Below are 72,089 nucleotides of genomic sequence, written 5' to 3' on the forward strand. Positions count from 1 at the left end.
AGATATTTTAAAAAATGACACATGTAAAATTTTAAAGTTATTTGTAGAATAAAAATATTAACTGTCAAGGTAACAAATATTCACTCTAAATACAATAATAATATTATTAATATATTATTTTTAAAGATAAACTATACAAATAGTTATCCAATTATATTCGTGTTCCTATTTTTGTTTCCCAACTTTAAAAAGAAAATTAATTTAGGCATTAACATTTGTATTTGTTCCTATTTGGTCACTTGCCATTAAATTGATAATGAAAGTGATGACGTGACTTTTTTTTAATTGGTATAATAACATATTTAGTTCTCAACACTTACACATTCCAACAAATTGATCTTAATTCTAAAGAATTCAATAAATTTAATTTTATTCATTTGATTATAAAATCATATTCATGGAAAAGTAAAATATAAAAAGAATCATTACTTTCTCACTTTTTCACATAAACCCAAAAAACAAAAATGGCAAAGATTGTTTTGGTCTCAATGATTATGGTTGTTTCAATCCATTCCGTCATGGGCGACGCCACAACGTCAACTGCACCGTCAATGGAATCAGACGCTGCAGAAGCCTACGCACCAAGTCCTGACGAACAAGATAATTGCAAGGAGTCATGGATTGATTGGGCCAAGAACAAGATCAACAGTATTGGGGGCATGTTCTCTTAATATTCACCATCGTCTTCACCAGCATCGGGACCAGCATTAGCACCAGTTAGCTCACCGGCGGCAGCCCCTGAATTCAAAGTTTGAGCCGCACCTGTCGCTGTAGGCTTTGTTTAGGACGGGATATAACATCTATGCAACTTATTGGGAATTATCCATATTTATGGAAAATCAAAGATATGGGTATCAAATAATAGAAAGTCAAAGATATGGGTATCAAATATTGGAAAGTCAAAGATATGGGTATCAAATATTGGAAAGTCAAAGATATGGGTATCGAGATATTGGCATAATAAAATCTGAGATATTTGCAATATATGGTCCCTAATTGTAAAGTGACTTTGCAAGTTGATCCCTGAACCTCAATTATAAATAGGCATAACCATCTCTCATTCTGTATCTCAAACTTGCCATTCTCTACTTAAGGCATTGTTTTCTCTCTCTCTCTCTTTGTAAATTCTCACTTGTATTTTGGAGTGAAATATATTTGGTAGTGCCCGAGGACGTAGGCAAAATTTGCTGAACCTCGTTAAATTCTTATGTTCTTTATTGTATTATTCTGCATGAATTGTGTGTGTGATTGTAGTGATTTATTGTGCTATTAAATTACGATTGAGGGATATTCTGGCTAGGAAAGACCTGGTACTTAAGCGATCCTTGCGATCCACCTCTCTTTCCTGGGAATTGAACTTAGTGTGATTTTTTAGTACAATAATTTTAGTACGATCGTTCATGGCACTGTTCACGTACTGTAGTTGGGATTGAGGAGAAAAAAATGGAAAAGTCATCGTCAAAGACTATTGTGACCAATGCGAAATTTGAAGTAGAGAAATTTGATGGTACCAATAATTTTGGTATGTGGCAATGTGAGATCCTGGATGTCTTATGTCAGCAAGAGCTGGATATAGCCCTTGAAGAAAAACCTGACAAGATGGATGACAAGGAGTGGGCCAAGATCAATAGACAGGCATGTGGAACAATTCGCCTATGTTTGGCCAAAGAGCAGAAGTACTCTGTCATGAGGGAGACATCAGCGAAGAAATTGTGGGATACACTGGAAGAAAAGTTTCTAACAAAAAGTCTTGAAAATAGGCTTTATATAAAAAAGAAACTTTATCGATTCACGTATGCACCCGGTATGTCGATGAATGACCATGTGAACTCATTCAATAAAATTTTAGCAGACTTGCTAAATTTGGATGAGAAATTTGAAGATGAAGACAAGGCATTACTGTTGTTGAATTCTCTTCCTGATGAATATGATCATCTTACCACCACATTGCTTCATGGGAAGGATACAATCACATTTGATGCAGTCTGTAGTGCGTTGTATAGATCTGAGACTCGAAAGAAAGATAAAAAGATCACAGAGATACAACTACAGAAGTCTTAACAGTAAGAAGTCGTTCGCACAGCAACAAATCTGGTAGAAGGAGTAAGTCCAAAGGGAGACCTGCCAAAGATGAATGTGCTTTTTGTCGTGAGAAAGAGCATTGGAAAAAGAATTGTCCTAAGTTACAAAAGGGTAAAGCTATTTCTGATGCATGTGTAGCGGAGCATGATGAGGAGTCAGACTTTAGCTTGGTTGGCATGGCAATGGCATGTCATACAGATGAGTGGATTTTGGATTCGGGATGTACTTACCATATGTGTCCTAATAAGGACTGGTTTTCTAGTCTTAAAGAACTAGAATGTGGAGTTGTTTTTATGGGCAATGATAGCGCTTGTAAGACAATGGGAGTAGGTACAATCCAATTGAAGAATCACGACGGCTCAATTCAAGTCTTGACAGATGTTCACTACATACCTAGCTTGAAGAAAAATCTTATCTCATTAGGGGTCCTAGAATCTAAAGGGCTCACAATCACTTTGAGAGATGGATTACTAAAGGTAGTAGCTGGGGTATTGACGGTGATGAAAGGCACAAGAAGGAATAATCTGTACTATTTAAATGGAAGTACAGTTATTGGATCAACATCAACAGCTTTTACGAAAGATGCAGATTCAGAGGCTACCAGGTTATGGCATATGCGATTGGGACATGCTGGTGAAAAAGCTTTGCAGAGTTTGGCGAAGCAAGGCTTGTTGAAAGGTGCAAATTCTTGCAAATTGGAATTCTGTGAACATTGTGTTCTGGGCAAGCAGACGAGGATAAAATTTGGTTCAGCAATTCACAATACAAAAGAAATTCTGGACTACATTCACAGTGATGTGTGGGGACCTACTAAAGTGGCTTCTTTGGGAGGTATGCACTATTTTGTTACTTTTGTTGATGATTATTCAAGAAAAGTATGGGTGTATCTAATGAAAAGAAAAAATGAAGTTTTGGATGTATTTCTGAAATGGAAGAAGATGGTGGAGACCTAGGCTGGTCGAAAAGTCAAACGATTTCGATCAGACAATAGTACTAAGTACAAGAATGATCCATTTCTACAAGTATGTCACGATGAAGGTATTGTACGTCACTTCACTGTTCGAGATACACCACAACAGAATGGGGTGGCAGAACGTATGAATCGGACTATACTGGAGAAAGTTCGATGTATGTTGTCCAATGCTGGATTGGGCAAAGAATTTTGGGCTGAGGCAGTTACATATGAGTGCCATCTAATTAATCGGTTGCCATCAGCTGCAATAAATGGAAAAACTCCTATGGAGAGGTGGGCTGGTAAACCTGCTATTGATTATGATTCTTTACATATTTTTGGTTCCACTGCATATTATCATGTAAAAGAATCTAAGTTAGACCCAAGAGCAAAGAAAGCATTATTCATGGGTATAACTGGTGGAGTAAACGGATACCGTCTCTGGTGTCCTGATACAAGGAAAATAATTTTCAGTAGAGATGTGACTTTTGATGAATCAACCATGATGAAGAACAATGATTCATAAAAGGATAACACAACCAGTGGCACTTTGCAGCAGGTGGAGCTTGAAAAGGTTAATGATGATCCAGCTAATATTGAAGGAACAAATGATGAAGAAGTTTCGACCCAAGAACTTCTACAACAACATGATTCAATTGCATATAGAAGGCCAAGAAGAGAGATTCGTATGCCTGCTCGCTTTGATGATATGGTGGCCTATGCACTTCCAATTGCAGATGATGATGTTCCTTCTACTTACACAGAAGCAAGAAGTAACTCTGATAGTGTAAAGTGGAAGCAAGCTATGAATGAAGAAATGCAGTCTCTTCATAAAAATAGGACTTGGGAGTTGGTGACACTACCTAAAGGAAAGAAGGCAATTGGATGCAAATGGGTATATGCAAAGAAGGAAGGATTTCCTGATAAAAATGAAGTTCGATACAAGGCTAGATTGGTAGCAAAGGGTTACGCTCAGAAAGAAGGAATAGACTACAATGAAGTATTTTCTCCAGTTGTGAAGCATTCGTCTATTCGGATTTTGCTAGCCTTGGTTGCGCAATATGATCTTGAACTAGTTCAGCTCGATGTGAAGACCGCATTTTTACACGGTGATTTGGAAGAGGAAATCTATATGACTCAGCCAGATGGATTCAAGGTTGCTGATAAAGAAAATTGGGTTTGCAAACTGACAAAGTCGCTTTATGGATTAAAACAATCTCCAAGGCAGTGGTACAAGCGATTTAATCAGTTCATGAAAGGGCAAAGGTATACAAGAAGTAAATTTGATCATTGCGTGTATTTTCAGAAGCTACAAGAAGGATTTTTCGTATACTTGCTCTTATATGTTGATGATATGTTGATAGCATCTAAGAGTAAAGTTGAAATTGAGAGATTGAATACTCAACTCAACCTTGAGTTTGAGATGAAATATCTAGGTGAAGCTAAGAAGATCCTTGGCATTGAAATATGTAGGGATAGAGCTCATGGCAGAGTTAGTTTATCTCATAAGCAATATTTAAAGAAGATACTACAGAAGTTTGGCATGAACGAGCAGACTAAAGCTGTAAGTACCCCGTTGGCTTCTCATTTCAAGCTTTCTGCACAACTATCTCCTTCGACAAATACGGAACAAGAATACATGTTACAAGTTCCGTATTCTAATGCAGTAGGTAGCTTGATGTATGCAATGGTGTATACAAGACCCGACATTTCACAGGCAGTTAGTATAGTGAGCAGGTATATGCATAATCCTGGAAAAGGACATTGGCAAGCTGTGAAATGGATTCTACGGTATATTCATAAGACCATGGATACTGGATTACTGTTCAAGCAGGATACTACACTTGGTAAAGGTGTTGTTGGGTACGTTGATTCTGATTATGCCGGTGATTTGGACAAACGAAGATCAACCACTGGTTAGGTGTTTACTCTTGCTGGAGGACCAATAAGTTGGAAGTCTACACTGCAGTCTATAGTTGCGTTGTCAACCACAGAAGCTGAATACATGGCTATAACAGAGGCTGTAAAGGAAGCTATTTGGTTACAAGGTATGGTTAAAACCTTGGGATTGGTCCAGGAGCATATTAATGTGTATTGTGATAGTCAAAGTGCTATTCATTTAGCAAAGAATCAAGTCTATCATGCACGTACAAAGCATATCGATGTACGTTTCCACTTTGTGCGGGAAATTATTGATGAGGGGAAAATTCACCTTCAGAAGATTAAGACTGCAGATAATCCCGCAGATATGATGACCAAGGTGGTAACAACAATCAAGTTCGAACATTGTTTGAACTTGATCAATATTCTGCATGTTTAACAGTTGAAGAAGGCACTATCAAGTGTTGTTGACAAAGGCAGAGAGAATTGTGTGAAGATAAGATTACTCGAATCAAATCTTCAAGGTGGAGATTATTGGGAATTATCCATATTTATGGAAAATCAAAGATATGGGTATTAAATAATAGAAAGTCAAAGATATGGGTATCAAATATTGGAAAGTCAAAGATATGGGTATCAAATATTGGAAAGTCAAAGATATGGGTATCGAGATATTGGCATAATAAAATCTGAGATATTTGCAATATATGGTCCCTAATTGTAAAGTGACTTTGCAAGTTGATCCCTGAACCTCAACTATAAATAGGCATAACCATCTCTCATTCTGTATCTCAAACTTGCCATTCTCTACTTAAGGCATTGTTTTCTCTCTCTCTCTTTGTAAATTCTCACTTGTATTTTGGAGTGAAATATATTTGGTAGTGCCCGAGGACGTAGGCAAAATTTGCTGAACCTCGTTAAATTCTTGTGTTCTTTATTGTATTATTCTGCATGAATTGTGTGTGTGATTGTAGTGATTTATTGTGCTATTAAATTACGATTAAGGGATATTCTGGCTAGGAAAGACCTGGTACTTAAGCGATCCTTGCGATCCACCTCTCTTTCCTGGGAATTGAACTTAGTGTGATTTTTTAGTACAATAATTTTACTCTTTTACACGCTTCCGCACAACACAACTAAATATCAAAACAAAGTTGAGTATATTTTGACTAATTCACTTGCTTCTTGTCCTATAATACCGAGTTTGGACCGGAGAATCACTATTCTTTTTCAATTAAGAATTTTTGTTTCTTCAGACTTTTTATGCGGTTCAAATTAATTATTAATAAAATGTTATAATATTGGAAAAAATGTTGATATTATAATCTCTCGTAAAAAAAAAACCCTAAGATCACCTTATTATAAAGTAGTAATATATATATATTTAGTAGACTGTCGGTGAAGTTTTTAGACTTCACAAGCAGGTTAAGGGGTTGACAAATATCTTATAGGGAAATAGTAAAATATTTTTAAAAAAATACATGACAATTTTTTTTAAAGTTACTTGTGAAATAAAAAAAAATATCTGCCATTCTACCAAATACTAACCTCAGAAAAAAAAATCTTTGCCATTCTTATTTTTTGAATTTATGTAAAAAGAGTTAGGAGAAAGTAATGAATTATATACTTATTATTTTTTATGAATATGAATTTATGACTAAATTGATAGAACTTGTAAATATGAAGGGTTAAATTTATTGAATTGTATAGAATTAGAACCAATTTGTTAGAATGCGTAAGTGTTAAGGACTAAATATGTTATTATACCAATTAAAAAAAGGTCACAACATCACTGCCATTATCAATTTAACGGTGGGTGACCAAAGCAGGAACGAATACAAATGTTAGTGCTTAAATTGAAATTTTTTAAAATTAAGTGACCAAAGTAGAAACACGGGTATAATTGAGTGACCATTTATATACTTTACCCTTCTTTAATTGCAACAACTAAATTTATATATTTATTTAGATTCAAGTGCAAAACTGATTTGCAAGTCATTGTGCACTTATAAGTTTTAGACATAATGACTTATTTGACCGTTCAACTTTATAAAAATATCATTTTAACAATTTATTTAATTTTTCGTCTTTTTTAGCCATTAAACTTATATTGTTTGTCAAATCATTCTAAAATGGGTAGAAAGATTAATGCTTGTTAATTTTACTGTAACAAATTATTAAAAAAGTTTAAATTATTTTTATATTTTTAAATAATTTTAATAATTTTAATTTCTTAAAATAATTTTTATAATTTTTTAGAAATTTTAATTTTAAAAAAATTTAGTTAATTGTTAACATCAACAAAGTCAATATACGTTAATTTTTCATTCATTTTAGGTGATTTGACAAATAATACAAGTTTAAGGGTTAAACGAGAAGGAAATTAAATAAAAAAATAAAATGATTTTTATTTTTATTTTTATAGCCAACCATGTATTGATAATCATTCCACACCATGCACCAATTGATTAAAGTATGAAAATAAGATAGAATGTAAATACTAAAATTCCAATATGACACAATTTATCTTCATCATAATCTAAACCCGGCCCATCATAAGAAAGAAATTTGATCATTTACGCTGCCTGCCTACCATAGCTTTGATTTGAAGGGAGACATACTTTTCCTTTTGCTCGAAAGACGTAAATTGAAGTTATTGTTATTTTGCATTTTAAGGATATCCCAATTTAATTTTGTTTTGTTGGTTTCTTGGCTTTGTATGTGCTTGAAATTGGATATGTCATGCCTGCTTAAATATGTGGTTCAAATATCAATGTTGTATTGTGAAAGGGGACCGCATACTATTCTGATTTTTTTAATATTTATTATCGCCTTTTTCAAAATTTTGTTTCAAATTTTTTTTTTCAAAAATTAACATTATTTAGTTTGAACTTTTTCTTAAAATTGGGATTTTATAATAAAAAATTTAAAATTTAAAGATATCTATAATTTCATTAGTTTTTATAAATTTTTTAAGATTTGTTTAAAAAATTTGGAAGTTTTTATCGAATTTTTTATTTTTAATATTATAATTTTCAAAATTCTTAAAATTCAACCAATCACAAAGGAAAATGGAAATATTCTCTTTTTTCGAGAGGGATCAAATTGTACACTTTTGAACAAAGTAAAGAATATTTAGGTCCATATGGTTCAAACATCACTCTTTTTGAGCCATAATTGTTGCTGGAATATTGTAACATAGTTATGCCTGCAAATTGATTGTCCCCCTCTCTCTTCTCTGAGCTGTCCTAACAGGAAAAATAACCACGTCCGTACTCCTTACCACACTATAAATGACACTTCCCAAAGCCCGTCTATGAATATGGCTCCTCATACCCCCCAACTGAATTATTATCAAGCTTCTCCTCTAAACTACACCAGTAACACCCAATTTGATCACTATTAAACAAACACTGAGATTACAACTTGACATATGAAAAAGCCCATCCAAACTTTTATAACAGCTCAAGTATCAATATTTCTGATGTACGAAGAGTAAATTTTAACCCTCTTCAAATTATTTACCTAACCACAAAAAATGTTTTTGGTTTCAATAGTTTGGGAAGTCTAATTCTACCTGGTTGGTAAAAAAGGTGAGATTCACCGAACATAATACCAGCTTCAAGGTAATAATAAAGTCCTTACCAACTAGTATTAAGCTGGTCATAAAAATACAGCAAAATCATTTCTACAACAATAATCTATTATTGTTTATATTATGCCCTTTACAGGTAGGACACTAGCACCTTTAGGGGGCCAAAAGAATTTATAAATGAATACCTTTATGAGAAGACTCTTCCAAATAAAATCCCACTGAAAATAAGAGCACCAAACCACTTGTTGGACAAAAACCTGTTACAAGAGAAAAAGGAAATGTGAGCTGAGTACAAATAAAAACAAACATTTAGGCAAAAGCAAATATCCAGTTAGCAGGCATTAAAGGAAGTTTAAGATCCTTATGTATGGATTAGTGATTTTGTTTATTTACATCCAAAACTGCGGGTACATTAGAATAAATTGACAAGCACAGCAACCACAAAACGATTTCATAAACTTATCACGCACTTTCTATTGCAATCTGCTCGGCATGTTAGATTAACAGTCCATATCTGCCAAGCCAATTGTCCAGATGCAGCTGCAAGGAAGACATAATATGGCCATCCTGCTCAAACACAACTTAGAAAAATTAGTGAAAATAAATGTTTTTAATGAATTTTAAATAGAATGCAGGAATATACCTATATCAGCATTGTATCCACTGAGAGCAAGACTACTTATGCATGCAATCCCAAACCCAGTAGTCCACTCCTTAGTTGAATCCCCAAACCTCAAAGCTGTAGATTTAACACCAACTTTCATATCATCCTCTTTATCCTGAATGAATACTGATAACGTCAAAGAAAGCAGCTATAATATCCTATGGTCTCATAGTCCCAACAGATAACGGAAAACATATCTTTAGCCATATTTGATGATAATATAAGTCACAGTTTATATATAATTTTGGGGGGGGGGGTTGAAGGAAAAGGAAACAATTAACAAATAAAATTTTCATTTTCGTTTTTGATCTAACAGATACAGTAAACTATTAGAGCCCCCAAATTTCTCCTTTCAATTTATATCTCATCTTCTTTCTATATAAAAAATTAGGTTAGCAAAAGGGCAATTGTTTGCTGCATAAATCAACCCTCCTCACCATTACCATCTAAAATGCAACTGCCTCAATAGTTATCACAAACCTATTCCCCCCTGCTAAGTCCAACCAGAGTTAAAATGTAATAAACGTATATTTTGTTTATCCAATATAAAAGGCAAGAATCAACTAAACAACACCATACCAGCTCCTCAAAACTTAACAATAACAGACCATTTCAAGCTAGGATCCTACTCCAGTAAAAGCTGTCAAGAAAGGAGGAAATACATATAGCTTTCAAGAGATAAAGTTGTACCTGATGTGCATATATTGTATCATACACAAGAGTCCAGAATACTCCGGAGAAGTACAGTGGGAACACAATGGCAGGATCTAGACTTCCTTTAACAGCCAACCAACCTAATAAGGCTCCCCAGTTGAAAGTCAGACCAAGATAGGCTTGGGGCTGAATTGACCAGATGAATCATCAGTAAACGAATAAACAATATAATGCATAAAAGAAGAAAAGATATACGTAAATATCATTACCCAAAATGTAAACCTCTTCATGAGAGGATACGAGAAGACTAGCAACAAGGATGAAGCCCCTAATACACGACTGTGAGATATGGTTAAGCAATATCAGTTATACCATCAAAATTTGAGTACCAACTAGTTAGATTGGATTCTCCAAATTTCAAAAGGAAATTGAGAAAAGACAATTTTAAAATTAGATGATATGAAACAGAACTCCTGTAATTAAATCAAACCCAATGGTATTCCAATTGAAAATCTAAAGTAAAATCAGGGAAGTTTTTTGCTAAAGTTGCAGATGTCCAAATCAATTAAACGATAACCGGAAGTAATGACAAGAGGAGGACTCTAACCTATAATTATTAAGTTGAAGGAGAATGCCAAGACCCAAAAGCAGTTGAAACCCAAGAAAACAAATGCCTTGAAATGGTGTCAAAAGACCACTTGCAACTGGTCTTAGCTTTGTACGTTCTACCTGCGTGCAAAATGCTCCTATAATCAAATCTCTGGAATATCGAACCGTGCATTTGTCTGATATTAGGATCGTTCAAATTCCTAATTCTCTTAATCATATAAAAACTTTGATATATTAAGATTATAAGCCAGCAAAAATACATGTGAAATTGCAAACAGGAAAGGTGAAGAAAACATTTAATCTACCATAGTATCAATATCCCGATCAAGGAGGTCATTGACGGTACAACCAGCACCCCTCAAAAGCAAAGCCCCGCAACCAAATAAAGCCGCCATCTTAAAATCAGGAAGTTGGCCTGGTGTTGATGCTAATGTAATTGACCTACAAAAATGTAAAAGATTTTCATGCCAAAAGCAACAAAATTTCAAACAAATTTACAAATCGAACAACACAACAATTAAGGAAGAAGAAAGAAAGAAGGAGAACGGACGACTTACCACATACAAGGCCAAGCGAGCAACCAAGTCCCAATTGGCTTATCGAGGCGGGCAAGCTTAGCGTAAGGCTGAATTCCTCTAGGCAAATAAAGGTCAATCCAGGAGGGACCCCCCGCAACATTCTTGTTATTTTGATCACCTTTACCCGAGTTGTCCGCGACGCCAGAGGAGGTCGAAATCCAAGCAATTCCAGGTCTGAAGTTTGAGAGGAGCGACAGATTTTTCTTGGAAACGTTGAAATGATGACGAGAATTTTCGAAATCAGGGAACAAATGATAGAGTCGAGTAACGAAATTGGGGCTGGTAATCGTGGTTGAGGATGAAGAAGAAGAAGAAGAAGAAGGGATGATAGAGAGTGAAGAAGAGAGAGAGGGTCTGAGGAGGGCGCGTGAGGCGGAGCGAGTGAGCCGAAGTGACGCCATATTTTTCAGTCTTCTTCACCAGCGCTAACTTGGGGTTTAGGGTTTTAGCGTTTTGGATGCTTGGAAAGAGTATTTGACCGTCTTTGAACTATTGAAGCACTCGACTTGGCGTTACCGGTAAAAACAAACCGGCCATCAACACTTCAAAAAAATATTGCTAACGAAACGACATGTAATAGCGGGGAATGTCGATCGATGAATGAATCATTTTCATTCTTCTTTGCCCGCAAAATTCAAATTCCACTTGTTTTCAATAAGAAACTTGAGAAACTCGTAGTAACATCATTCAATCAGTTCGTTTGATACGAAAAGGGGCGACGTTATCTTGACATCTAGTTTTGCAAGAAGTAAAAATAAAAAATAAAAATCAATGTTTTAGAGGTAAAATTTATACTTTAATTGAGCCTTATATTTGTTGTTAATCTAAGGGTACGCGTACATAAGTCAGCAATTTTAAAAGAGTAATATCTAAGGTGGCCCACGTTTTAGCAGGAGAAGGTTTGAAGAGATGTGGGTTCTGTGGTGTTTAAGTCCTGAGTGGGTCCATTTTACTGGACCGGAGTTAAGTACTGGTAGGGATTGTTAGGAAAGTTTTCCTTTTCTTTTCTTATAGTTTGGTTTTGGTGTTATTTCTATTTTAGTTTTATTTTATTTTAATAAAAGGCTCCAGCTGGTTTCCATAGAAAAAAAAAAGTAATAACTAACAAACGTATCAACTTTTCCCAATTCTTAATTTACGGTTTTTTTTTCCCTAGATTTCAATATTTCTACATATAAACATAAAAATCATAACAGACAAAAACTTTTACGGACTTCAACTTCAGAGCACGTTTGATGATACTGCCCCCGACATTATTCCTTCTAAAAGTTTTACCGTCGTATTCAGGAACTTAAAGCAGCTCAAGCACCCAAAAGTAACTGAGCTTTCTAACACAATAAAATATTAAAATACACACTAAATTGCATAGTTTTCTTGCATATACCAAATACTGGTATTTGATAACGTCGGCAAGTTAAGAAACAATTTAATTGCAGAAATAATTGTGGTGTAATAATCAGTAGCTCGCTCGGGGATGCATTAGGACAACGTATATTTTGCTGTTATGATAAAATTTAGCAGCAGCAATGCCCTCCTCTACAAGCTTAGAAAATCGGTTATCATCTCAACTTCATTGACGCAAATGAAGTTGCCAAATCAATAGCCTCATTAACACGTGATGCAATAGTTCCCTAAAATGAAACATACATTTCCATAAATTATAGAGGGTTTGAGTCGGGGCGAAGTCAAAAAAATTTTTTAGGGGTAATGAAATTTTGATTTTCAATAGTCTACATATTTATAAATTTTTAAATAATTAAATCAAAATTTTATAATATTAGGGGGCCTGGGCCCTGCCACATCCTTAGATTCGCCTCTGATTGGAGTCTAAAGAACAACATGCAACTGTATTCAAGATATAAGTGCTAAGAACCCAAACAGTTCTTACAGAACCGAATTTTGAAACAAGTTACCTACCTGTCCTATAGCCAAACCACCATTGCCTCTACCACACTTCCCCTTCAGAGGCCCAACTGCCTTTATCAACCATTCTGATACCTTCAATCACTTGATAGATTCAGATTTCTCTGGTACACCAGCATAAACAACAGCCTTGTTTGTAGTTTCATCGATACTGAAAACCATAACTGGCATTTCCTATTTATTAATTGGCAACATTTAGCACAAACATGTGAAGCAAACTTCGATAAAAAGATTCAATTAATTAAAAGGGTCAACATTAGCTAGAAACCTTCTGCTGAATAACTTTTGAAACTGCTTCACGTAGAGCAGCTGCATCTAAACCAACATCAATCCGGGAGATACAGAGCAAGTTTAGCCAATTCAATTGCTATTGTGACTGCTTTCTGCATATTTTGTTTAGCAATATTCTTTTGTGCCTTTTTCAGTTGATTCTGATAAAACAAACCAATTAAAAGGAACATGGTTTCTCAAGCTGAGGTGATGAAAACTAAATTTGATGGTGTTCATAGATAAGCTGTGATACCTGAAGTTGCGCAATCTTGGCCCTAATATCAGCTTTTTTGGCAGCAGGAATTGATGCAGAATCCACACTCGTTTTTAAAGAGGCCACTTTCTGTAAAGCAGCAAAATAAAATTTCAAAATGGAAGGGAAATTGGTATGCTACGCCCTCGTAGAAGGATGAATCCTCCATGCGCAATGAAAATGAGAGAATAAGCTTTTTACCCCTAGCTAATTTTGCATAAAAGATGAACATAAATATAAATAAAGGCATTGATAATAAGAACCTACAAACATTTAAGTATATCACAAACCTTCTCTAGCAAGTTTACTTCCATCTTGGATGCGTCATCTACTTTCTGTAAAAGAAGGTCACCCAATTCCGTTGCCTTCAAAGCACTCTCAGTAGTGACAGCAGTTATCCTTCTCACTCCTTTAGCAATTTCCTCCTCGGACAAAAGAGCGAATGCTTTTGCTTCCTGTGTGTTTGTTATGTGTGTACCTATAAACATCATTGAAGTCAGCCTCAACACAAAATTCCTAACATACTTCTAGTGAAGTCATTCAAATAAAGAAATTAACCTCCACATAGTTCTGAAGAGATTGATGGCCATTCTCTGTTTTCTGGATTTGCAAGGAGGTCCTCCACTTTGCGACCAATTGCCACTACTCTAACTGGGTCAGGATAAACCTACATTCAAAGCGTAACACAACTTCTAGAAGGAATGTTCAAAGCCAAATTAGAAACCACATAATGAAGAAAATGCTTAAGCTTACTTCTCCAAAGACAGCTTGCAAACCATTGATACGCTTGGCTTCAGCAAGTGTTGCTTCCTTTGAATATACATCTAACTCAGCTTTGATTTGCTCATTCACAATATACTTAATTTTTCTCAAATGGTCAGCATTGATAGCCTCATCTCTGTTCGTGCTAGAAGAATCGAAAAAGAAAGATATTTCTAAGGAAGAAAGGAAACAACTAATAGAAGTAATACTCTGTGAAACTTTTACTTGCCCATACAATATACACACAATCCTATATATAGAAGAAAATGAGGTCTAACTACTACGTAACAATCCTTCAACAAATATTAACAAACTAACCACCTGATGGAGCACTTAACATTCACCCAGCTTCCTCGAGTGGTAACACCCTAAGAAAACTTCGAAACCGACTAAACATAGACACTAATAAAGGCTTAGTAAGAACGTCCGCCACTTGGTCACAACCTAGAACTTCTCCAACAATCAAGTCGCCATTAATCACCTTCTCACGAACAAAAAACAAGTCAAGCTCAACATGTTTGAACTTGGAGTTAAGGACCGGATTAGCTGCAATAGCCACAGCACTAGAATTATTACACCATATTACCAGAAGATCAACGGGCTTGACATTTAGTTCTGCTAACAGGGAAACGAGCCAAGTAATATCACTAGTGGTCGCCGTAAGACTGCGATATTCTGCTTCAGCCGTAGAATGAGAAACAACTGATTGCTTCTTAGAACACCAAGAAAAAGGGATATGGCTAAGATAGACACAGTACCCCGTAGTAGACCTCCGATCATCAAAATCAAGACCCCAGTTCGCATCAGCATAATCGGCCAAGGAGAGGCGATCAGACGGGCCAAAAACTAGCCCATGAGAAGAAGTGCCACGTAGATACTGCAAAATCCGTTTTAATGCCATCATATGAGAGGTAGTGGGCACATGCATGAACTGACATACCCGATTAACAACATAGGCGATGTCGGGTCGAGTTAAAACAATATACTAAAGTGCACCCGCAAGACTGCAATATTAAGTTGGATCAACCAGAGGTGTACCCTTATTTTTAGACAACATAGATGAACTCACCATAGGTGTAGAAACACTTTTGGCGTCAGACATAAAACCCCGATCAAGAAGCTCGCAAATGTATTTTTGCTGAAACACATGAAGATTGCCAGAGGAAGACCGACTGACTTCAATGCCCAAAAAATAATGAAGCTTACCCATATCTTTTAAAGTAAACTTATTATATAACTACTGAACAAAATAATTAATTTCGTCAGAGGAACTGCCTGTGATAACAATGTCATCAACATAGACAAACACATAAAGCGTAAACTCAAAAGAAGAGCGGACTAACAAAGAAGCATCCGATTTAGATTGAACAAACCCAGCAGACACAAGAAACTGTTTCAACTTGTGGAACCAGGCACGCGAAGCTTGCTGTAGATCATACAAAGCCTTTGTTAAGCAACACACAAGCCTTTCACCGCTTGGACCAGGCTGAACAAACCCAAGGATTTGCTGCATGAAAACTTCTTCAGTTAGATCTCCATTCAAGAAGGCATTATTTACATCAACTTGTCGTAGAGACCACCATTTAGCCACAGCAATAGACAGAATGATTTGTATTGTAGCCGGTTTCACAACCGGACTGAACGTTTCCTTGAAGTCACAACCGAGAACCTGAGAACAGCCCTTGACTACTAATCGGGCTTTTCGTCGAGCAACAGACCCATCAGGATTAGTCTTCACCTTAAACAACCATTTGCAACCAATAGCTTTACGACTAGGAGGAAGTGGACGAAGTTTCCATGTAGAGTTAGCAATTAGAGCATCATATTCAGTTTGCACCGCTAGACGCCAGTCTGGATGAGTAAGCGCCTCCTCAACAGAAACTGGCTCAGACCCACTTGTGTCCACCGTCAACACCTTAGGTTTAAACAACCCAGCCTTAGACCGAGTAACCATAGCATGAGTATTGGAAGTTGAAGCAGCAGGAACAGCAAGAACAGAAACTAAGACAGGAGAAGACGGAGCATCTTGAGATGAGAAAGAATCAGTTCGAGCACTAGACCCTGATGCAGACACTGGGCTGATTGGAGAAGCTGGTGGAGAACCACAAGGAGCATAGGAAGACACCACACGAGTCGGGCTGGTCATAACAACCTCAGTGTCAAGAACTCTCCTAGGCTTTGTAGAAGAAACAGAACGTATAATAGGAAGATAGGTAGTAGTACACGGAGAGTGTAGATCACTAGAAGTCGTAGTGGCAGGAGATAAAAACCTAGACTCGTAAAAAATAACATATCGAGAGATAATGACCTTACCCTCTGGTGTTAAGCAATAATAGCCTTTATGTTGCGAGCTATACCCAAGAAATGTAGACAGTTGTAACCGAAAATCAAGCTTATGAGTAACAAAAGGTTGTAAATACTGAAAACAACAGCAACCAAATACTCGAAAATGATCATAGGTTGGTGTATGACCAAACAGACGTTGATACGGAGAGTGACCCTTTAGAACATGAGTAGGAAGATGATTAATGAGATGAACTGCACTACAGAAAGCAGAACCCCAATAAGCCATAGGTAAATTAGCTTGGGCAAGAAGAGTGAGACCAGTCTCCACAATATGTCCATGTTTAAGCTCAGCAACACCATTTTGTTCTGAGGTGTGAGGACAGGTAAGGCGATGAATGATCCCATTATCTGCTAGGACAGAAGCAAAGGCACAAAACTCGCTACCCTAATCACTCTGAAATTTCTTTATAGACTTTCCAAACTGAGTAAGTATCATTTTCTGAAATTGTAAAAAACAGTCCACGGCCTGTGATTTCCATTTTAACAAATAAACCTAGGTAAAATGACATGCATATCAATAAACGAGACATAATACAAGTTACCTTCACAAGCAACAAATGCGGGTCCCTACAAATCAGAAACAACTAATTCAAACAATTCAGTATATTCAGTGTGAGACTGTGAAAATGGTAACCTATGAGATTTGCCTTTTTGACAAGCTACACAAACATGGTCAAGACATTTTTTATTGAAAGGAATCTGACACTAATCAAGAACAGTCTTTACAATAACAGAAGAAGGATGACCAAGACTTTTATGCCACAACGTAAAAACCTCATCACCCGTGGAGCAATCCTGAACTACAGCGTTGTAAGCCGACGGACAGAGAGCAACGGATTCCGCTGAAAAATGATAGAGCCCATCACGAACTTGGCCCCGCAGTAAGATTTCCTGTGTCTGGATGTCCTTAACCATACAATAAGACGGATGAAACTCAAAGAAAACATTATTCTCAGTTGCAAATTTAGACACAGACAGTAAATTTTTCCGAATGCGTGGAACACATAAGACATTTGACAAATGAAGCAATTTCTTGTGTGTAGGTATAGTAGTATCCCCAATAAATGAAATCTTAGTAGAATCGCCATTACCCATGAGAAGCGATGAATTACCTAAATATGGAGTGGATGTATGAAGATTGGAGGCATTTTGACACACATGATGAGTAGCTCCAGAATCCGGACACTACGACGTGCTTCCAACCGGCAATGGAACATAGAAATCAGTGGGATTAAAATTTGAACCATATGCAATGGCATCAGAATAGTCAGAAGCACGTAAGTCAGACACCCGGGGGATATTCCAACAAATTGAGAGGAGTCGTATTAAGACGAGTCAACATCAAATACACGAGCACGTGGTTTGGTCTGCCACAGAACCTTAGGCGCAGTGGGCAACACACGCGGACCAAGATGAACACAATTAGCATTGGGCCTAGAGGAGTAGTGGCCACCATCCAATTGAGGGTGGACAAAATCATTTTGCCCAAAATCATGACCCGCACCAATCGGCCCACGCGCATGACCATTCATGGCCCTTGTCACCATCACCAACACACAGCCCCAAAGAAGGAGACCCAAAATGACCACCATTATGCGCATAATGCATACCAACACTTGGCCTAGCACTATTTGGCCCAAATGGCACATGGAAAGCATGCGGCCCACGTGGAGCCATAGTATCCACTCCAAAATTCGGTTTAACAAAAGAAGGCAGAGAACAATTTTGACCACCATTATAATTTTGACTAGGAAAACAATTTTGACTAATGCCATGAAACGAACCAGAAACAACTCCTCTTTGAGGCGCCACCACCGGTGACTGTTCATCCCTGTGATACCGATAATAACAAAGCTGAGCGAGATGCCTATACCGACTACAAAATTGGCATTGAAGACGAGGATGAAAATTACGACCACGACCACGGATCGACGAACGGCCACCACGAGCAGATTCGTCTTCTACGAGCGGCGGGGATCCTTCGACATAGTGTGCAGTAGTCACGACGTATTGAACCACTTGACTCTGACGAGTCTCACACTCAAGTAACGCATCAACAAGCTGTTGAAACGGCAACGGAGCCGAAGAAAGGGAGGCCGACGACACGACACTTTCAAAATCAAAAGAAAGTCCTGCAAGCAACACTGCCGAGCGTTCGGCCTCAGATATTGGGGATCCAGACGCTGCAAGAAGAGCACATAAACCTTTAATCTTATCAACATACGCCCGAACAGATAAGCTACCTTTCTTGAGCTAATGAAGTTCATGCCGGAGTTGAGATTGCTTTGTACTCCTGTCAGCCGCAAGCAGGCTAGTGGCCATGATCCACACGTCGCTCGCAGTCCGGACGTCCGTGAAGGAGGACAAAAAGGAAGGATGAATGGTAGAAAGCAACCATGAAGTAAAAAGGTTGTCTTGTTGAGTAAAGATCGAGGTAGCCGGATTTGAAGATAGAGAGCCATCGGGAGCCTGAACAAATCGTGTCAGAGCAGTCAAAGAACCATCAAGAAATCCAAGTAAATCATAACCAGCAAGGATAAATCGAACTTGCTGTTGCCACTGAACAAACGAACCTTCATCAAGTTTAACAATGTCATGGCGAGGAAACGAAGCAACAAGCCGGTCACCAGTGAAGACAGAGCCACCAGGATCAACAGAGTCAGAATCAGCGGAGTGCGTGATAGCCATGCCTGAGAATCACCGAGCGACTGATACCATGCTAGAAGAATCGAAAAAGAAAGATATTTCTAAGGAAAAAAAGATTAACAATATTAACAAACTAACCACCTGATGGAGCACTTAACAGTTCGAATCTGATAACGTTGGATCAAATTTAGCAATAATTTGAATCATAATGCAAAGTAAATAACTAAGGTGCTAAGTGATGAAATAAAAAATTTAAAACAAGTCAAATTATGTATTGAAGTTTTTGTAGTTAAAAGATTCAAGTACTAAATTTCTGATATATAAAAATTGGTTGGTATGCTACTGAAAATTAAATCTTGAGTTGATTTTGTATGCATTTTGCATTGGTAAAACTTTACAAGGATAATATGTTATATTAATGTAATTAAAAAAACATAGTTTTCCTTAATTGAATTGACTGACAACAATCAGTAGCTAACTAAGATTTTAAACATTTCTTCATTAAAAATCTTCCATTAAGTGGTTTCTAAAAGTGAACTGCTAAAGATTAAAAAATTAAAGTTTTGAAAACTTCAATTTGGAATGGTTTAAATATTTTCAACAATTTATCAAAGACAACCAGCGTTTAAACTTACCATGGGAACAATCAAATCTCAATTTCTCAAGAAGAACAATGGACCCTTTCTGGTCAACATGATCACCAAGCACTTCCTGAATTCAAATTGCGAGGACACGAAACATGGAAAAGTAATAAGAATATCACAATAAGTACAAATAGGAGTAAAGCATTATGAACATGAGTATATAAAGTTGTACCTTGAGTGCAAAGGTCAACATATGTGTGCAAGTATGATTAGGAGCAATCAACCTACGCCAATCATAGTCGACCTGCATAAATTATTGGAGCATTCAAAAAGTTGCAAACTAAAAGAAGCACATCTTTTTATAAATGGGGAAAAAAAACAAAATAGCACCTGAAATATGAGTGATTTAAAGTCTATACTTTAGCACCAACAGAGAATTTGCCAGTCATTCCAGAAAGAGAACCAATATAAAGTACAAAACCTTCAAAAATTTGAACATTACATACTTGGAATGAACCAAAGGACCCATCAAGAGATCCTGTGTCAAAAATCTATGTCCAGAAGCAAACATGTCAGGTGAGTAAAGAAAGCAAAACAAAAGAGATCAAGCAATGGACTGACATCCTATTAATTGTCTCACTACTTTCTAAGATTTGGATGGCTTTTTTATAAAAATGACTCATAACTTTTCATTATTAACAAAAATGATCCACTTTGAAAATTTTCTACGTAAATGACCCATTTTGAACAGTAAACGTCGGTGACGCCATTGCCATTGGCGTCACCACCTCTGGTCTTAAAAAAAAGTTTATTTTTGGGTGCCACCATTGTCATTGGTGGCACTAGACTAAAGTATAATTATATAAAACTTTCAAGGGCCAGATGAAGCAATTACCTTTTTTAGATTGAATAAAAAGAAATGTCATCCCTCCTGCGGCACCAATGCTTTTAAACTTTTGGTCTATTTTCATATTAGGTCTGTCCCATTTTGAAATTAAATTTAAATAGCCCTTAGAAATATAAAAATAACAAAAATAAACCCTTTTCAAATTTTATTATTTTTCTAAAAATAATAAACTTAAAAAACTTTATAAAGTACTTATTTAAATTACCAAATATATCCCTCAAAATATTTCCTTAAGTTTTAAATAAGATCCCTGAATGTTCTATATAAATATATTTTGGTCTGGTGCTACCAATGGCAATGACAACACCCAAAAAATTAATTTTTTAAACAATTGAAGGTGCCATTAGCATCACCGACATTTACTGTTTAAAATATGTTATTTACATACATAATTTTCAAAATAAATTATTTTCGTAAATAATAATTCTTTTTTGAATATTTTTATAAAGAAGTTGATATGGATGTAACACGGTTCAGTTTCACAGAATCACATAAAAGGAAAACCTATGCTCAGAAGCAAGTAAGTCAGGTGAATAAAGAATGCAATAATTGGACTGACATCCAATTAATTATCCCATGGAACATGTAGTTGAATTTCAAACAAGATATGGATATTGCTAGCAATAGAATATCATAAAATAAATGTACAAATATACGTAAGTATTACGAAAGGAAATCTAGATGTGATGCACCAATCAAATTTCCTCCTTTATCATTTCAAGCTACTTTTCTAACTTACAACCAGCACAAAATGAATTCCATGCAAAACCTAAATAGCCTCTTTAAAGCCATGACTAATTCCTGCGCAAACCAACCCCATCTAGCTGGCTGGTTTTAATCTTTTTTATTACCCAACAAGATTCAACATTTTCAATCCTAAATCAATCATAAACTTTATTTGTTCTTTCCCAACTTATAAAACCCCAAAATCATAAATTTCTTGCTCAAGATATAACCATTTTTTCAATTTGAGGCAACTCACATACTGTACCACAGACAGAGTGCTTCATACATAGCCAAAAAGATTAATCATTTTGAGGCTGGTTTTTTACTTAGTATTACCCCACAATATTCAATTTCTTAAATCAACCATAAGCTTTGCTTGTCCTCTCCCAAACAATAGAGCCACAAAACCATAAACTTCATTCTCACTCTATAACCAATTCTTTAAAAAAAAATAATTAATTGAGGCAACCCACCTACTGTACTATAGACAGTGGTTCATACAAGCCCAAAAAGGTAAAATGAAGAGATTGTTAGGATAAAAATTCTCATATACTGAAATAAATACCTGACCACCTTGCTTAGCATAGAAACTCGTAGATTCCAAAACAATACCAACATCATCACCAGCATTGACACTTTCAACAAACTCTGAACCAATGTAGATGGCCTTTATTACACTTTCGTGGTCCTAAAGCAGTGATAGGAATCGTGGGAAACATTAAAACATGGAATACTTCAATATGAAAAGGATAGCAATGAATAACTGACTTCTAAATTTCTTATTAGGAAATAAAAGAGTCTCACCTTATAATGACGCAGACATTTCACTGGCCCTTAAAATAGATAAAGGAAAAAAAAGAAGACAATCTCACAGACTCATTTAGTCTTTCTGATACCATAAGCAATGTATAATCATTTAGATGAAATATTCTCAGTCATCAAACAGGAGAACAAGGAATCGCTTTAAGACCAAAACAAAATTTTATCAACCGAAGTATTGAACATCTTGAAATACCAAATACAAAATTGTCTAAATATCATTTCCCATCTTCACTGGTATGATTCTCGCATTATCATAGATGTTACTCAGAGAGAAACCAAGTCTGTTTCCCAAGTAGGCATGAACAGTTGAAATACAAGTATCTCCTAATAGCCAACACCTAATGAAAGCTTCCCAATATTTTCACAAGCCAAAATAAGAAAGCAAACAAAATGACAATCTAACTAAATCTCCATCAATGAATAAGATGCAAGCAGACCTGGAACCAAATGAATTTGAAGGAATCATCAGTTGTGGACACCCCTTTCCTGTGCACTGCAGAGGTAGCATCAGCATCCATGACAATAGCACCACCAGCTTGCTGTAAAAAACTTCTATAAGCATGAAATATGGGAAAAACTCAATTATGTAAATATTCTTCCTCTACCTAAAGACACCATTTTCTTTTTACTATTTTTAGCTTCTTGATGCATCAACTGTTTTCCTTTTTAGGTCCAATAGAGTCAAGACATGACTAGCATATTTTATTTTTTATTTACTAAAAAGCAGAAAAAAAAACTTAAGCAGATTATTGTGGAATTGAAGAATCAAACTCCTATTACCTTATTTCTAGCACTCCTTAGACTTTTCCCGTACCTCCTCCATAGCTTTATTGAAACCCTCAATATCTACTATCAAACCTCTTTCCTCTGCCATCAACTGCAAAAGGAAAAACATTAGAATGCAGAGCCAAATAGATCAATATATAGAAAAGAGAACCAAGTCCATCCGTCTACCTAAGTTAAATCTAATGGAAACCCATATGTGTCCCACAGGATAAATGTATCCCGAAAAAGCCACAACAAAGCTGTAAGATAGCCAATGGTAGGTAGAAAGGAGGTCATGGCTCTTACCGCATAACCAAATTCATTCCTTTCAAGTCCACTAGGCCAGAATAAATAAAAAATAAGTTCAGAAATTCAGACGGATTATACACACAGATAATGTGTGCATAAATACATATGTATATATCATCAACTACTTCTAAAGCAAGATTTTAAAATTTTAGTTCTGCTTTTCAAGATAACACGCCAAATTCCTCAGAGTTCCAGTATCAACAAACTTGCATAGAAATCTTTAAGGAGATTGTAAAAGCTTATTATAAACCACTTTAAGTGCCAAATATAAATAAAAACAGTATGATTCAAAAAGAAATAGAGAGCACATCACATTGATAGTGAATATTTTCCTCAATGACAGAAAAAGATAAACAGAACTACACTAACCTGCCCACTTAATATCCTCCCCTGAACATCCTGGGCTGCCTTCTTAAATTTCTCAATTCCCTAGACATAAGTTAATAATTGTTCATGATTACCATTGAACATGTTGGTAAGACATATTATAAATATTTATAAATATTATAAATATTAAGTAATGAAGAAGGGCTCTAGATTGAACATCAATATCATAAAATACTTAGTAGCGATGAAAAGCTATGTTACTCTGACTCAGGTGTGAGTGTTGGATACAAGAATGTATCCAACTGGGTGTGGTTAGTCTTTTCTATGTTTTCCAAGTATTTGGAGGACTCTTGGAGGCATATCCATGTGTCGGAAATGAGTGTCAGACGCAGGTACTTCAAGAAATATGAAGGGTCTGAGCAACATAGATGAAAAGTGACAAAGTACACACTCAAAATACAAGCCTATCATCAGAAGCAGCTTAAGCTAAACATGTTTTTCATTGTTGGAAGGGCATTTTCCATTATAAAAATTGGTAAAGAAGGTAAAAAAGAAATATCTATTTGACTACATGCAAATCATACTACAATTATAGGCAACTGATTTCTAAGACATATAGAGTAATGAGTATGACCACGAAATTTCTCAAGTTCACCTTGACCAACGTCTTTCCAAAACTCACTTCTTCTGCAGCAATTATGTCTCCAATGCGAACCTCATGCTGCTTCAACTCCGGAAAAAATCACCCATGACTTCCACCACAATCTTAACAAGCCTGGATTTAAATTAATGATTACAAATAACTTATAAAGATATGCAAGGAAATGACATAAGTGTCGAGCTAACATATGCAAAAATTGATTTAATTGTTTAAAGGACATAAACTGTGTTATAGATACATTTGTTAACAAAACTGAACAGAAAAATATTGGTTGTTCCTACTTGCTGAAAAATCCCTTTGGAGCTTTTAAAACCTCACTGCTATAGTGAACAGCATGACGAAGTATACGTCTTAAGACATATTCGCGTCCTTCATTACCTAACCACCAAACATAAATGTCATGAATAACATTTGGACTACTAATCCAATTACTACTCTCTTGTTAACAGCGTATACACATAACATCAACTAACAGGCACATAAAAGATGGTCAATCCAAAGCCTTTCCAATAATCATAGGACACATTTTTCCTTTTCTTTTAAAATCGACAATCAACTGTAAGAAATAAGACCATTGAATTTGAACAGACATTCAAAAAAAATCTCATGTCAATATCTACCTGGTGAAGCACAATCAGCAATGGCAAACGAAAGAGTTCTAATATGGTCAGCAACAACCTTATATGCCATGTCAACTTTGTCAATATCATCTGGCCCAACTTTTCCAGAATATGGGCGTGCCGCTGTCACCTGTTAAAAGAGAGAACAATGGAAGATTATGCATACAATTCTCCTCATTCTAGCTTCAGTTGCAAAAACTTCAAAAGAAAAAAAAAAGAGACAAGTAGAGCCAAGTTAGTTAAACTAACACAAAAGCATTTTAAATAGCTTCACATTTTGAACGTCCTTTATTTAGCATCTCTATTTAACAGTATAATTCAATAGTACTAAAAATAAATAGGGTAAACTATGCCCATGGTCACTCTAAAATAAGGTCTGTCCTATTTTGGTCATTCAAATTTTTTTCTTAATTTAGTCCCTCTAAATAAGATAATTGTGTGAAATAGTCACTGCTTTTAGAATTTCTGTTTCTTTTAATGGATTGCTGATGTGGCACATTGAATGTCTGACACATGACATTTTTGGTTGACATTTGACTAAAGTTCAAGGACCTACTTATAATTAGTCTAAAACTTTTTCCTCCTAAACTTTATAGAGAGGTCCCTAAACTTTAGTCAAAAGTCAACAAAAAGAATGCCACATGCTAGTCACTCAATGGGCTAATGTGCCATGTCAGCAATTTGTTAAAAGAAAACGGAAATTTTAACGATAGTGATTAAGTCACACAATTATCTTATTTAGAGTGACTAAATTGAGAAAAAAATTTTGGAGTGACCAAAATAAGACAAACTCTATTTTAAAGTGACCATGAGTGTAGTTTACCCAAATAAATAAATAAAAGAAGAAATACAAGTGTTCCAATATGTGGTCCAACTAGTAAGTAGTAACTAAGGAAATTACTCCTTAACGTAAATAGAAATAGAAGTATATAAACTATTAATGTACTGATCAAGATCAAGTGAAGTATCATAATTGTTGAGCATTGGCCTGCAATGCAACATCTAACAATTGACAGAAACTTCAGTAGCTCACCATGCAGACATGTAATGAAGCAGAACCGAATGTAGCAACAAGTTTAGTTTCATTTTGATCATTTTGTTCCTATGTAACTTTGTCTAGTTATCTTATAATCTTGCTCAAAAATTAGTAAGATTAGTTTAGATTTGAACGTTGATGTAATAGTTGTTATGACAGCTTTCTTTTGTGTGTAGTTTAAGTTTGTATTAGTATACATTAGTGGGAGCAGTTATTTTATTAGGTAACTGTCAAATTTACTTTGTAAGTTACATATATTTTGAAATTATCAATGAAAAGTATTGATTTTTGCTCAATCATCTTCTTGTTCAAGTTTTACTCTCTTTCAAATTTTTTGCCTTGGTTTCTTATTGTCATCTTAAGCAAACTTAGTTTGTTTATACATTGTTGCTATCAATGTTCCAACAAATGGTAATCAGAGCCTAAGTCTTTGAGGGACTCTGTTGTTAGTTGCTGCATTGAAAATAAAAGTCTAAGAAGAGAGAAATCGAAGCTCTTGAGGTTGTTTTCAGCAAGATGAACTTCACACCACCTCCACCTCCAGTGTTTACAGGTGAGAACTACCATATTTGGGTAGTCAAGATGAAGACATACCTTCAAGCACAGGATTTGTGGAGTGTAGTTGAGAATGACTTCGAACCGCCTCCATTGAGGGCTAATCCCACGATTGCTCAAATGAGGCAGCATGCTGAGGAGAGTACAAAGAAGGACAAAGCCTTAGCCTGCTTGCAGAATGGAGTGTCTGATGTAATATTCACTCGAATCATGGCCTGCAACACACCTAAGGAGGCATGGAAGAGGCTGAAGGAGGAGTTCATGGGGTCGGATAAGACAAGGCAGCAACAGTTGATCAACTTGATGAGAGATTTTGAGAACTTGAAAATGAAAGAATCAGAAAGCATCAAGCAATACTTAGATAGGATCATGGCCACTGTTAATAGCATAAGGTTACTTGGAGAAGACTTTAGTGAAAGTAGAGTTGTTGAGAAAGTCATCACCACCCTTCCAGAAAAGTTTGAGTCAAAGATTTCATCACTCGAGAGACTTGTCAACCATTTCACTGTCTAAGTTGATAAAATCTTTGTATGCTCTTGAGCAGAGAATGGCCAATAGACAAGAAGAGCACTCTGAAGGAGCCTTCCAAGCAAAGGCCAAAGATGGCTCAGGTTCAAGCCAAAAAGGAAAGAAACCTTGGCTCGATAAAAGAGAAAAACCAAAGAGGGATGCTGGAAAAAGGAGGTATCCACCATGTGTCCACTGCAAGAAGACCACACATTTGGAGAAATACTACTGGTTTAGGCCAGACATTCAGTGTAGAAGCTGCATACAGTTTGGCCATGTTGAGAAAGTGTGCAAGACCAAAGGGAAAGCTCAAGCTCAGCAGCATGTACAAGCTCAAGCTGTTTAACACACTTAATTTGAGGAGGAGCATGTTTTCACAGCCTCCTACTGTGCATCCTCAAGCAAAGTCAGGTGTAATTGGCTAGTGGATAGTGGCTGCACACACCATATAGTAGCTGATGAAAAGCTGTTCAAGGATCTTGATAGGATTTTTGCTTCTAAATCATAATTGGCAATGAGAGTATGATTGAGGCCAAAGGCAGAGGCAATGTGGTGATCAGCACTGGTTCAGGTAACAAAGTTATTTCAGATGTGCTCTTTGTACCTGATATTGACCAGAATTTATTAAGTGTTGGTCAATTGGTTGAAAAAGGGTATTCACTGATTTTTGAGAATAGTGCTTATGTTGTTAAGGACACATATGGTCATGAGTTGATCTCAGTAAAAATGACTGATAAGTGTTTCATGCTTAACATGAGTCAAATTGAAAAGAAGGCTTACACTAGCCTTGTTGATAGTACTGGTCTTTGGCATAGGAGACTAGGCCATGTCAACTATAGATCACTTGATCTGCTGCATAAAATGAATATGGTGGATGATATGTCAAGAGTTAAAGTAAAAGACACTGTGTGTGAAGTTTGCCAGTTTGGTAAGTAAGCCAGATTGCCTTTTCCAGCTAACATGGCATGGAGGGCTCGAAACAAGCTTGAGCTGGTCCATTCTGATGTTTGTGGACCAATGAAGACTTCTTCTCTGAATGACAGCAAGTACTTTGTGCTGTTCATAGATGATCTAATCAAGTTTTGCTGGGTCTACTTCTTGAAATAGAATTCTGAGGTGTTTGATACCTTTAGTAGATTTAAGGCACTAGTAGAGAACCAGTCAGGTTGCAAGATCAAAGTCTTGAAAACTGACAATGGCAGTGAGTATTTGTCTGAAAGATTTCAGAAGTTGTATGAGGAATCTGGTATTCATCATTAACTCACAAATGTCTATACTTCTCAACAAAATAGAGTATGTGAAAGAAAGAATAGAACAGTGTTGAACATGGCCAGATGCTTGCTGTTCCAAAGCAAGCTACCAACAATTTTTGGGCTAAAGCAGTCAATACTTCAGTATATCTCCTCAACAAGCTACCAACTCATACTGTTAAGGATAATACCCCCTTTAAAACATGGCATGGATCTAAGCCATTTGTCTCACACCTCAAAGTATTTGGTTGTGTCTGTTATGCTCATATTCTAGTTGAGAAGAGAACCAAGCTTGATCAAAGGGCTGTTCCAGGCATCATTGTTGGTTACAGCAGTATCAAGAAGGGTTACAGACTGTTTGTACCTTCAACAAAGAAAATTGTGGTGAGCAAGGACATCAGATTGATGAAGAAAAGATTTGGAGTTGGAATGGTGAAGATGCAAGTCTGATTGAAGAAGATTTGCTAGCTGCAATGTTGAACCTGTTGAAGAAGAGCCAAACAATGAAGATGTTGATGATGCTCCTGTAAGAGGTACCAAAACTATTGCTGACATCTACCAAAGATGTGATGTTGCAATAGTTGAACCATCAAATTTTGAAGAAGCTGCCAAGGACAAACATTGGAAGAAGGCCATGGAAGTTGAGATGGAAATGATCCACAAGAATAAGACATGAAAATTAGTGGACAGACTAGATCACAAGAAGGTAATTGGTGTCCAGTGGGTTTTTAGAACCAAATATAATGCTGATGACTCACTGAACAAGCATAAAGCAATGCTTGTAGTGAAAGGTTACAGCCAGCAATATGGGATTAATTTTGTGGAAACCTTTGCACCAGTAGCAAGGCTTGACACTATCAAGCTATTGTTTACCTTAGTTGCTCAAAAACATTGAAAGGTTCATCAGCTGGATGTCAAATCAACTTTTCTCAATGGCTTTCTAAAGGAGGAAATTTTTATTGAATAGCCTGATGGATTCAAGGTTCAAGGAGAAGAGGATAAAGTGTATAGACTAAAGAAGGCCTTGTATGGCCTGAAATAGGCACCAAGAGCCTGGTATGACAGGATTGACACCTACCTGTCTAGGCTCAAATTTGAAAAGAGTGTTAGTGAAGCTACACTCTATGTGAAGAAATCAGAAGGTGAGACTTTATTGATTGTGTCATTCTATGTAGATGATCTACTTGTGACTGGAAGCAAAGAAGAACTGATCAGTGAATTCAAAGAACAAATGCTGGAAGTTTTTGAGATGACAGACTTCGGAGTCATGACATACTTACTTGGCATGGAAGTAAATCAATCTGATCAAGGCATTTTTATCAGCCAACATGCCTTTGCACTGAAGATTCTCAATAAATTTTGCATGGCTAACTATAAATCTGTCAGTACACCAGTGGCACAAAGGGAGAAACTGACTAAAAATAAGAATCAAGACAAGGTTGATGAGAAGGAATATAGAAGCCTAGTAGGGTGTTTGCTTTACTTAACAACAACTAGGCCTGATGTTATGTTTGGTGTTAGTATCTTGTCGAGATTCATGCATTGCTGTAATGTGGTTCATTTTAAGGCGGCAAAAGGATCCTCAGATACATCAAAGGGTTTTTGAACTATGGAGTCATGTTCAGGAAGGAAGAGGAACTTAAACTGATTGGTGTTTCTGATAGTGATTGGGCTAGCTCTGTTGATGACATGAAGAGCACCTCTAGTAACTTCTTCACACTTGGCTCAAGGCTATTTTGCTGGAGTTCAAAGAAGCAACAAACTGTTGCTCAATCTATAGCTGAAGCAGAGTACATTACAGCTGCTGCAGCAGTGAACCAAGCCATTTGGCTTAGGAAGTTATTATTTGATTTGAATGAAGAATAGATGGAAGCAACTGAAATCAAAGTTGATAACCAATCAGCAGTTGCCATAGCTAAAAATCCAGTCTTTCATGGCAAGACTAAACATTTTAAAATCAAATTTCATTTTGTTCGAGAGGCTGAGCAATCAGGAGAAATCAGCCTTGTTCATTGCAGCTCACAAGACCAATTGGCTGACATTTTAACTAAGCCACTTGGTGCAATAAGGTTCGAGGTTTTAAGAAGCAAGATTGGTGTATGTTACATACAGTCCAAGGAGTGTTGAGCATTGGCCTACAATGCAACATCTAACCAGTGACAGAAACTTCAGCAGCTCACCATGTAGATATGCAATGAAGCAGAACAGAACGCAGCAACAAGTTTAGTTTCATTTTGATCATTTTGTTCCTATGTAACTTTGTCTAGTTACCTTGTAATGTTGCTCAAAAGTTAGTAAGATTTGTTTAGATTTGAACTTTGATGTAATAGTTGTTATGAGAACTTTCTTTTGTGTGTAATTTAAGTTTGTATTAGTATACATTAGTGGGAGCAGTTATTTTATTAGGTAACTGTCAAATTTACTTTGTAAGTTATATATATTTTGAAATTATCAATAAAAAGTATTGATTTTTGCTCAATCATCTTCTTGTTGAATTTTTGCTATCTCTTTCAAATTTTTTGCCTCGGTTTATTATTGTCATCTTAAGCAAACTTAGTTTGTTTATACATTGTTGCTGTCAATGTTCCAACAATAATGCATCATAAGCGTCAAGCTTAATTTCCATACATAAATCAACATCAAGTATAAGCACGTGTCAGTGTTAGTGTAGATAAACATCAAGTATAAGCATGTGTCGGTGTTAGTGTAGATAAACATCATTGAATCGAGAAATTGTACAGTACCTTTTTGCTTTTTCCTTCCTATGGAGCATTTAAAAGAAGAATATGATTTCAAGAAAAAGACAGAACTACGAAAAAGGAAACAGTATCAAAGTTAGGAAGTTTCTAACAAGCAGTACATGAACAAACACCAACCTGGAATGGTATATTTGCTTAATTTAGAAACTTACATATATGATAAGTCATGCTATTAATTGCAAAAGAAATAGGGAATAAAGAAAATCAGTAATAATTATTAAAAACAGGCTATTTCGATTATATTTTTCACAAGAAATTACATAAATATTTATACACATAGTGAGCCTAACTTAGGAAACTTTACACTAGGAAACAGATTAATTCTAGGGATACTGTACCTAAAAACAGCCTTAAAGTTAGGGATAAAATATTTACAGAATCCTATTTGATACACTCAAATATTCCTTAATTAGGAAACTAAAATCTGACACTCCCCCTCAAGTTGGGAAGTGGATATCATCCATTCTCAGCTTGCTTACTAATTTCTGAAACAACTTCCCAGACAATCCTTTAGTAAGTATGTCTGCTAGTTGACCATCAGTGGACACAAATGGGGTGCAAATTAAGCCACTGTCTAGTTTTTCCTTTATAAAATGTCTGTCAACCTCAACGTGCTTCGTTCGATCATATTGAACTGGATTATGTGCAATATTGATAGCAGACTTATTATAGCAATAGAACTTCATTGGACCTTCCCACTTGATCTTCAAATCTTCCAAAATAATTTTTAGCCATAACAACTCACAAACTCCAAGAGCTATCGCCCTAAATTCAGCTTCTGCACTAGATCTAGCCACAACATTTTGTTTTTTACTCCTCCAAGTCACAAGGTTGCCTCCTAGGAAAGTACAATAGCCCGAGGTTGATCTTCTATCAACCATAGATCCTGCATAATCTGTATCAGTAGAGACTTTAAGGGTTAAATTCTCCCCCTTTTAAATAGGATTCCTTTGCCTGGCGTGCCCTTTAAGTACTGTAGAATCTGATATATGCTCTAAGATGTGATTCTTTGGGATTGTGCATAAACTGACTTACAACACCTACTGCATAGGCAATATCTGGTCTGGTATGAGACAAGTAAATGAGCTTCCCCACAAGTCTTTGATATGACTTTTTATCAATTGCTGCATCTTCTAGTGCATTTCCAAGTCTGTGGTTCACCTCTACAGGTGTCTCTGCTGGTTTGCAGCCCAACTTGCCCGTTTCTGTCAATAAATCAACTATGTATTTTTACTGAGATATGAACATTCCTTTCTGAGAGTATGCCACTTCAATACCAAGGAAATATTTTAGCTTACTGAGCTCTTTGACTTCAAATTCTTTTACTAGGCATTTCTTTAAATTCTCCATTCCTTCTAGATCATCACCAGTCACTATAATGTTATCAACATAAACTAATAAAGCAGTCACTCCCCCTGAAGATGAGTGTTTTACAAATAGAGTGTGATCTCCTTGACTCTGTTTATACCCCAACTTGAGCATTACTTTGGTAAATCTTCCAAACCAAGCCCTCGGGGACTGTTTTAGTCCATACAAAGCCTTTTTTAATCTGCAAACTACTTGTCCTGTATTTGGACCGAATCATGGAGGAACATCCATATGGACTTCCTCCTCAAGATCATCGTGTAAAAAGGCATTTTTAATGTCAAATTGCTGTAATTTCCAGCCTCGGTTGGCAGCTAGTGACAACAACACTCTTACAGTGTTCATCTTTGCAACAGGGACAAATGTCTCAAGGTAGACTATTCCATACATTTGAGTGTACCATTTAGCAACCAATCTTGCTTTGTACATCTCCAAATAACCATCTGACTTATATTTCACTGTGTACACCCAGCGACATCCCACTGGTTTCTTTCATCTCGGTAATTTCACTAAGTCTCATGTCTTATTTTTTTCAAGAGCTTCCATTTCAATTTTCATGGCATTTTTCTAATTCTCATCTTCTAATGCCTCGGATACAGTTTTGGGAATAGAGATAGAATTTAGGCTAGTAAGAAAGGTTTTGTGGTTATGGGACAAGTTTTTGTAAGACATGGATAGCTACAAGGGATGTTTTGTACAGGTTCTAGTCCCCTTTCTAATAGCAATAGGAAAATCATCTAAATTTGCAGTATTAGAATTCAAAGTAGGTTCAGCAATTACCTCAGGTCATATAGGAGAAGAAGATGATTGAACTTGCACCGGTGCCTTCTTCCTTGAGTAAACCAGTAAATGACGAGTAGTGTCCTGAATTCCTCTTGGTGATTTGGGTGTATTAGGCTCTGTTTCAGGTTGTATTGGGGCCATTGTTTCAAGTCGGGCAAGTTGGTTAGTAGGCAAGGACTGGGTGGGAGTGTTTGGTTGCTGGACAGGAGCTAGAATGTGAGTATTTGGTTGCTGGACAAGAGTTGGAATGCGGGTGTTTGGTTGCTGGACAGGAGCTAAAAAAGCTTTGATACCATGTTAAAAACAGGTTATTTCAATTATATTTTTCATAAGAAATTAGATAAATATTTATATACATAGTGAGCCTAACTTAGGAAACTTTACACTAGGAAACAGACTAATTCTAGGGATGCTGTACCTAAAAATAGCCTTAAAGTTAGGGATAAAATATTTACAGAATCATATTTGATACACTCAAATATTTCTTAATTAGGAAACTGAAATATTATAATAATCCCCATAGGCATCATCATCTAACCTGTTGGATAACATCAAAAATCGGGAAGAACACATCAGTATCATAATTGCTCATCTTGTTTTGAAGTACTGAAGTCAATCTCTCAAAGCCCATTCCAATGTCAACATGCTTTGCTGGAAGAGGTTTTAGAGAGCCATCACTTTCCCTATTAACCTGTTTGAGAGATTGAGAGTAAGACATATATAAGTGAAAAATCTTTAAGAACCCAATCGTGACATTGTCATAAAAAGCTAGCATGACATGTTAGTAAAAGAAGTTAAGGAAGATTTAGTAATCTCCCTATTGTCCCAAAAAACACCAGAGAGCCAGAGAGGCACACAACCGCGCACATGTAAGCATGCTAAATTCTGGGATAACTTCGAATTTTTAAGAGTGATGGGCCAAATGCATATGAGATAGGTTAATTAACAAAATTGTGAAAGGAAAACCATAAAAAATAGAACATGTACCTGAATAAAAACAAGGTTCCATATCTCAATACATGATGGATCATCATTGTTCACCAAGGAAGCAGCATTACGATTGCCTACTCGATCATAATGAATTACAGTGCAAGGCGCACAAGGAACTGTATCACCCATCTCCCAGAAATTGTCCTGCAAAAAAAAGGCAAAATCAATAAGATAGACCATAGCATCGTATCACTCAAATGTGATCCAAACTTAGAAAAATAAAAGTAATATGTTGTGACTGGATAGGATAATGTGCAGATAAATTAAATTACTCTTTCCAATACATTAAGATACACTTTAAGTATAGAGATTTTCATGAAAGAGTCGTATTATGCAATGCAAAGAAAAAAACCCTAAACCACACTCTTTATTCTATCAAACGAATTACTTCCTTATTTGAATAAGAAATAAATGGAGGACAATAGATCTCAACCATATGATTCAAGACAACACAAATGCACACAATACATGCTAGTATAAAAGGGTATAACATTCACATTAAATTTTCAAAAGTTTTAAAATACTTAAGAGATGCGCCAAGAATAACTTAGTTTATCAACAAAGAAGAATAAAATGAAATTATGTCAAGGAAGATTCCTAGTATACTGTCATAATAGCAGTAAATATTAAGAGTTCTTGTGGCCAAAAATATAGGAGGAAAAGAAACAGATGAAGATACACATGCACAGACAAAAAGGTAGAAAGGAATTGTTGATGTTCCAAATTTAACAGGAAAAAAGCAATCAAGGAATGCATACTTTGCAACCAAATGGCAGCACACGTTCAGGAGGTAGAAACTTGAGCCATATATCTTTAGCTTCATTATCAGGTGGCAGACCAGCTTTATCACCACCACCAAAGTAAGTGGCATAAATCCGATCTGTAGGCAAGCTGTAAACCTGTAGTTCAATAAACAAAATTCAAAAGCAGCTCAGTATTAGCACAAGACAACAATTTGCACATAACATTTCAAACTTGGACAAATCACACCGCTATCAAATTAGCTATATGAAGAGACTACTATCCTAAAGATATGTGAGAAGAGACTACTATCCTAAAGATATGTGAGACACACTTATAACACAAAATGTTTTGAAATGTCAATAACAATATACCTAGGTGAGGAGTTCCCATGCCCACTCAATTGCATCCTTCTTGAAATAGTTCCCAAAAGACCAATTTCCAAACATCTCAAAGAAGGTATGGTGGTAAGTGTCTTTTCCTACATCATCAAGATCGTTATGCTTCCCGCCTGCTCGAATACATTTTTGAGTGTTGCACGCCCTTGTAAGCTTGCTCATAGCAGTGTTGGGATCTACGGTCCCCAGAAAGATCGGCTTGAACTGATTCATACCTGAACAATCACAAATAATAACTAAAAACAAATCAACTTTCTAAAACCTGCATTTAGTGATTTTCGACTGCAAAATTAGATGCAAATCATGTGATGAAAAAAAAAAAAGCTCAGTATCACAAAGTTCAGGAAGTATACAAATAAACTAAACAAATAGAACCAAAAAAATCAAAACACACACACACACACACAAAATGAATCGAAAATGGCCGATTATTCAGTTTAAATCCAACGGCAGGTAAATTGAAAATGGGAAGGCAAAGCTTACCGGCATTAGCAAACAATAGAGTGGGATCATTGTGGGGAACGACGGGACTGGAATTCCAATTAACATGATTCTTGCCTTCGAAAATCTTTATAAAGGTGTCCCTCACCTTCTTCGCAGGCCACTCCATCTCCGGCGCGTCAACGCCAGACATCGCTGCAAGAGATGAAAAAGTACAAGACGGAGGATTACTAGTGATGGTAAAGGACAACCAAAAACCCTACATATCCTAATCCTTGGCACCGCTAGTAGTCGAGGATAAGCAAGGACGCCTGAAATGTTGTTACTGAGGATGCTGGCCTTCATTCATATTCTAACGCTAACGTAACCAGATTTTAGTTATACACGCCAGCGTGTACGAATATGAATATCTTTTTTCTTCTATTAATTGGATTTTTTTTTTATAATTTTTACTAACTAGATTTGGAATAAATGGAAATGTGTATTTTTTTTTTCAAAAAAAATATTTTCTTACAAATTACTTATTTTTTAAAACAATTGAGATTTTAAGTAATCTTTTATTATTTTACGAATTATAATAATTCTTACAAACATTTCATGTTTTATGAATTATTTAATTTTTTAAAAATGTTTTTATGTTTTAAATAATTCTTCTATTCATTACAAATTACTTATTTATTAAAACTTTTTCTTGTTTTAAGCAATTTTTTTTCATATATTATGAATTACATAATATCTTATAACCCTTTTCAAATTTTAAACAATTCTTTCATGTTTTAAGTATTTCTTTTATGTATTACAAATTACTTAATTTCTTACATCACAATGTTGACTATTCTCTGTGCCTCTTTGGTTTGCAATTTTCACCATGTCGTGGCTTCCTTGCATGGACGCTGCAACGTTGGTCGCTGGTCTAGAAGTTGAGGGTAAGTCGCGACGTTGTTATTTTCTCATTTAATTGCACCTTCAATGTAATGCTCTAAAATTTTTCCAATGATGAAAATCCTGTTTTTGAATCAATTTTAGAAGTTAAATTATTTCGTGGAGTCAGGGCGAAAGAATTTCGAAAATGAATTTCGGGTTGTGTTTGTGGACCATCAGAGAGCGTGTTATTAATAGTAATTAGCATTGATTAAGTGGGCAATAATTTAGATGGGAGTGTGAGTTGAGGACTAAGTTACAAGAGAGGCAAAATTTTTGGAGTTAATGTCTAAATTATAAACCTTAGGAGGTTTAAAAGGGAATTAGACTAAGGACCAAATAGCAATTAGCCCATTAGCCTAAAAAGCATTAGGGGAAGTGTATTCCCGACGATTTCATCATCCAAGCAAGTTTTCTCGCAAATATTTTTCTCATCTTTTCTTTTGATTTCTAGAAAGATTTTGGTTGGTAAGTTTCTTTCCAAATTTATTTATTATTATTTTTTACTAATTGTTATTGTAAATTCTTCATTGGAGGAGGGGGTGGTTTTCGAGTTTCCTAAAATTCAAACATTGATTTTCAACCAGATAAGTAAGATTTATTTTTAAACATTGATTTAATATTTTCTTCTTGTTTTTGGACTAGGTATTTGATGTATTTAAGTCTAGAATACCTTTGGGTTATGAAATCTCAAATTTGATTGAAGTTTTCGGCGAGTTCTGAAGTTTTGTTATTGGTAAGTGCTTTTGCAAAAGTGGGGTAGTCTTTAGGTTCTAGCTCAGATTTTAATGCCCTAAGTTAAACTTTGAGTTGCTAAACATGATTCCAATTTCATATTTTAGTTTTACTAAGTTCTGGTTATGGTTACTTTGAGTGCCGTTAGAAAGGGAGAAATGTCTCTCTTTATTGAATTGCATGTTTCCCTTTATGGTTACTTTGTTATGTTTGATGGTTGCATTTAATGATGCTATGATGATACGTTTAAGAAATTAGTTTGGAAATGAAGCATGATTTATGCTAGTTGACGCTTGGTTTGGTGCCTACTTAAGTATGTTAATTGGAAACCATGATGCTGCTCGCTTGCTTTCTTTAAAAACAGTAAATGAATGATGACCATGTTTAATATGATAAATTACACATTTAAATGATTTTGAATAGTTCTTGGATATAGTTAGTATGCTATAAGATGTATGTGTTAAATTTATTATTGTCTTCAAGTTAGTCTTGTTGCACTTTGAAAGATTTTGTTTTGTGATGCTTTGCACAACCTTGAGGATTTGGTTGGAAAATCGTGTTATACACACACCAAAGATTTGTTTTGTGTACCTCTTATATACGCTTATGCACTATCTTGTCGAGAAATTGGTTGGATCTGTGTATTCATTTACTAGTCTGAATTTAGTTAAATGAAGGCACTAAAGCATGTTAATAAGAATCGAAAACATTTTTCTATTACATTGTGAAATGGTCTCAGACAAGTTATGTTGGCTATGTCTCAGACAAGTTATGTTGGCTATGTTATAAAACTTTTTGTGCATTGTTGCATTGATGGAACTATTGAGCATGCTATGATATCAAAATAAGCTCTCTAATAATGTGATTCCATGATTTAGTTCTGAGTTCTTTGTTGCTGGATTTCTATTTTTAATAACGTTATTGGTAAGCTTTTCAATTTAGTATAACATATAGTATAATGGAAATGTGTTTTGCACCATTGAGCTCAATGAAAAGCTCAACGTGTGGATCTGTTTTACGTGCAAAGGTTCCATAGATGCATGACTTTGTACTTGGGGTCAAGCTACGTCAATTGAGAGGGATCCACTAGTTTTTTGAATTTGTAATAAAGTTTTGGACACTTTTCACTTAGTTTGGGCATGTACTAGGAGCCTTGCTAGTTGTGAATTCGGTGTTTGATGGCTATATGTCAAGGCATTATGTTTATTTTGGTTACTTGTTGTTTATATGACATGTTGATATACCTTTTGGACTGAATTTTGGTATATGTGCAATTTTACTTAGGTGGCTAATTTTTTATCTAATAAGTTTTTGATTGTATAATATCGTAATTTAGACTTGATATGATGTGTTAAACTTGTATGAATATTTTTGACACTATATTTTACGTGTTTAAAACCAATTAGGAGCGAGTTAAAATGGCTTAAAATAGTGTATTTTTTTTGCACTGCTAGGCTCAAGGCTTGAGATCAATATAAATAAGTATCAAGACCTATTCAAAGTTTTGATATGTTTTTGCAGTTGGATGAACCAGTATCAATACTTAGTCACTAGGTATCAAGACTTGACCCTAAGTACTCGAGATCGGGTGAACAATTTCAAATTTTGAGACTTATTACCCTATTTTGACATTTGACACTTAAATTATGTTCTAAAGATCATTTAAAGTTGATTTTTATTCGTGATATTTTATAAATATTTTTTATCATTAAATAAATGTAATCATGTTGAACTTGAATTTTTCAACTTTGTACATTGCATGTTTCATGTTGATGTTGCTCTGGAAATTATACAAATGGTGCTGTTCACATCCTTTAGCTCTAATAGTAAAAAAACGTGCCACATAGCATCCAGCGCAACTTAATAGTTTAAAAGCATGAGATAAAATTAATAGATTAATTGTTGAAATGGAAGAGTTGTGTCTGCTAAATGATTTTAAATAATTTCAATTATTCAAAAAGATATTTTATATAAAAAGCTGGATTTTATATAAAAGTTGGTTGTATTCAAGTTTAAAAAAATTTATTTTAGTCATTAATATTATCTAAATTTAATTCTAAATAGCTAATGGTAACTTTTTTATTAGTATAATAATAAATTAAATCTTCCAATGTTTATAAATTCTATTAATTTAATCTTAATTTTAAAAAAGTTAGTAAATTTAACCCTAAATTTTACACATTCTGTCAAATTAATTTTATTTCTTAAAAAATTAAAATTAAAAAATTTAACAAATAATTTTTTTTAAAAGTTCATTTTTTTGATAAAATACATAAGGTTTTATAAAAAGAAAAACACACAAAATTATAAATAAATGAATACATGTTTTTCTCGTCTATCTTACATAAAATTTATTTATTAAAATAATACTTTTATAAATAGAATATATATATTTTTTAAAATCCCACAAACAACACTTAAGTTAGATTCAAACTTTTTCTTTTTTGTTTATTTTATAAATAATAATTTTTATCATATGCCTCACCTTGTTCCTTAACTCTCATCAAATTTGTTGAGCGCTGGACACCACCTTCGCCCACAACCACTAGTACTAATAATCCTTACTTCGAACTCTTTGATTTTCATATCTTCCATCATCGCACCATTGAACTAGGATTTTGTTCTAGAGTTGTTGGCATGACCTTTTACCTAATGGGTCAGCAAGACCTCATCCACTCCTATATATCTCCTAATCATGCTCGCCTTCAAGCACAACATTAAACGCAATAAATTCGTTCTAGGCAACAACAAAAAGAAATAGATTGTTATCCTTTTCAACCTCAGACTATAAATTTTGATTCAACTTAAACATGGTGGTTGTTAATGTTGAAAAAAAGGAAAATTTGAATCTATGTAAGTTTTCTTCATGATTTTTTTTTCTCTTTAAATTATTTTATTTATAAGACTATTATTTTAATAAATAAATTTCATGCTAGAAAATGAGAAAAATATTTATTTATAATTTTATATGTACTTTTTTATAAAATCTTATGGATATTTATTGAAAAATGAACTTTTAAATATTTTTTATTTTTAAAAGTCTTTTTTAATTTTTAATTTTTAATATGTAAAGTTGATGTTTAAATTTGTTGACTTTTTTAGATCAAGGACTAAATTGATAGAATTTATAAATATTGAAGGGCTAAATTTATTATTATATCAATAAAAAAGCCATCATTAGTGGTTTAACGAAGGAGTAACCAAAATATTTAATTTTGATAATATTAATGACCAAAATAGAAATTTTTAATTTTAAATATCAAAAATAAAAATAGACTAATAGTTAAGTGATTATTTTTATAATTTACCTAATTTTATATTATAGAATTTGATTTGACTTGGCCGCCTATCATATTATGCTATCCTGCCAAACTACTCTTAAAAGGGAATATTTAATTGTGAATTTGTCACTGTTTAAGGCGTACAGCCATGGAGGGATTATCTCCTAAGCAGATAACACCTAATCGAGAAATGTGGCTGTTAGTGGGGAATTGTTTTGACTCCCTGTGCATATAATTTCAGTCCGCACTCTAATTAGGAAGGTTAGTCAATTAATTAAGACTTGGATTATGGTTGCCTTAAAAGTGAACAATATTTTATTACGAATTTAATTCGAAATTTTTGTAAGGTGAAATATCGGATTTGATGGGTCATTCAGTCCAATAGAAATAACAATAAAGGCTCTGTTTCGTTCGTATGTCAAAAATCAACCCGGAAACATGTAAAAAAAACTCTTGCTTTATTAAAACCTCGAAGCCAAAGGTTAAGAATACTCGTGTTTAGAAACTACAGAAAACAAGGCTTCATATGAATGAAACTCGAGCCCCTCCAGCTCAAGTTTTTGCATGGGTTTAGTTTAATATATTAGATAATTCAGATTTTATGCCTGTAAAAGTGTACAACCCAATATTCTTCTGCCCACCTTTTTTTTCAAGTTCCCAGCACGAGATTACATGCTCAAGGTGTAATGGAAATTGGCCAATCTCAAAGTCTCAAACGGTGTTCTTTAAGTTTCTGTAGGAACAAATACGGAGGAACTAATAAAATTCTAAACTTTTCATAATAATAGTAATTACCAAATCATACCACGTCATATTGTAAAGTCAGTAAGGCATAGTACAGTTAAATTTTCTCAAGCCATTCGGACATGAATGAAAATATCTTCTTGTTTTGTTCTGTGAGTACTACCAGGACAACTGCATTAAAAAGTTACAAATAAAATTTAATGAAGAACCAAAAAAAACGAATTTCCTTTGAGTAATTCCCAAGTATTTTAACAGCTACAATTTCGAGTGTTGACTAACTCTACAGTGTGGTATGTTTGAAGCTTCTTTTAGATCACAGCTATTCAGAAGGCCGGCAAAGAGGATAACCGAATCTAATTGCAGGATTTAAGGGGCTCTCCAGAACCTATTATTCTATTAACATTTGAGAAATCTATCCTGATATGATAAATGAAAAAAAGAAAATTTATTTTGAAGTTCAAAACATCTATGCATGCATGTGAATTAGTTCATCTTCATTGCATTCCCTTACTGCGATGTCCAAAAGTTCGCCGGATTTCGAAGATAACACATCGCAACATTGCCGTCTTGGAGCCTGCATCTTGAGTAATATAACAAAAGATTGCATAAATCTCAATGAAACCGAATTGACAAAGGACAAGAGAAAAAAGTTGAAACCTAGTAGTTACCTGTTTGTAATTGAGGTCTAGCTTCTTGGTAGAGACTCTAATTTCTCCAAGTTTCCTTGGTGAGCCATTGTCAAGTGTGCAATTTTCGTAAGATTTCTTGTAAACAGTCATAATCCCATGCCTTCCTGAAGATACAGTATCTAAAAGGAAAATTGTGGGTCTTCGGCAAGGATCAGGGTGAAATTCCCTAGTGTTGAAAGTGTAAGATCCTGCTAAAACACCGCCTGGTGTCCACTGCTTGAATGTTTCTGGCACAGAGAGAACATCTGGTAAGAACATGTGTTTACTATATACTTGAACAGCATAACCCCATGAAATTGAGATCGTCCACGAAAACCAACGATCATAGCAGACTGTTTGTTGCAAAATTCTCTGAGAATCAACATTTACAGCATGAAATAGATGCTCCAATGCCTTTGTAGCAGTCATGTTGGGGAAGATTGGGTCCACATGATCCATATGATGTAGTGAAACCAAGGGTGTCAAAGGATGGGTAGCTAACAAGCCAAACGCATCACCTCGAACATCAAACTGGTTGAAAATTGCAGATATCATATCACAAGTCAAAAGTAAAGTATGAGTTAAGTTTAACCATTGCAATTGTTATTACCTGATGAAAGCCTGGCTCCCTTGTCAATCCTACACCAAGCTCCGCCAAGCAAGAGTAGACCCTGGAATCGCTTCCGTAAAGATGAGGATATCGTTCTATGCATGAATCGAACACTTTTGCCAAAACTCTAGCCAGCGGATAACTTATGGCAAAACCTGCTCCACCAAATGCCATCTCAAAGCTGAAATACTTGTTTTGTTGATAAATCTCGGAGCCAGATCCGATGTAGTACCAAAGCCGATGATCATATTTAGAAAGCGTCTTCACCAGATTTTGTGGGAAGAAAACCGTGTCATCGTCCCCAAAGACATACCATCGTACGTTGGTATGGTTAAGAGCGACGGTCTCTAAAACCATACGCGCCACTCGAATTGCAGACCGTAGGCCACCTTTGAAAGTGTAGCGAAACCTTGAAGTGTCCTCGGAGATGCATAACGGAGGCAGAGTAGCGTCAGCATCCGTTGAAGTTGTTGCATTAGGGGGCATGGTTTCGAGGAACACACATCCACGCATTTGACGAGGCTCCCACCATATCTTGATGTAGTCCTTTCGCTTCAGCCATGATTTCTGGTTGGAAGCTATGCCGAATACGATATGCTCCAAGCCAGTCGATCCATAAGCGTCTTGGAAGGAGGAATACACATTTGGAGGTGAGTTTGAGTTGTGGAGTAGCAATGCTGATGCAATAATATAGGTGACACAAACAGTAGAAGAGATCAAAACGATGTTTAGCAGATGGAAAGAAGATTGGGTTTTGGAAAGCCACTTAAAACGCTGCATTTCTCAATATGATGGAAAGAAGGAGAAGGGGGGAGGGTCTTTGGTTTAGTAACTTAATCAACGGCATATGTGTGGAACATACAATTAAGGGTTCAAAGTAAGTTTGTTTTAGCCAAACAAGGGCGCGGGAATAAAAATGTGGGTTAGGCCGCCGAAGATAAAAGAAATTCAACTTTGAATGCTTTTGTTGTTTTGTTTTTGCAAATGAGATTGCCCAATTGGTGGGCAACTTGATTTTGCTGCAATTTGACTAATATGTCGGAGAATAGTTTCTATTGATGATCAAAGGTTGGTGGGGACATGGGATTGGGATTGGGATTGGGACTGACTGATATACTGATAATAATATATTAAACAATTTCTTTATTTTTCTTATAAGCCAACTGAAATTATGGGCAAGACTCGAATTTTAATATTTATTAAAATATTGATAAATATTCAATTAATTAAATCAATTCATATTTACTTTTTCTTCTTTAGGGAGAATGAAGTGAGAGCAACTTCAGCTTCAAGTCCAATGCTATCTATTTTCGTAAAAATAGCTGTTTTCAAGAAACCAACCATGTGCTGGGAGAGGTTCAAGCCACTTGGAATGGATCTCAGCCTCAGGTCACGGTTCCCCATGGTTGTTTATTTATTAGCTGTTTAGATCAGTTAATTCATGAGTTTTTTTTTTTGTTCATCAAAGTAGGATCTCTCCGCCTTTAGTTTGCGAAATCTTAAATGAGTAATAAAGCTGATGAGAATATAAAATTACAAACTAATTTTGTGACTTTTTAAAAGAAATGATATAAAAAAATTAATTAATTACAAGAATAGTTAAGAGAAAACTTATTTACGAAAATGACTAGTTTTCAGCCGTACATGTTGATGTTACCTAATATACTAGTGATACCACTCGTTTTTCCTTTAATTGTTATTTGATAATTAATTTTCTTTTTAGAAAAAGAATTTTTTTGACGTACCATTATGTTAAGTGACATCCGTATATATTTTTTGAAATACTCATAAAAATATAAATATTTATAGTAGAAATTTTTTTTATTAATTAGTGTCGTCGATGTGTCAAGCGATATCGATATGAATTTAAAAAATAAACAGGTGAAATAAAAAAATGAAAAGAAACAATTGAAAAAAAAAAGAAGAAAACAGACAAAAAAATAAAGGATTATTATATGTAATCAACGCTTGCCCATAAATGAGAAACTAAAATTAAGATTTGAGAGATTAATGGGAAAGTCAAGGGAAAGAAAAAAAAAGTAACAAATATGGAAAATAAAGATATGGAAGGAAATTTAATATTTTGAAAAACTAAATTAAGATTTGAGGGCTATTTTATCAATCTGACCGAAAATGATTAAATATTTATAAGAATGACTTAGGTTCAAAAATATTTATCAGAATGACTTGAAATGAACAATGTCTAGGGGATATTTTCCCGATCATAATATTGTACTGTACTTGGATGCCACCGGGTTTGGCACAGCAACATTCATTGAGATTTTCGATCTAAGGTTGGATTTGATATTTGTGCTAGTGGAATGATAGTGTCCAGAGACCCACACATTCCACCTTCCGTGTGGGGAGTGCACTATAACGTTGGAGGACATATCGGTCCAGCTTGGGCTCTCTGTTGACGGATTTGTGATCACCGAATTTATTAAAGTGGTCGATCTTGGGCCACTTGCCACTGATTACTTGGAAGTGTCCCCCCCAATGATAACGAGGGAAGATTAACTGGTTTGGAATTTGCCTGGTTAAGAGAAAATTTTCGAACGTTACTGAGTAGTCCCACTGAGTTCAACATTATTTACACTACTCGAGCGTATATTCTACAATTGATAGGTGGGGTACTAATGTCAGACTCCAATCAGAACAAAGTCCACATTATGTACTTGCCCTTACTTGAAGATCTCAACAATGCCCGAGCCTACAGTTCAGGTTCAACAATTTTGGCGATGTTGTATTGCGAGTTTTGTTAAGCAACAAAGCCAAATGCAAATGACATAAGTGGTTGCTGCCTTTTGCTGCAATCTTAGGCTTTATATTGGATGTTATTTCTGGCATTAGTAAGCCACCAACCACCCGTATGGCCATTTATTAATAGGTGGAGAAAACTGGATTTTAATTTTTTTAATAGTATTGTATTTTTTGCATGCAAACTATACTCAAAAAATTGAAAATGTTTTTTAGATGGGCGACGACATCGGGAATTGAGACCCTGATCTTGAGCCTCAACATTCGACACACTCTAGAGTGTACTCATACCACTAGGAGCCCCAACAACAACCACCTACCATGGAGGAAATCTTTGGCTTAGCACCTCTGGTTTCGCAATACCCCATCATCCCTGATGATGTGGCATACGATTTTACCAGTTTCTTCAATACACCTGTAGGAACACCGGAGGTCGATCCGAGCACTTATGAATTGCCACATAAAGATGCACCACCTCACTAACAGAGGCAGCTCGACCGTTACACGTCGGGGCTGGGGACAATGCTTGGGTCCACACAATTTTGATTTTTGTAACTATTTACTTTGTTACTTTTTTTATAACTCGTAAACTGAAGTTGAATGGAAATTATTTTTTTGCATTGACGAGTACAAAATGTTACATAAAATGTTAACCGAATAAAAATATTACTATAAAAAAATTCTGCACATGATAGAAAAATGATATATGAACAAATAAGAAATTCGAACAAAAAAATACGGACCAAAATTTATTTACGGATACATAAAAATTACAAGAATCATGAAAAAAATAATCACAAAAAATATTACACATCATCTTTTAATCCCTTTGACTGAGAAGATTAATCGACAGAGTAGACACGATGTAGGTAAGTGGGTCGATTGTGGCCAAATGTTCGGCACACTCCGCAATGTTTGGGTTCCTCCGTCTCTTTGACATCCATGTCACCACGAATCATTGTCATATGTGGTCGACCTCTAGGATGTCTACGGAGACTGTGACCTGGCAGCATCTCAAATGCAGGCGATGGTACTTCCTAGTTCGAGACATTTAACATTATGGAAACCCGTTTCCCTATATATGCAATGTGCGTTACAGCGTGTAGACTTCTTCAATGAATTGTTCGACATTTAGATTAGTGGTTGTACACATTGCGTAGACATGCGCACAAGGATATTGAAGGCTTTAGAACTTCCTGAACTTGCAGCACTTGTTTCATAGATCAACTGCGTAGGACTTGGGCAGAAGTCATGAGAAACGACTGATGTACTTTTGAACTTAGAAAGACTCCATGTTGCGGGAATACAGTTCTACATTCATCGTCTATGCCCTCCGAGTGTTGATTTCCATGGCCTTGCGGACATCCTCAACGTACATGAGTCTAGCCTCCATCTGTTTTACTTTTTTTAGCCCCATCCTTGGCATCAATATGACAAGCTTGTAGAACATTACCGAGAAAAAAACAGAAATTAGCAAATGATGTGTACACTTCAAGATGGAGTTAAATGCCTTTATGAGGTTGGTTGTCATATGTCCATACCAAAACCTATCATCGTAACATTAAGACCACTGTTAGGGTTCCATGCTACCCAACCATTGCCAGAAAGTAGTTGGTAACCCCACTATTTGAGCCTCAAGCCTTGCGAACTTTTACTTGAATCGACGTGGTTCTAACTCGTACCCTGCGTATACAATTTTAAAAATATATTAAAAAAAGATGTGAATAGATAAATTTTGAAAAAAAATATTTTAAAAAAATACGAATTGATAAATTTTGAAAAAATATTTTAAGAAAATACGATCTGATAAATTTTGAAAAAAAATTAAAAATAAAATACAAAACTGATAAATTTATGGAATGTGGATTGATAAAATATGGAACGTGGCCACATGTTGCTTGTTCTCGAACGAGCAATTTATCACAGTCAATTGTTAACAGTGACCATATTAATTATTAAGAAGGTACAATGGTGACAATAAGATAAAATAGGATTGTATTGAATGAATGGATGTGCAAAGTAGTTGGATGAATTGTTTTCGTAAAGAGTATACAATAAGGAGTTTTCAATCATGGTACTTCTTGTAGACTAAATCCATGATTAAGTAATTGCGAATTATCAGAACTATGTTTCTGGATATAATTGCAATTACTAGAGCCTAATTGTATATGTCTGATTGGTCCCCCCATTAGCTCAAAAAAAGCTCGATCAGACTGCATTTGAATCAGAAGAAAATTCTACAGCTTTGGAAATAATTTAATTGAGTCGATTTATTCGATGTGGAATTAAATTGGGTAGTCGTAAAAATTGTTCAACTAAAGAATTTGATTAAAGAATTTTCTTAAAAAAATAATTTAAAAAATCTAAGTGAATTTTGGAAAAATTAATTTTGATAAAGTAAAATTAAATTACTCAAATTAATTAAAATTAATATGATACTTTTGGAAATTAATTTTTAAGTCAGACAATACCCAATGAGGAAGACAATACCCAGGAAAGAATCCATTTAGACTTCACCTATTATTCTGAATCTGAATTAAATGATTTATTTACTTGTGTCTTGATATGTAAAAATCCCTAAATTATGTTAATATCTCTTTCGAGAGTAATAACAACTGACTTTAGGTTGATTAATTGAAATCTCTTTCTAATTAAAACCCCTATCGTCGCATTAACTCGATTTATGGATTCCCCTATTAGATTTGACTTTAATCTAGTAGATTTATGTCGTCCTATTTCTAGGATTGCATGTAACTCCACTCAATTATGCTAGATCTACTATTAAATAGAGACTTTTGCTCCACTGAAATAAGCACATTAAACATGAATTAATATCCCAAAGAATATTAAAACACGAAATAAATATACATAATTGAGAACAAGAATCAAGTATTTATCGCGTAAAAATAGAAATTAAATAATAAGATTCATCATAGCTTTCATCCTCCCTAGGTATCTAGGGAATTTAGTTCATAATCTAGAATGAAAACATCTCAAAGTTAGGATAACAATAAAACATAAAGAAACTCAATAAAACTTCGAATGAAATTAAATGGAGATATTCAATCTTGAAGGAAATCCGCTTCCCAGTTGATTCCGATGGCGTTCTTCGAGTCTTTTCTTCGATCTTCTCTGAATGCTCCTTTAGATCTTCTTCTAATTGATATTTATAAACTTTAGAATGCTCAGAAAGCCTAAAAATTGGGTTTTCTCGCATATTTGGGAAGCAGGGTGCGATATTGACACGGGCTGGCACATGGGCATGTGGCCAACACGTGTGGAAATGCCTAGGCCATGTGGATCCTGAAAACAGCTCTATTTGTCCGATTTCGGCTCGTTTTTCGCTCCTTTCACTCTCAAATGCTCTCCTAAGTATAGAAACATTAATTTAGAGGATTAGGAGCATCAAATTCACTAATTTACATAATTAATCCAAAAACGCATTAAGAATGAGATTAAAATATGTTACTTTTACATCTTATCGATGCAACGACGACATTCCGGTGGCTGAAAAATGGTCGACTACGATGGGTCTACGGTGGTTAAAAAGTGGAAGAATTACACTCCTGTTGGGACTCTATCAAAGAATTTGATTTTAGATGGACTATTATAAAAATAATATTATTTTAATATATTTAATATTAAATTTAATTTAATACTTATCTTAATAGTATTTTATTAATTTAATATTAAAGTGATTAAGTTTAATCATAGTTAAACTTTCTAAACTCTCCATATATAAAGAGAGTCTTGGGTTATTATTTATGTAACACCCCTCACCCGTATTCAATGTCGGAATAGGGTTATGGAGTATTGCCAGACTTATACCACATTTAAACATACATTTCACATATAATAAATCAAATCATATACATTTCATTCACAACCAAATATTTTTGTCCCTAATACGAGCCTTCGAGGCCCTAAACATGCATCGGAAATGGTTCGGGACTAAACCGATAACTTTGGAAACTTTTTGAATACTTAGAAAAAAAATTTCAAACTAGGGGACACACGCCCGTATGGGCCGGCCGTGTCCCTCACACGGCCAAAGACATGCCCGTGTCACAGGCTATATGGACATTCGAAATGGGAGCACATGGTCGTGTCCTAGCCCGTGTTCGACCCCGTGTAACTCTCTGGCTTGGGTCACACGGAAAATACACACACCCGTGTGCCTTTAAAATGGCCATACACGCCCGTGTGCCAAGTCGTGCCAATCCTATAGGGTATACTGGCTTATACCACACGGCCATGTCACACGCCCGTGTGTGAGGCCGTGTGGAGCATACTGACTTCGTTTCAAAATCAACACCAATGGACACACGGCCGTGTAACATAACCATATGTCATACACGGCTGAGACACACGCCCGTGTCTTTGCCCGTGTGGATAAAAATAGGCTATTTACCAAGCCAATTTGCCACCCAAACTTGTGCACATCTACACCCAAATCAAATGGAGCAAACATAGCATAAGTGGGCATCCAATTCAACCACAAGTAAGGCTAAAACATACCATTTCAATACCAAAAACTAACATGTTATAATCCCATTTTTACTCATTCAAAACATACCAAATTCACATATTCAAATCAACTAATTAAACTTTTCCAAACATGCATCATCATGCACCAATTCACAATCACACAATATAGATCATTCGTATGCATATAAATATAGCCAAATCACATGGCCAAATATACAAACCAAACCATAGACATTTACAAATCAATTCAAATGGCTAATTTCATAAGCACCACATTTATCAAAAGTCCCTATACATGCATATGACCCAAAACATAATTTCAAAGGTACCAAATGATAGTTAGATAGTGTGAAGCGATCTCATATGGTCCCCAAATCTGAGCTAGCTTTGAAATCACTATAAAGCACAGAGAAATACACAAAGTAAGCTTTATAGCTTAGTAAGTTCGTATAGCATTTATATCAACTCATCATATAAACTCAAATTTAGCCAAAAACATAACATAACATATCTCATATATATCACCAACCTACCACATTTGCAGCTATCAATTTAGATGTAATTTCCTTAATTTTTCATCCTTTCAGTGTATTACTCGGCTCATGTACATACCTATACCTTCTTGTATTTAACTCATATTCATTCACATCTTTAAAATATCCGTTAAACCATTTGGAATATTTTTGGATACTCAGGAAACTTGCATACTTAGCGCCAAATAAATAGCCGTAGCTGTACTAATTTAGCACACTCAGTGCCAATGTGTATATATAGCTGAAGCTATCTCAATCTAGCACACTAAGTGCAAATATATAACCGAAACTATCTCGATTTCGCACACTAAGTGCCCTTAATTAACCAAGTCGTCGACAAACACGACTATAGTCTCGTATACATAATTTATACAACAAAAAAGCATTTAAAGCATAATTATAATAATGCTTATTACATACGAACTTACCTCGGATGTAAAAACGGCGAAATAAGTCGATTAGTCGATAACTTTGTTTTTCCCCCGATCTAACTCCGAGTTTCACTTTTCTTGATCTATATGATATTAAATTTAGCTTATTTAATAATCCCTCTATTCAATTTAGTCCAAAACACACTTTAAACCACTTTTACACATTTTCCCCTATTGTTTCACCACTTTTACAATTTAGTCTTTATTCCATTAAAACACAATTTCAAACAATTCAATCACAACTCATGCTAGCCAAGTTTCAATTAGGTCCCTAGAAGCCCATATTTTTCAATTATTTCACATTTTAACCAGGAAGTTTCCACATTTCACAATTTAATCCCTAATTTGCATTTTTACTAAAAATCACTTTATAAAACTTGTATAATTCACAACCAACATTCATAATCTATCATCAAACATCAAAATACAGATTTATTCATCAATGACATCATTCAAAATCTTTAAGAGTTTTGCAAAATAGTCCCTGGACTAGCTAGACCTAGTTGCAACGATCTCAAAAACATATAAATCATTAAAATCAGGACAAAACAGACTTACAATTGAGCAAAGCAATGACCGAACCCTAAATAGCTTCCATGGCTTCTTGTTCCTTTGATTTTCGGTGATGACAAGAGAAAATGAAAGATTTTTCTTTTGTTTAACATATTTTATCTTAATTATTAACTAATTTACTATATTAACCTTTTAATTTATAAACAAAAATCACTTAAACAATACCCATAATTGTCTACTTACTAATATAATGGGATAATTGCAACATAAATCCATCAACTATTTAATTTCATAGCTAATAAACCCTTTTAGCTTATAGAACTCCAGTTTTTCACTTAACGTGATTTAGTCCTTTTTATCAAATTGACTAGTCAAACTATAAAATTTCTAAACGAAACTTTCACACAATCATTCAATCATGCTATAAACATTAAAATAATAATAAAATAAATATTTTGACCTTAAATTTTATGGTTTCTAAACTATTGTTTCGATTTGACTAAAAACAGGCTGTTACAATTTACACACACTTGAATTCAAGAGAAAGTTGTAAAGATAAAATTATTTGAAGAAATTATTTCTAGAGATATTTTTCTTATTTACAACTTAGCCTAAAAGTTTAAAGGAATTGTAAAATTATCCGTCAACTTACAACTTCTTTCAATTTAATCCCCAATTATTCCTAAATTTTGGACTTAAAGAAAACTAGGTGTAACGAGAACATTGGAAATGTGGAGAAAATAAGATGTTGAATTTCGACATCTGAAGCCCTAATGCTGCAACAAAATCGCAGCATCGAGCTTGACGGGAACAAATTGGAAACCTCACTTAAAGAACGCCACATCAACCTTTGGGCTTAATCCATCTCTTAATTAAGTGTTGATGACGACCAAGAATCAGAAAGAATAGGCTCTTTGAAAATGTAAAGGCCCAAACGCTCCCAATAGGACAAAAATAGAATAGGAGTGGGAGTTGAACTAGCCTACCATCTTTTAGAGGCTATAAATACCTCATATTGAGAAAAAAGAGGGGAGTTGCTTGGTACAGAAGAGAGCGTAAATTTTCAGAAGAAAGTAAGCTTGGAAACAAAAAAGATAAGAAGCAGAAGAAAGAGAAGAACAAATTTAAAAGAACCACCTTATTTGGCTTGAAATCTCTTCACCATTCTCTTTGCAATTTGTTTCTTTTCTTTTGTTACCTTGAACCATATGTAAGTTTTGCTTGATCATTTTTAATTTGGTGATTATGGGCTAAATGTTTGTTAGCTAGAATAATTATGTAACCCTAATATGGGATTTTTGGTACTTTGATGCTTGTTGCAATATGAGGTTTATTCATTCAAATGCTATTAATGTTTAATGCTTCCTATTGCCTAATCAACACTAGTAGGTAATTGAGTTAATTGCTAATTTTGAAAATGTTGTGATTAATGGATGTAAAACTTGAATGGTGCATGTTTAATTTCTTGATTTTAAATTTGTAATGATATAGACATATATTGTTATCGTGTATAATCTTGTAGGAATGGTGCTTGCAATTGTATTCTTGACTTTAAATTGGCATAGACATATGTTAAATTAATTAAAGGATTGAACATGGTTGCTTCGAGAAAAGCCTATAAACTGTCGATTCCAGATTAATAAACTGTCATATTGTCGCAGCATTGCTACCAGTAGTTGCATATTAGGGGGAAATAATTATTCTGGCTCTTCAATTCATTACTATTAATTTGTGTTGCCGTATTTAAATTGCTTTGCATTCAATCAAATTTTTATTTACTTTCCAAGCTGCCAATTGTTACTTTTGCAATTTATGCCCTAATATCAGTCCATGTGGAAATAATAACTCTAATATTTACTATTATATTACTTACGAACAATTGTGTATATTTGCATGTCATAAAAAAATTCGTTACAAAAGAAAAGTTTCCTTCCTAAGAAAAACTGCTTTAGCAGTTTAATGTGATGATGCTGCGTCCATTAGAAATAAAGATGACATTATGCAATTAAAAAGAAAATGGCAATTGGTCATTTGAATGAAAATGAATTTTGTCGTTGCTATTTATTTTTAACGGCTTTCCTAGTCGATCATATTTCGTCATTGATGAAATTAATGTCATCCATATAACTTACTCTTAGATACTGCAATACTCAAAAGTTGATAATTTTCGTTTTATGATCTTATCTTAAATCACCAGTTTCGAATTAAACTATCCTATAAATTTATTAATTTAATTTCGCATTTATTTTTGTGTAATAGATTTTTAGACGTTATAGTCTTATATAAACAAGAAATCTTTAAAAAAATTAAATTGAATTCAATAAAATAAATATATTGAAGCTGACGATATTTAAGCATCATTGTTGAATGGAAATACAATAACAAAATAAAAATTAAATTAAACCTTCTCAATATTAAATTTATTTAGAAAAATAATTATTTTTTTCTAATTCTATCAACCTATAAAAGTTTAACACATTATTTTTTTTAAAAAAAAATCACATTATATAGTTCAAACATTTTTATTATCTTTTACACCTTGTAAGTTTATTTCACCTTTTAATTAAAGGTGGAGAAGTTTGAACGGTTTTATTTCCTTTTATTTGTCTTCTACTTTGAAATTACAATTTAACAAAAGTAATATTCCATTTTAGAAATTCCATAACTTTGGTAGAAAACCAAATTTAACATATTTAACGTCAATATAATAAATAATATCTTCTTTTACCTCACCTTTTAGAATTAGTTACAAATACCAATTACTTCTTTCATATCAAATAAATTCATCACATCAAGTTAAGATATTAGTTTCACATCACCCACCTAAGGTATTATCCCCTCTACACATTACTCTATTCAGGTATCATATATATCAATTTTCAAACAGGCGGTGAAGTTAAAAAAACGGACCGAAATTAAATTATATATTTTTATGATAGAAAAAAAATATTTTTTTATTTTAATAGTTTATATTTTTATAATTTTTAGAGGATTAAATTAATTTTTTTATTATTTTTGAGAAATTAAAATACAATTTTACCATTATAGATCTTATAATGTTTTATGTAATACATATTATGGAATATATTACTCAATTTCATAATCCCATACAACCTCCATTTGCGTAATGTAATAAATACTGTAACATGGTAATTTTTTTTATAATAACACAAAATCTTATGAGAATTGTTTTATTACACAAAACATTATGTAAATGGTAAGAGATTGTATAATTGTATAATATATTGTAATTCATGCTACATAAAATATGTAATAAATACTATAATGGGATAAATTTTTTTGTATTAGCACATCTTATGAGAATTTATATGTGTATTACTGTAGGTGATAAGAAAGTGTGTAATCGGGTAATATACTGTAAACCGTTTACACAATATATTACAAGATATGTTATAAATATTGTAATAGGATAATGTATTTTTTTTTTCTTGTAATAACACAAAACCTTATGAGAACTGATTGTTCTATTACCAAAAATATTATCCAGGTAGTGAAAAATTGTGAAATCGACTAATATATATTTTAAACTATATTACACGTGTAATGGGTATATATATATATTTGTAATAACACATTACTCTATGAAAATTGTTCTATACACAATATTATGTAGGTCGTAACAAAAATATGTAATCGACTGGTATGTATTGTAAATTGTGTTATACAATATATTTCAAGATTTGAAATAAATATTGTAATAGAGTTTTTAATAGCATAAAGTATTTTATACAATATTTAGGGTAGGGGATATAAGAGATAAGGTTTGAACCCATATCAAACGTGTGTATGAAAAAAGCTTTAATTACCACTCTAAATAAGGTAAAACAAAAAATATTTTATGTTTATTATCTTATAATTGGAAATTTTATTCTATAATTTCTATTACCCAATACATTATAACACATATAATAAATATTGTAATGAAATAATACAAGTAGTGTTGATACTAATGTTCAACGAAGAGATGATGGTGGTGACGGTGAGACTGATTCACCTATGAGAGGCAGAGAGTCGAATGAAAGAAAAAGGAAAGAGGAGATAAGAAGAGTAAATAGTAGGTTTTTAGATCATATATTTGATCCAAAAATGTTAGAACTAACAATCTCATACTATCATGTGTCTCATTAGGGATATAACAGATGGGCAATACTTTATGATGAGCTTACCCTAAAAATCTTAAGGTAGAAGTCCCCGGAATAAGTCATGATAAAATCCAAAAATTTATAATGTCAAATTGACCTTACTTGTTTAATATTTTTCCCTTTTTGGTTAAATCTGGTTTTACTCCAAAGTTTGTCTCTATGCAGAAGCATGCTTTTTACATTAATAAATAAAAGCTCAGGTTAGAGTTTCAATCATTATCTTTATTTTTTAGTTACAGATTCGGCTTGTTATATAAAGTTTTTAGTTAAAATATTAAACAATTAATTATACAATTTTGATATTAAATAAATATTAATACAACAATTGTTTATCAAAAATGTGCATTTGATTTACTGATACGATTAGAGATCAAATTTCAATATTTACAATTACAGAAAGGTTAATGCACTATTCGGAGTTTAACTTGGTAAGTATTTCCTATATTTCAACTTCAATTTTTTTATTCAAATTAACCCTTGAATTTGACAATTATCACATATCGAGACCTAAACTTTTTTTATTCAAGTTAGTCTCTAAACGTCACAATTATTCTCAAATTAGAGCTTGAACTTTTTTTTTGTCCAAGTTACTCTTTATATTTCCTTAAAAAATTGGACAAAACAAAATTCAGACTTGAATACAATAAGTTCAAAAAGTAACTTGAAAAAAAAATCTAGGCCCAAAAAATTGGACTTAACCCTTTACCAAAAAATTCATTGTTTAACTGGTTGAACCACACAAGTGCTCTCTAGGGACGGTGATAGACCAAATAGATCAGATTTCCAGTTAAACCAATGCAATCGATCAGTCAAGCTTTTTCAACACTGGAATACACGCAATATTCCAATAACAAAGCAATAACAAAGCGAGTAAAGCAGCCAACTCAGTAGAGGCAACAATATAAGAACTTTTTTATGATTGCATATCCTTGAAAGTAAATTAAAAATATTGGATGTAGTTCCTCCAGTGAAAAAAAAAGAAAGAAAGAAAAAGAAAAAAAGTTCAAACGTGAACCCCTCCCTGTTTCACAAATTTTGAAACAAATAAATCTTCTCCCTTATAGTTATCCTAAAAACTGACATCAGCACAAGGGGTGCCAAAAGAAAGAAAAATATCAGGCTTTAACCAAAAAGGATGCATACAAGGGCCAAAAGGGAGCAAACAAAAACTTCAAAACATATTTGCATGTTTTCATATCAGTTCAAAGTGTCAAACTTACCCAAAGAATTGTTCCAAGGATGGAGAACTGAGCACTTTACCGGTAGTCCATTCAGTTTTGACAGGGGATACGTGGAGCTGATATTTGATGAACCTCTGCAAAGAATAAAAATATAAATTCCCAAAATCATAGGCATTGTCAAGAGAATATTACTGATATTTAAACATTTTAAGTGTTGCTGAAAAAGAATTATCTTGAAGATTATGGGAATTAATCGAATAATACAGCTAACTGAGAAACTATTTCAGGATTTGTGTCAATATGCCAATCAGGTTCTAGCTGCCGAACAAAAGATGTCCTCCCATTCTCTGTACTACAAAAGAGAACCTGCAGATTCATTTCAGGCAAAGTAAATACTAAATATATGAACCAAAACATGATAGAACATCAACATTATGAAATTAGGAAAGGAAAGAAAATCAACCAATTTATATCCTAATACTTCATAGCAGGCACCAGAAATCATGGTCCTGACATATCCTCCCTGACTGGAGGATCAATTAGGCTTGAGATATCTAAACACAAGTTATATGCAATCACAATCGGGCCAATGCTTACCTTGTCCTTCACCAAGCCACCGGAGGTGAAAATCCCTGCATTTTCCAAGGCCAGAAGAACATTTTTCTGCAGACAAACACTTCATGAAGTTAGTCACTAGGAAAAACACATGATGTAAAAATATGCTAGTAGCCTAATACAAGCACAACCATGACAAAGAAATACCATACAACTATTGCATGCAATAAAGAGGAATACTGCAAATATCTAGTTATGGTATATTATCTAGGATTAAATTTTATATTTTACATAAGTGATTGTAATGTCAATATATAGTAAGGTTATTTTATATTAGATAGCATTTTTACCTCTTTTCCGAGTATTAGATTTTTAGGCTATGTATGGCACGTTATTTTAGCTTTATTTAGGCTCAAAAAAATTATTATTTGAGGCACTCTGGTCATTGAGAATTTCTCCCTCTATTCTATCTGGTTTTCTCCCCCGTTCTCTTGTCTCCTCCAATTTCCTTTCTGTCTCCTTAAGGCTTTGCTTGGTAGAATGAAAAGAAAATTGAAAGAGTAGAAAAATAGAAAGATGAAAAATATAATTGTTCTTTCCATTGGTGTACTTGGTAGGAAGGATGGAAAAGTTGAAAGAAAAAATAGTTTTCTTCCCATTTGCTACTTGGTAGAGTTGAAAAGTAAGAGGAAGGAAAATAAAACCTTTTAAAATTGCATAATTTTGAACTAACATTCATGGACCTCTCATTTTCTTTCCTCTTATCATTCCAATTTGGAATTATTTGTTTTTATGCATTACCATGGACAATAGGCATCTCCTTGTGTCCTTTCCTACCAAGCACACTTAAAATTCATTTTCTTTCCACTTTTCCACTCCCTCCAATCCTTTCATTTTCCCACGTGCCCAAGCACACCCTAAATGTTCTTGTCCATTTCTGAGTTATTCCCTATCTTCTTATGTTCCGTCTCCTCTAGCTACTTGTTCAATCAATATAATGCATTCAGTGCAAAAGCCTTGACGCACCTAATATGTAAGAAAGATATTTAAGGAAAATTTATAGCATTGGAAAAATAAGCATAAACAATACCATAGAACAAGGTTTGAACTCACTTCGCTTTCATCGTCAATAACCCTCTCCATGAGATAAAGATCACAAAATTTGGTAATCTCCAACAGCACATCCAACACAGAGGGCCTTACAGTTGCTTTTGTCTATCCAGAATGAAAGAGATCAAATTAATTATTTGCAGATACTAGTTACAAAAACAAAGCTCACCAAAAAGATTCCCCACCTGCAGCTCCTCTGGACTGCTTTCCTCAAGGATCACTCCAAGTAAACGACATGTTACCTACACCAATAAGTCATCAAAACATTACAGTTGGAGGAAGAATAAAAATTGGTTCTGCCCAATGGTTTATAAACTGCATAAGAATCAAATACTGGCATGTCCCTGATCTTAACAAGTCAGTCATAATTATGCACAAAAACCTGCTTAGCTGAACTTGGATGTCACTTTGCTTATGGGAAAGTTTAGCTAAAGTTACTAGCAGTTATATGAGAAAATTAGCTATTGGATTCTAAATTATAAACTAATTAATATTACCAGAATCAATTCATCCAATTCAGCTGCTAGTAGTAGTATGACAGCTTTTATAACCAACAACAGTAATGATTCTCATCTCAGAAATAACTAAAGTACTAACCACATAATATAGCAGTTGGGTGCACATTCAAGGTGCAGGCAGATTTCTAAAAGTTAAGATTACAACAGCAAGAAGCTGTGATAGCAATTCAGTTAACACTGCTGATTGGAACTAGATATTACATTTTGACATTTATTTTAGAAATTTATTCTGATAAAGCATCCAGTGAACAAACTAAATAAGGAGATAGGACCGTTTAAAAAATTGACAGTAACAAAGTTCCCATAAATCCCAATACTCAGAAGAGAAAACCCTTTAGATAAGATGGTTATATGAGAAGTCTCATAAAAGCTGTTCAGAAAGCCAGGCCAGTATACTAAGCTACAAGCATATAAACCAAAAAATTTCAAGCAAACATCACCTTTAATGGCGCCTAGAATCCCATTAAGAAAGATGGCCTAGAATCCCATCTCCTAAAGAATCTCATTTCCACAAGTAAAAACTTTTTCTGCTTTTCGTGAATTGCGAGCATTGATTATTAATCCTTACCAAAGGAGTGTGATAATTGTGACTAAGAATCCTACTTCCAGAAACCAACAGACACAAATAAAATAAGTACTAAACAACCCTTACAGCATTAAGGAGTATGTAAGTTACCTTTCTACCTTCATTCAGTTTCTGCCTAACTATTTGCCCCAATGTTGGCTGCAAAATAAGGAAAAGAGAGATGCAAATTACCAAAAAGAAAAAATCAAGACAAATCTAATTGACAATGATAAACATATCAATCTGTTTCAGTAAGAGGCAATACCTTTACTGGCTGGAAAAACTCATCAAAGGTGTTTTGTGCTCTTAAATCCTCTGAAGATGAATAAACTCCAGAAGGCATCAAAGTTATATTTGACTGAGTACGGATAGCAGTGCTACTAGTTGTTGGAGCTTGACGTTTCGGTGGCCTTCTTGTTGGTGGTGCAGGTGATCTTGTCAACCTATAGGTAAAGATAATTGCAACAGCAAGCCCTGCAATAGCCCCAACAGATCGAGGATCCTGATGCAGTAGGGATGTTGTAAGAATCATACGTTATTATCCAAAACATTTCAGTTACACGCTAACGTATCTGGGCTGAAAAGAAAATGAAGGATGAAGTAAGAGTAGTTCTACATGCCTGAGGGCAAGGTAAGTGCCCCCCACCCCCTCCTTTTATAAAAAAAAAAACAAAAAAAAAACCCAACAATTCCACCAGACATGCATATAATTGCTAGTACTACGGGTTTATTTGAGGTTTCTTTGCCACACTCGAGTTCAAAAGTCAATTGGGTAAAAAAGAAGTAACATATGAGACGAAATTAACATCAATTACCAAATCGATATTCCGCTATAATCACCAATAAAGGACTAAATTCTATAACTAAATATTAAGAACATAAAATTCGCAGTCTAACAACAAGAAGGTGAATCAGATCCGCGTAAAAAAAAAACGAGAGGCGAATTTAAGAGAGAAAGAAAAGAACCAGTTTTTGGAGAGAGATCGAGAAGAGATTGGACATTTTGGGGGCGAGATAGGTTCCGAGCCGCTTGATCAGCTGAATGAGCTCGTCCTTGAATGAGGATAAATACGACGGCGGCTCAGCCATAACCGCTCAATTGATAAGACGATGTGGCGGTTAATGGAGTAAAGCGTCCTTGTTGTGGCGTAATAGAGGAAGCTTTCAGATTCTCAGGTGCTCACCATTTTAATTAAATCACTCCTAAAAATTACAATTTCTCTCCGTAAAGCCCTTCTTCTTTTGCGTCAACGATGGATGGTAAATACGAGTTTCGATTTCCCCTCTCCTTTTTGGTTATTTTTTTTCTTCGGTTAGAAAATAGATTTCAACTGTTTTAATGGAAAGGAAATTTGAGTTTTCCTTATCGGAGGATAATATTCTACTTGTCGTTTATATAATTTCTTATGTTGCATCAATAATAATGTTATTATACACCTTTTAGATGTAATAAAAATGATTTATTTAAATTTAATATACAATTTTATAAGTGTTAACAACTCTTAAAATTTAATATCAGTATTTTAATTAGAATAAAATATTTAAATTAACTAATGACATTATAAAAACTAAGGTTTTAAATTATAAAAAAATTAAAGTATAGAGATTAAATCTTAATTTTGAGCATAATATAAGGACCAAAGCTGAATTTGATAATTATTTCTATAATTTCAAAAAGAAATAAGTATTAAAATTAAAATTAAGTTAAAGAAAAGAGAAAACAAACAATGGGAACTTGTCGTGGCCATCCTTTTATAAATTGTAAGATTGATACACGAATAAGTTGTCAGCAAAGATAATAGTTTCATCTTGTTTAAGATATGACAGAGGGCCGATGAGAAAGATGGTCGAGATTTTGGTAGGCAGGAAAAAAGTTAATGGTCTTTCCCCTCTCCTTTGGCTCCTATATCTTCTCTTAATGGCTAAGAGATCCATCATCATTTTTGCAATTTATTCTTCAAACTTCATTTAACATTTTGTCAACTGGTGCATTTAGCTTGCGAGAGTCTCAAGCACTAAGTGGTTGAATCCCCTTGATTAGATTCAGTTGTGAATTAGTATTTACCAACGTCGGATCTAGACATCATGGAAATATAAATATAGAACTCCTTTTTTGGTGTGTTTGCACTTTTGATGTTTGAATTTCAATGAATGGTTTTTGAGAGTGATTTTAAAAATTGACTCAACACCATAAAAACCCTTGAAAACTGATACCTAATAATGCAAAAATCAAGATAAAAAAAGAGATAGAGATTAAAAAAAAAAGCTCTATGAAGCCCTAGAATTACTTAGAGTTCAAAAATGTCAATTAACAAGCAGATTTTTTCTTTGAAACCCTTTAATTGAAAAATCAACTAGAAATGTCAATAAGACTATAAAGAGACTTAAAATTTGAAAACTTTTTTTAACGTAGCAAAGTAGCTAGAAAGAAGAATTCAAACTTTATAAAAACAAGTAAAATATCTATCCTTACTCAATATAACAACACTTTTCGTAGTAAGAAAAATGGTAAAATATAAAATTAGTACCTGAACTTGTCCACTTCATCCAAATTGGTACTTACGATTTCTTTTGTCTCAGATTGGTACTCGAAATTTTTTCATGTCCACTATATTGGTACCCGAGTCTAACATCGTTACTTTTTTACTGACGTGGCAGCGTTAGCCAATCACATGCTGCCACGTGGTGTCCTCTTTAGCCCTCATTTTTCGGTCTTTTTTTTCTTTTTTTTTTCATTTCCCTCTTCTTCTTTTTCCTACCCTAGCCACCCTACTTCTACACCACTGTTAGGCCACCATCTGACCTCCTTCGGTGATCTTTCCGACCAAAGACGACCACCGTCTGGACTCTTTTTGAAATTAATGGTTTTGAAATGGAAGAAGAGTTGGGTAATTCCAAAACGAAGTGAGCTCGTAATCACAATAAAAACAAATTAGGTGACTTAGAAAAATAAGCAAATTGCCTCGATTATCAGCAAAATTGGAATGATAACGCAACCTGGTAGCCTCTAGCATATTAGAAACCTCTTGAGCAATCTCTGAGCATTTCGAGAAATGGTCATCAATCTCATTCAAAACCAACATCAAATTCACATTAGAAACAACCTTTACCATTCTCTTAAAATCTGCTAGAAATGTTTTCCAATGCTCCATTTGTACATGTTGTTTTAGGAATTTTTTGTGTTTTCACGTTCGTGGTCTCTTTCGATAGAGATTCGCAAATATTGATTCAGGTCAAGGATTCTCAGTTTGATGATCCAAATGGATAATATGTGATTAGGTTATTTCGACGCCAGATCAAAGTCTGTGTAATTAGATCAGTGTTAGGTGTGAATCTCATAACTTTACTGTTGTTTCAATTGCTCTTTTTGGGGTTTGGAATCTCCAGTGGTTTCCATTTGAGTTTTGTCGAATTCAGACCCTTCGTTGGGTTTCGAACTCTTTATCTCGTTGAAGAAGTACTGACAATCGAACCAGATTGGGTTTTCCATGTTTCATTTTTTGCAACTAGTTGAATTGCATAAATAGGCAATTTTTCTGTGAAAGACTGTTTGGATCTGGGGCAATTTTTCTTTTTTTTTTATTTAAAAATGATTTAATGGAATTTTTGTGTATAGTGATGTCTTTGCATTTAGATCTTGTTGTGCTTTACCCAGGTTTGGAATCGGTTCAGAAACCATCGTCGTTGTTTCTAGGAACAAAGTGGCGGATGTTTGGATAAGAGGAAAGTAAAAAAAAATGGTGTGGCAACCATAAAGCTTAAAAAAGGGAGATGAAGAAGACAGGAAAAAGAAAAAAGGTAAATAAGGGAAAATGAAAAAAAAAGAAAAAGAGGTACAAACAGGATGGTGTCGCGCGAGTAGCCAACGCTGCCATGTTAGCAAAAAAGTAACTACGTTAGGCTCAGGTACCAATATAGTTGACAGAAAAATGTTCGGGTACCACATAACTATCAATATGAGAGAAGTGGATAAGTTCGGATACCAATTTTATATTTAACCTTAAGAAAAAAAATTACTTTATTGATTGATTTGAAGTAGGTTGCTAAGCCTCTTATTTATAGGTTAGTACATAGATTTTGAAATAAGAAAAGGTAAACTTATTTAAATTCAAAAACATCCTAATCATCTAAGAGAAAAAAAAAACTAGTAATGTTTATTTATCTAAAATAAAAAAATGGATAAAAGCTAAAAGAATCTAGTTTATATTTAAAAGCAAAAAAAAAACTAGTTTAAAAAAAACTTATTTATCCAAAACAAATATAGGATATTACAACTAAAAAAGATATTTGTCTAATTATTATAAATTTTGTCCAAAACTCAAAAATGTCAGGATTTTATTCAAAAAATTGTTCAAATTTGACCTTATCCATGCTTGTATCATTTTTTATGAAGTCTTAATTGATTTTTTGAATTTGTCTTGAGGACTCTTTTACCATTCGATCATGTAACACCTCAATACCTAACTCAATTGTCGGGTCCGAGCTACAAGGTGTCACATTCATTATCAGAGCAACTAGGATCAAATTATATTCGATTTAGAGCCATTAAACATCCAAAATATGAGTAATACACACGTATAATACAATATGTAATCATTTACGAGTTTTATATGAGCTTACGAAAGCTCTTTTGCTAACCTGAGGTCGAATTAGGACCAAATTGTAAAGATTCCAAAATCTCAAGTTGATGCTGCAACTTTGAAGGCTCCTCGTCGTGACATAACTCACTAACTAGATCTCGTCGCAACGTTAAGAGTATGTTGTCATGATATGATTCTCTATTTTGAAAATGGCCAAAATGGCACAGACCTGCATCACCTAGTAATTCATTTCCATCAACACCAATTTCAATTTGAACTAAAATGCCATTTCCAATATACATTTCCAGCATTTTTCATCATTTACATATTCATTTGTAATTCATATTTATACATACCGTGTTTGACACTTATGCAACTTCAAAACATTACTAAATGGACATATACATTTGAGTATGATCATAAATAGTTCATGTTCTCATATAAAGTATTTAAATGCCAAAACCATCTACACAATCCAACCATTTGATAATTTCTAATTCACTAGTCTAAGTTCTAATATGACATAATCATATATGCAAAAACCGAATCAACCTAGTTATATACCATATAATGAACAAAAAGAGACTATACAAACATAGATGAGTTCAAGATCGGCTCCTGCATGCTGGAATCACTTCTCAGGACCTCAAGATAAACCTAAACTTGTGCACAAGAAAACAAATTGTACGCTAAACAATAAAGCTCAGTGGTATTTCCATGATTCAAGTCAATTGTAACACCCCAAACCCGACCTAGAAGTTTAGACCGAATTCAAGATGCTACATTGATCACCAAAGTGATCATGAGAAAATTTTACAAAAATAAACCCCTTTATTACTTAAGAACATTTCCGAAAACATTTATTCCATAGCGAACCAAAAACCAATAATCGATTTAAAAAAAAAAACTTCGTCCGAAAAGTTCTAGTCTAAATGTACGAATAAAACATATAACGAAAAATTGTACCACCGTCTTATAAAACTTTACAGTTCAACTTAAACCAAATAGCAATTAAAAATTGAAATAAAACTTATAGTTCATTTTCCTCCAAAACTGTCCGAAACCTCCGCGTATTGAGCCCATCAACAGAATCTAGAACTGTACCTGAAAGGGGAAACAGAAGAAGGAGTGAGCTACTCAAGCTCAGTGTGAGAACAAACCAATTAAACTATAGAAATGAAAATAGGAAACTAGAAGCAGTTCAAAAGCAGAACATACTTACAGATAGATGACAGTTAAGTGAATTCGCTTAAAATCAAACACACACCATATGTACTTTACAGTCATATGGGTCACTCAGACACACAGAGTCTCACGTGCCATTCAGGCACAGTAGCAATAATCCTCAAAGAGTCATAGCAACTATCTAGTTAGACAATTGCAGTCAAGTCTACACAATTCTTATAGGCACAAGTGCCTTTGAATCGAACAGTCAAATACTTATGCTATTAAGAGAATTGGAGGTTTACGGGAAATATGTCAAATACTTATGCTACCTTCACTGATCAAGTGAAATTATGGAATAAGGAGGTTTACGGACACATTATGCAGCAAAAGTATTTTTTGAAAAAAAAAGCTAGATAATGTCTAAAAGAAGATTGATCGGAAAAACTCGACCTTTTTAAATCAGGTTGAGTTAGAAACTCGGGAAGAACTTGAGACAGTGTTACATCATGAGGAACTTTTATGGAGACAGAAGGCTAGGTGTGATTGGTTAGTTTTTGGAGACTGCAACACAAGATATTTTCATAGGAGAACTCTTCAGAGAAGGAAGCTTAATCATATTCTTGCCCTGAAAAATCAAGAAGGGGAATGGGTTATGGATGATGAAGAGCTGAAACAGAAAGCAGTCAATTTTTATAGGAAGCTGTACGGAGAGTAGTCTAGGAGAATTGGTAGTATTGGGGGTAGTGCTTTCCTGTCTCTCGAGCAGAAAGAAATTCAATTCCTTAGTATGCCCATTTTTTATGAAGAGATTAAACAAGCCCTTTTTGACATGCACCTCTAAAAGCACCCGGTAGTGATGGTTTACACGCTATTTTCTATCAAAGTCAATTTGGGGTTGTTGGGCCTTCGATTTGTGATTGGGTCAAAAGGATTTTCGCTGGCAATTCCATTGATCCAGACCTTAACAACTCCTTTATTGTCCTTATTCCCAAAGTACAACATCTGGAATGTTTCTCGCAGTTTCGCCCAATTAGTCTTTGTTCGGTGCTTTACAAGCTTGTGATGAAGGTCATTGCAAATAGATTTAAATTGGTATTCCCAATAATTGTAGGACCTGAACAAGCTAGACTGTTGCGGGAAGAAATATAAATGCCAACATCATCATAGCGTAAGAGGTAATTCATTCGATGAAGAGTAATTAAAAAATAAAAGATGGATGGCCATTAAAATTGACCTTGAAAAGACCCATGATCGAGTTTGATGGGACTTCATAGACGCTTCCCTACAGGCTGCAGGCATTCCTAACTTTCTTCGTAATGTTATTATGTCAGCCATTTATGGTTCAATGATACAAGTACTTTAGAATGGAGCACCTTCTCAGAAGTTCAAACCGGTAAGAGGAGTTCATCAAGGGTGCCGTGCCCCCTTTCACCATACCTTTTTATTCTGTGTATGGAATGGCTAAGGCATGGTATCCACGCAGCCATAGCGAATGGAAGATGGTCGTCTATTCGACAATCAAAGTCAGGTCCGTCTCTTTCTCATCTTTTTTTTTGCAGATGATTTGATTCTTTTTGGTCAGGCTGAGGTGGAGCAGGCACGTGTTATTAAGGAAGTTTTAGATGAATTTTGTGGGGTTTCGGGGCATAACGTTAATCTACATAAATCCAATATGATTTTCTCAAAAAGAGTAGACGAGGATATTCAAATATGCATTAGTGGCTTCTTCGGGATTCAAGTGGTGCAGAATCTTGGCTCGTACTTAGGGGTTCCACTTTTTCATGAGAAGGTTACTAATAATACTTTACGATTCATTGTGGATAAGGTGCGGGGTAAGCTTTGTGGCTGGGATGCCCGACAACTTTCGTTTGCTGGAAGAATTATTCTAGCACAAGTAGTTTTATTATCAATCCCGAGTTACTTTATGCAATCAATGCTAATACCCAAATGTTTGTGTGATGAAATTGAAAGTATGGTGAGGCAATTCATCTAGGGTTCCACTAGTGGTAACAAAAAAAATTACATTGGTAAGCTGGGATTCAATGTGTCAACCCAAATCTTATGGTGGCCTTGGTTTAAGGACTCTTCGAGATCATAATACTTCTTTCATTATAAAGTTGGGTTTCAAATTGCTAATGGATAATTCTTCCTTATGGGTTAAAGTGCTTCGGTCCAAATATGGGATTCAAGGTGGAATACCAGAGTCTTTATCTAGGAGGCGGTGTTCTTTCATGTAGAGATCGTTATCGAATATTTGGTTGCTCCTTAAGGAAAATTTACTTTGATCTATTGGAGATGGGCGTAATATCAAGTGCTGAAAAGATCCTTGGGTTCCTAATGTTGGGCCTTTACCCAAAAAAATGTCTTGTAATTCTAATTTAGACTTGGATCTTTCCCTTAGAGATATGGTCACAGAGAGTGGAGATTGGAATTTGGACTTTTTCTCCCTTTGGTTACCGGAAGATATCATTCAGCGAATAGTTGAAATTCCGCCACCTCATCCTAATTCTGGTGTAGATAGAATTATTTGGGGGGGAACACGTCTGGCGCTTTTTTTGTCAAAAGTACGTATAAGAAAATCCGAGAAGATTCTTGGCATGCTAAAGAGGATATTTGGAATTTATCTTGGAAGTATCATGGGCCACAAAGGGTTAGAGTATTCATTTGGCTTGTTTTGAAAAACCGTTTACTGATTAATGTTGAAAGAACTCGAAGAGGTTTGGGTTTGGACATGGTGTGTGGCACTTGTGGACACAGTTATGAAGATATTCTCCATGTGCTTCGGGATTGCAAAATGGCAAGGGAGATATAGATGCAACTAATCCCTCTAGGTAAACAATCTTTTTTTTTGCAGGGCCCTTATATGAATGGATGGAGCTTAATTTACGAAATCAGCAAGAAATAAAGCTTGTAGATGGAGTTAATTGGCCTTGCCTTTTCAGGATTATTATCTGGCGCGTGTGGAAAAATCGGAACCTTCACATCTTTCAAGGTCTTTCTTGGAGTACTGATGAGGTTTTTAAAACCTCCTTATGCTGGGCGAAGCAATATGTGTCGGTGTTCAAACCAAAGGACTCTAATTCTTCAAACACGGGCTTTGTTCCTAATTATCCTGATGGTTGGGCCTATTTAAATACAGATGGATCGGTCAAACATGTGAGCACCTATGTTGTAGCTGGTAGGATCCTGCAAGATAAAAAAGGAGCATGGTTTCTAGGATTCACAAGGTATCCGGGGAATTGTGAAGTTATTGATTCTGAATTATGGGGCATTCTTGATGGGCTTCAAATTGCCTTTGATCGCGGCTTTCGGAAAGTTATCATCCGGTCTGACAACCTTGAAGCAGTCAATCTCATTCATTTAATTACGAGAATCCTTTGGTTATTGGAGAAACTAAGTCATTGGAATCTTCAGCGTATTCTAAAGGAAGAAAATGAAATTACTAACAAAATAATCAAGCTTAGGGAAGATAGGGATCCTGGGTTGCAGTTTATTGATAAGGATTATGTTTTGAGATTTCTCAATGGTTGATGTTTGAGTTGTATTTTCCTTTTTTCACCAAAAAAAAACTAAATTTGAACTAAGGTAATGAACTATGCAAGATCTTAGGAAATTTTTAAATTATAAATTAATATATGGTCAAATTGTACGTTGTTCCCTAAAATGTAAAAGAGTTTTATTAAGTCACTTAAAAGATAATGTAATCATAAATTAATACATGATAAAATTATATTTTAATCTCTCAAAAGTTTATAATTCAATTCCGAAACTCCCTAAAAAAATTTTTAAATTTGCCTTTGATCTCAACATAGTTCAGTTAACTATATTAACAACCTTTCTAGAAAAAATTCTAATGTTTATAAAAAAATAAGAAGAAGAAGAAGAAGAAGAAGAAGAAGAAGAAGAAGAAGAAGAAGAAGAAGAAGAAGAAGAAGATAATATAGTCATATTCAGTATCCATACCAATGGGTAAAGTGGAGCACAATCGAAGCTTGAATCGTGATTTGAATTTCTCTGATACTTTATATAGTATAGATCATCAATGGGAGCATAGGACATCACCTGATGAAATCACAAAGCACGTGGGGCAGTAACTTGCATGCTTATGCGCCGTTCACTCCGTATAATCCCTGTCTGATGTAAACCAAAATTTGTTGTTAATTATTGTTACTTGGAAGGTAGGAAAACCCCATGGATAGCGACGAGTGCTTAGTTTTTGAGATAGTAGCTTCTCATCAGGCTCCATGATTTGGACCACACCTGCTTCTAGAGGACAATAACACATCAGCTAGGGTTAGCTATCCCATGACGCGTCTGCCATATTTGAGGCAAACATATCCATTTTGGTACATCATCCAAATAAACGTGTACTTAAAATAGATTGTTTCTTTTTTACAAGTGACAATGGTTCTGGTAAATTTTGGATCAATTATTTGTAATTTTTTATTTTTTTATTATTGTATTTAAATTTTGTTTTTTGTTACATTAAAAGGATTATATTATATAGATTTTAAGATACTCCAGTATTGTGGTATTAGTGTTATTTTTTATGCTTTGTGCCATTTTTAGTTATTTCACCTGGACTATTATATTATGGGTTAGTTTACTATTGAGGTTGAAAATTACTATGAAAAAATATTTTTAAAAAAGACAATATATCGATTTTAAACAGGATTTTGTAAAGAAAAAAATGCATTTAAGTGATATTTAAATTTATTAATATTATAATATATAAAATATATAAACTACAATTCTTTAATATTATAATATATGAAATATATAAACTTAAGTTATAATTAATTACAATAAAAATTATAATTGACTCAAATGTAAAATATATTTTTGGCTGAGTTATTATTAATAAGATGCCAAGCTATTATTATTTTGGTATTAAAAAATATTCAATTTAGATTATAATATAAATAGAATAAAATAATTTATGATAACTTAATGTTAATATTGTGGTATATGAAATATAAATTTTATATAATTTATTAAAATTAATAGATATTATTTGTAAAGTTTAATTTGAATATATAAATCATATTTATATTTTATAGTTAATATAAATGAAGTAAAATTTATCATTCAAACCGACTTTTTAAAAGTCAAAAGTTAAATTTTTTTAATTTTTCGGGTTCTACCTATTTACTAAAATTTTTTACTTAAAAAATTAGTTTGGTTTGAAAAGCACTTTTAAAATTCAATGATAAACAAAACTTATAAGTTGTCTACTTGTGTCTTGTCATCAACCATACGAAATTAGGAAAATTTCAAAATTTTTAAATTTTAGTTGTCTTTGTCCATTTTATGATCTGAGTATAATTTTATTCAATCTCGATGGTATTCTAAGTATAATTCTTTCAAAACTCTTTTAGCATCATACAAACACCATGCTTGTGGGAAAATGTACTTGAATTACTTTCTAAAGGATGAACATCATAATGGTAAAATTCGGATTTCAGACAGTTGAAATAGTGACACTGTTTCAAATATTGACGATCAATCAGTTCTGTGATTTCCCAGAATCTAAAGCTAGCATCAAATAGTAAGCAACCCTAACAAAGTCCATTAAGGCTATTCCAGTAATTTAAATTCCAAACTAAATATGAGATCCTACAGAACAAAGAACAAATATGCATTAACGACGAAGCCAATCTGGTTTACATAATCCTGAGGATTTCATGCAAATTTAAGCTGTTCTTGTCTCAGACTAAGCATAAGAGCGAGGGAATGAAATGATAATCAAAGAAAAAGAAATGGTGTTTTAATGGTTGTTGAAGACTCGGTTTCCGTGTCGGAGTTACACTGTCTTCTCTCTGCCGACCAACTAACCATTGTTGGCAGCAGCACCTCATGTGAAGCTCCGATGAGGCATCTCTGCGTTAGATTCTGACATGTATTGCAAAGGAAGCACCTGATGTGCCTGAGAGCTAAAAAATTAGCTCCATGAACCCATTTGTCGCATTTCCTACACAGATACGCATCATCAGCTTGGCAATATAAGAAAGCCCTGGATTTGCAGAGCTCACACTTCACCAATCCTGAACCCCTGGTTGCATTACTCGAGAGTGAGAAACTACCCTCTTTCAGACAAGAACTTGATGCGTTTCTTCCTTGTTGTAAACCTTTGCACATTTTTAGGACGACCAGAACTCAGAATGGAATGACTAAGAAGTTTTGGAGAAAATATAGCCTATATATAGGAGATACACATGCAGTGTAATGTATATGGCAATTTGAACAATGACATGAATGGCCAAATTACATGACAAAGTTGTGTTTTTATCTTTGGCCCTTTCCCTCGAAAGTTCTTAGGCATCAAAGCAAGCAAAAACTTTTGAAACTTGTGGCTGAGAAAATGCTTTTTGGCAATGTTATTATTCCAGACGTGCTTGAAAAAACAAAATGAATATGGAATCTTAAGATAGGATTCAATCAATCAATTGTACCGAAAGGGGCTAATCAGCAGTATATTTACAAGACTGCAATCATTTTTAACTGAAAAAAAGGGAAAAAGCTAGACTTGATTTAGGCCCCCAAGCATTCATTGAGATGCCCTGAAGGGACGTTATGAGCCATGATCTTTGTTGTTGAGTGGTCACCTTACAGTGTCCATCTTAGTTGACCAAAGAAATAAGTTTGTTGTATGGACATGAATTAAAGATCTCTTGTGGGTGTGGTATCCACCAACAAGCAAGGCGCTCTCAATCATCACCTTTCAGTAATTTGTGGCCATTTTATTTTGTTATTATTAGTTTAAAGTATCATTTAATATATTTTTTTACGAATTAATTCATAATCTTTA

The 72,089-nt window shown here is 34.4% G+C and overlaps 5 protein-coding genes across 6 annotated transcripts; all 5 read right to left on the reverse strand.

The window, feature by feature from the left end:
* Nucleotides 1-8,411: 8,411 nt before the first annotated feature.
* Nucleotides 8,412-11,788, reverse strand: LOC107937599 (4-hydroxybenzoate polyprenyltransferase, mitochondrial). Its single transcript, XM_016870507.2, has 8 exons — nt 10,995-11,788; nt 10,743-10,878; nt 10,436-10,557; nt 10,098-10,167; nt 9,865-10,014; nt 9,154-9,289; nt 8,981-9,077; nt 8,412-8,767 (listed from the first exon to the last, which is right to left on the reverse strand). Exons 1-8 carry the CDS (start codon nt 11,414-11,416, stop codon nt 8,698-8,700), a joined length of 1,203 nt encoding a protein of 400 aa, XP_016725996.1. The 5' UTR covers nt 11,417-11,788; the 3' UTR covers nt 8,412-8,697.
* Nucleotides 11,789-11,928: 140 nt separating this feature from the next.
* LOC107937589 (alanine--tRNA ligase-like) lies at nt 11,929-15,433 on the reverse strand. Its single transcript, XM_016870493.2, has 9 exons — nt 15,293-15,433; nt 14,648-15,100; nt 14,215-14,496; nt 14,020-14,128; nt 13,752-13,939; nt 13,462-13,551; nt 13,207-13,369; nt 12,933-13,112; nt 11,929-12,646 (listed from the first exon to the last, which is right to left on the reverse strand). Exons 1-7 carry the CDS (start codon nt 15,431-15,433, stop codon nt 13,265-13,267), a joined length of 1,368 nt encoding a protein of 455 aa, XP_016725982.1. The 3' UTR covers nt 11,929-12,646; nt 12,933-13,112; nt 13,207-13,264.
* Nucleotides 15,434-33,194: 17,761 nt separating this feature from the next.
* LOC107937588 (alanine--tRNA ligase-like) lies at nt 33,195-35,954 on the reverse strand. Its single transcript, XM_016870492.1, has 6 exons — nt 35,804-35,954; nt 35,318-35,535; nt 34,940-35,080; nt 34,179-34,325; nt 33,730-33,882; nt 33,195-33,455 (listed from the first exon to the last, which is right to left on the reverse strand). The coding sequence occupies exons 1-6, from the start codon at nt 35,952-35,954 to the stop codon at nt 33,195-33,197; spliced, it is 1,071 nt and encodes a 356-aa protein (XP_016725981.1).
* Nucleotides 35,955-41,657: 5,703 nt separating this feature from the next.
* Nucleotides 41,658-43,727, reverse strand: LOC107937586 (uncharacterized). The gene is made up of 3 exons (XM_016870490.2): nt 42,721-43,727; nt 42,111-42,641; nt 41,658-42,022 (listed from the first exon to the last, which is right to left on the reverse strand). The coding sequence occupies exons 1-3, from the start codon at nt 43,498-43,500 to the stop codon at nt 41,909-41,911; spliced, it is 1,425 nt and encodes a 474-aa protein (XP_016725979.1). The 5' UTR covers nt 43,501-43,727; the 3' UTR covers nt 41,658-41,908.
* A 12,780-nt stretch (nt 43,728-56,507) lies between these two features.
* Nucleotides 56,508-60,954, reverse strand: LOC107937602 (peroxisome biogenesis protein 22). 2 transcript variants are annotated; one of them, XM_016870514.2, is made up of 9 exons: nt 60,501-60,954; nt 59,800-60,036; nt 59,646-59,693; nt 58,637-58,693; nt 58,455-58,556; nt 57,384-57,449; nt 57,051-57,152; nt 56,826-56,920; nt 56,508-56,681 (listed from the first exon to the last, which is right to left on the reverse strand). In XM_016870514.2, exons 1-9 carry the CDS (start codon nt 60,621-60,623, stop codon nt 56,675-56,677), a joined length of 837 nt encoding a protein of 278 aa, XP_016726003.1. In that variant the 5' UTR covers nt 60,624-60,954; the 3' UTR covers nt 56,508-56,674. The 2 variants fall into 2 exon arrangements, with proteins under 2 accessions (XP_016726003.1, XP_016726004.1); XM_016870515.2 differs by having other exon boundaries at nt 56,508-56,920; nt 60,501-60,948.
* Nucleotides 60,955-72,089: the final 11,135 nt, after the last annotated feature.

Source organism: Gossypium hirsutum, chromosome A12 (assembly GCF_007990345.1).
Source record: "Gossypium hirsutum isolate 1008001.06 chromosome A12, Gossypium_hirsutum_v2.1, whole genome shotgun sequence".
NCBI lineage: Eukaryota > Viridiplantae > Streptophyta > Magnoliopsida > Malvales > Malvaceae > Gossypium > Gossypium hirsutum.

Excerpts from the sequence above, each read along its gene's own strand:
- LOC107937599 (XM_016870507.2), bottom strand. The coding sequence starts at position 11,416 with ATGGCGTCACTTCGGCTCACTCGCTCCGCCTCACGCGCCCTCCTCAGA. Across the intron at positions 10,558-10,742 it reads ATCGGGATATTGATACTATG|GTAGAACGTACAAAGCTAAG; the intron begins GTAGATTAAATG and ends TTTTGCACGCAG. Across the intron at positions 8,768-8,980 it reads CGAGCAGATTGCAATAGAAA|GTTTTTGTCCAACAAGTGGT; the intron begins GTGCGTGATAAG and ends CTCTTGTAACAG.
- LOC107937589 (XM_016870493.2), bottom strand. The coding sequence starts at position 15,433 with ATGGGTAAGCTTCATTATTTTTTGGGCATTGAAGTCAGTCGGTCTTCC. Across the intron at positions 14,129-14,214 it reads TGCAAGCTGTCTTTGGAGAA|GTTTATCCTGACCCAGTTAG; the intron begins GTAAGCTTAAGC and ends CTTTGAATGTAG. Across the intron at positions 13,552-13,751 it reads AAGTAAACTTGCTAGAGAAG|AAAGTGGCCTCTTTAAAAAC; the intron begins GTTTGTGATATA and ends GCTGCTTTACAG.
- LOC107937588 (XM_016870492.1), bottom strand. The coding sequence starts at position 35,954 with ATGTCTGGCGTTGACGCGCCGGAGATGGAGTGGCCTGCGAAGAAGGTG. Across the intron at positions 35,081-35,317 it reads AGAAGGATGCAATTGAGTGG|GTTTACAGCTTGCCTACAGA; the intron begins GCATGGGAACTC and ends ATTGAACTACAG. Across the intron at positions 33,456-33,729 it reads TTTTTGATGTTATCCAACAG|CAACCAAACACCCGCATTCC; the intron begins GTTAGATGATGA and ends GCTCCTGTCCAG.
- LOC107937586 (XM_016870490.2), bottom strand. The coding sequence starts at position 43,500 with ATGCAGCGTTTTAAGTGGCTTTCCAAAACCCAATCTTCTTTCCATCTG. Across the intron at positions 42,642-42,720 it reads GGGAGCCAGGCTTTCATCAG|TTTGATGTTCGAGGTGATGC; the intron begins GTAATAACAATT and ends ATTTTCAACCAG. Across the intron at positions 42,023-42,110 it reads TAGACCTCAATTACAAACAG|ATGCAGGCTCCAAGACGGCA; the intron begins GTAACTACTAGG and ends ATATTACTCAAG.
- LOC107937602 (XM_016870514.2), bottom strand. The coding sequence starts at position 60,623 with ATGGCTGAGCCGCCGTCGTATTTATCCTCATTCAAGGACGAGCTCATT. Across the intron at positions 58,694-59,645 it reads AACTGAATGAAGGTAGAAAG|GTAACATGTCGTTTACTTGG; the intron begins GTAACTTACATA and ends TTATTGGTGTAG. Across the intron at positions 56,921-57,050 it reads AAATAGTTTCTCAGTTAGCT|AGGTTCATCAAATATCAGCT; the intron begins GTATTATTCGAT and ends TATTCTTTGCAG.